Source organism: Stegostoma tigrinum, chromosome 46 (assembly GCF_030684315.1).
Source record: "Stegostoma tigrinum isolate sSteTig4 chromosome 46, sSteTig4.hap1, whole genome shotgun sequence".
In the NCBI taxonomy this organism is placed as follows: Eukaryota; Metazoa; Chordata; class Chondrichthyes; order Orectolobiformes; family Stegostomatidae; genus Stegostoma; species Stegostoma tigrinum.
Window position 1 is genome coordinate 6982155 of NC_081399.1, and position 70394 is coordinate 7052548.

The following is a 70394-nucleotide window of genomic DNA, read 5'->3' on the forward strand; positions in this document are numbered from 1 at the left end:
TATCCTTACCTCTGTTATTGCCTTTGTCCTTCTCCCTCTCTCTCAGGTAATACCTTTCTACCCTGTGTCCTTCTCAAATAACTTGCCTCTCTCTTTCTTTCTGGTAATCTATCTTCCTCCCTCAGGTAATTCCTCTCTTAGGCAAATCTCTATTACACTACCTATTCCTTTCTCTCAGGTAATATTCCCCCCTGTCCTCTTCCTGTCTCAGGTAATCCCTCTCTCACAGAGAAGCGTTTTTCTTTCTCGGTTAATCTATTTTCCTTCCTGTCTCTTAGGTATATTGCTGTCTATCTATCTCTGTCCTTGTGGTAAATCTCTACATCCGTCTACGTCTGTGAGGTAAATCTCCAAGTCCTATCTCCTCTCTCGGTCAAATATCTATGCCCCTCTCCCTCTCTCAGCTAAATCTCCATAACCTTTCCCCACCCTCTTGGAAACCCTATGACTCTTCCCACTCTCAAGTAAATAAATCTCAAATCTTGTCTCCTCAAATTAATCTCAATCCTTCTCTCTCTCTTCAAAGTTATATCTATATCTCTCCCCACCTCAGGTCATCTCTCTTTCTTCTACACTGACAGGTAATTCTTCTCTGACTTAAATCTCTCCGTCCCTTTTACAAAGGTAATCCTTCACTTTTAGTAAATACCCCTCTTTCAGGCAGTCCTATTCCCTCTCTCAGATAAATTGCACACTCTCTCTCTCAAATAAATTTTAGAGTCATAGAATTTGCCATATCTTTCTTAGTTAAATCGCAACCCCTGTCTAACTCAGATTAATCATTCCGTCTCTCTCGCAGGTGAATCAATCCCCACTCTCTCTCTCAGAAGAATTAATCCCCACTCTCTGTATCAGATGAAAATCTGCCTCTCACAGATAAATCTATTCATAACATTTCTCTCTCAGCTCAACTTTTGTAACAGGTAAACCTCCCTGTCTCAGGCAAATCTCTCTTCATAGTAAATGACCTTCAAGCTCACTCTGGACAATCACACTCTCGGGTAACACTCCCTGTCCCTCTGACAGGTTTATCACTCCCTGTCCCTCTGACAGGTTAATCACTCCCTGTCCCTCTGACAGGTAAATCACTCCCTGTCCCTCCGGCTGGTAAATCACAACCCTCTCTCTCAGAAAAACCACTCCCTCTGTTTCAAGTCAAACTGCCTGTTCCTCTCTCAGGAAAATCATTCCCTTCCTCTGTCCCTCTTACAGGTTTATCTCCTTCAAGTAAATCTCTCCTTCAGGTAAATTGTTCTCTCAGGTAAATTTCTCACAGGTAAATTTCACTCAGATAAATATCTCGCTTTCTCTAGATAAATCTTCCCTTCAGGTAAATCAGACTCTCCCTCAAGTAAATCTCCCACAGATAAATATTACTCCTTCAGATAAATCTCCTTTGCACAGGTAAGTCACGTCTCCCTGCCACAGGAAATTCCCTCTCTCCCACAGGTAAGTTTCCCTCTTTCAGGTAAACCTCTCTCCCACAGGTAAATCTCCCTCCCACAGGTAAGTCTCCTTCCTACAGGTAAATCTGCCTTCTTCAGATAAATCTGCCTCCCACAGGTAAATCCCTCTCCCACAGGTAAATCTGCCTCCTTCAGGTAAATTTTTCTTCCACAGATAAATCTCCCTCCCACAGGTAAATCCCTCTCCCACGGGTAAATCTCTCTCCCACGGGTAAATCTCCCTGCCACTGGTAAATCTCCCTCCCACAGGTAAATCCCTCTCCCACAGGTAAATCCCTCTCCCACAGGTAAACCCCTCTCCCACAGGTAAATCTGCGTCCTTCAGGTAAATCCCTCTCCCACAGGTAAACCCCTCTCCCACAGGTAAATCCCTCTCCCACAGGTAAATCCCTCTCCCACAGGTAAATCTCCCTCCCACAGGTAAATCTCCCTCCCACAGGTAAATCCCTCTCCCACAGGTAAATCTCCCTCCCACAGGTAAATCCCTCTCCCACAGGTAAATCTCCCTCCCACAGGTAAATCCCTCTCCCACAGGTAAACCCCTCTCCCACAGGTAAATCTCCCTCCCACAGGTAGATCTCCCTCCCACAGGTAAACCCCTCTCCCACAGGTAAACCCCTCTCCCTCAGGTAAATCCCTCTCCCACAGGTAAACCCCTCTCCCACAGGTAAACCCCTCTCCCACAGGTAAATCTCCCTCCCACAGGTAAATCCCTCTCCCACAGGTAAACCCCTCTCCCACAGGTAAATCTCCCTCCCACAGGTAAATCTCCCTCCCACAGGTAGATCTCCCTCCCACAGGTAGATCTCCCTCCCACAGGTAAACCCCTCTCCCACAGGTAAACCCCTCTCCCTCAGGTAAATCCCTCTCCCACAGGTAAACTCCTCTCCCACAGGTAAACTCCTCTCCCACAGGTAAATCTCCCTCCCACAGGTAAACCCCTCTCCCACAGGTAAACCCCTCTCCCTCAGGTAAATCCCTCTCCCACAGGTAAACTCCTCTCCCACAGGTAAATCTCTCTCCCTCAGGTAAATCCCTCTCCCACAGGTAAATCTCTCTCCCTCAGGTAAATCCCTCTCCCACAGGTAAACCTCTCTCCCTCAGGTAAACCCCTCTCCCTCAGGTAAATCTCTCTCCCTCAGGTAAACCCCTCTCCCTCAGGTAAACCCCTCTCCCACAGGTAAATCTCTCTCCCTCAGGTAAACCCCTCTCCCACAGGTAAACTCCTCTCCCACAGGTAAATCTCCCTCCCACAGGTAAACCCCTCTCCCACAGGTAAACCCCTCTCCCTCAGGTAAATCCCTCTCCCACAGGTAAACTCCTCTCCCACAGGTAAATCTCCCTCCCACAGGTAAATCTCTCTCCCTCAGGTAAATCCCTCTCCCACAGGTAAATCTCTCTCCCTCAGGTAAACCCCTCTCCCACGGGTAAATCCCTCTCCCACAGGTAAACCCCTCTCCCTCAGGTAAATCTCTCTCCCTCAGGTAAACCCCTCTCCCTCAGGTAAATCCCTCTCCCACAGGTAAACCCCTCTCCCACAGGTAAACTCCTCTCCCACAGGTAAATCTCCCTCCCACAGGTAAATCTCTCTCCCTCAGGTAAATCTCTCTCCCTCAGGTAAACCCCTCTCCCACAGGTAAACCCCTCTCCCTCAGGTAAATCTCCCTCCCACAGGTAAATCTCTCTCCCTCAGGTAAATCTCTCTCCCTCAGGTAAACCCCTCTCCCACAGGTAAACCCCTCTCCCTCAGGTAAATCTCCCTCCCTCAGGTAAACCCCTCTCCTTCAGGTAAATCTGCCTCCTTCAGGTAAACCTCCCTCAGCCCCAAATGGGCGCGAGGTTCCCTCTCAAACGGTCAAACCCTTCATTCAAATTTCCCGCGCTTTTCCAAGGGGCTCGCGCCGGCTCCGCTCTCCCAACCCACGTTGCGCATGCCTAACTGCGGCCCCTCCCCCTCATCCTTCCGCCTGGGTTTCTTCGCGCCGCCGTGTTTCACTGTCAATCATCCGAGCTGTGGCGCCGGATTGGCTCAGTCCGCGTCTCGCTGTCATGGGAGCGCGGTGAGGTCAGAGTCGGGCCCGCCCCACCTCTTGACGTCACCGAATGGGCGCGAAATTTGAATCGTGGACAGAGCTGGGACCAACCTAGCAGCTCTGGCAGCAGAGAGGTAATTGGGTCAATGCTTCAGGACCAATGATCCGTCCTCACAACTGATAGAAGCAAGGAAAGGTTGGTGCCATGAGAGTCACAACGGTCTACAGCATGGAAACAGGCCCAACTTGCCCATGCCACCCAGGTTTCACAATGAAACCATTTGCCTGCATTTGGCCCATATCCCTCCATGCCCTGCCCCATCCAAGTACCCGTCTTGACGTTTCTTAAAATTGTACTCGCTTCCGCCACTACCTCTGGAAGCCCATTGCAGGCACTCAGCATCCTCTGTGGGAAAACATTGCCCCCTGAGCCCTTTTGTATCTCCCACCTTTGCCGCCTCGTTTCCCGCGAATCATGTCATCCATGAACTTGTTAACCATTCCTCTCAAATTCTCGTCCAAATCATTTATTCTACCCAAATGGGGAAGTATGGCAGAATCCCTAACATGTAGAAAGCTGCAATTTGGATCATTGAGTCTGCGCCGACCCACCTAAGAGCACCTCATCCAGACCTCCGCCTATATATCGCCACAGATAACACAGTGTGGAACTGGAGGAATGCAGCAGGCCAGGCAGCGTCAGAGGAGCAGGAAAACTGACCTTTCGGGTCAGGACCTTTCAGAATTTCCGACCTGAGCTTTCCTGCCCCTCTGACACCTCCCAGCCTGCTGCGGTCCTCCAGTTCCACGCTTTGTTATCTGTAGCGATATATAGTCAAGGTAACTGGGAGTTAATGATTTTGCGAAGGATTTCAGTGACCACCCAAGTTTAGGGGTGACCTCATAGAGCTGTAAAAATTCATTAATGGCAAACGTAAGGTAAGTAAAGACAAGGACTTTTCCCCCAGATAGAGGAGTCCAAAACAAGAGGCTGTGGTTTTAAGGTGAGGGGCGAAAGATTTAAAAGGGTCCTGAGGGTCAACTTTTTCACACAGAAGATGGTGCGTGTCTGGAATGAGTTGCTAGAGGAACTGTCAGAGACAAATATCATTACAACATTTAAAATTATTTTGGACAAATTCATGAACAGGAAAGGTTTAGATGGTTCTGGACCAAACTCAGGCAAGTGGGACTAGCTGAGAATCAGAGACCTGGTCAGCATGGAACGAGTTGGACCAAAGGGTCTGTTTTCACGCGGGGTGACTATGAATTGAAAACCGAGATTTCAAAGAAGGGAGGGGAGAAGCCAGAGATGGACCGAACAAAGATGAGAGCTGCGTGGAAATTGGAGGCAAAAATTGATACATATTTCCGCATCCTGGATGAGAGGGAAGGAGCACTGATGATGTAATTGATGTGCCGGAGGACAATTCGTGGGGAGAGACCCGAATGGGAAAAGAATGAGGAATGTTCCATGTGACTCACACAAGGACAGACTGAACTAGCACCCGTGTGGGTGCCCTTCGACTTGAAGAAAATGAGAGGAATTAAAGCAGAAGTTGTTGCAAGTCAGGGTCAGTTTGGCAGATGAGGTAGTGGCGGTTGGGCCCAGTTAAGGGCTCCCTTCAAGGGTGAAGCAAATTATCTGCATAGGGGGAGGTTTGAATTGTTGGGACCTTGGCCAGAAAGCAGCCATTTTATCTCCTTGGGAATTTGGCAAAGGGAGTGGAGGAGCGCGCAGTTAATGAGCATAACATTTCTTGACCCAGGTGTTATAATTTTCTAATTACTATCCCATTCCTGCCTTATTCTTGACTTATTTCTGGAATGAACCCCCAATTCTGATTTTCTATTCCAAATATATTGCACTGATGATAATATCACAAAACATTGCAAGGGGTAGAGCTCCCTCAGCACCGACCCTCCGACAGTGCAGCGCCCCCCCAGCACTGACCCTCCGACAGTGCGGCGCTCCATCAGCACTGACCCTCCGACAGTGCCCACTCCCTCAGCACTGACCCTCCGACAGTGCGGCACTCCCTCAGCACTGACCCTCCGACAGTGCAGTACTCCCTCAGCACTGACCCTCCGACAGTGCCCACTCCCTCAGCACTGACCCTCCGACAGTGCCCACTCCCTCAGCACTGACCCTCTGACAGTGCAGTGCTCCCTCAGCACTGACCCTCCGACAGTGCCTGCTCCCTCAGCACTGATCCTCCGACAGTGCGGCGCTCCCTCAGCACTGACCCTCGGACAGTGAGATGGGCTGAGGGAGAATTGCTTGACTGAATTGCTATTCGGTGATTGCACTGTTAAACGAATGCGTGAGATAATGTCCACAACTGATGTGTGAGACCCAATGGTCATTTACTGGTATGATTGCATGAATTGTATCGAAATTTGATAAATGCTGTCACCTGACTGCGAAATGGATGATATTTGTGTGATGTTCCCCGTGAATTGATGGTGAGTTTCTTGGAAGCATGTTCCATGCTGCTGTGTAACCCCTGGTTGGCATGACACAGTGTGTCTCCTCACATTTGACCGTTCCAGTCCCTGGTGGGCCTGCCTGTCATCTCAAAGCCTCTCATGCACTCCTGCTGAACATAAACTAACCAAGTCCTTTTCAACGATTGTCCTGTTGAAATCCCTCCAGACTGTCTGTATTCCTGTGTCTTCAACAATTCTCGGAGTTCTTTCAGCACCTATATTCTGTCCTCTATACTGTACACTGCTCCCTATCTCTGTAACCACCTCCTGTTCCTACGCCCCCTCCCTATCTCTGTCACCCGCTCCATTCCCTCCCTCTCTCTGTAACCCCCTCCAGCCCCTACACCCCCTCCCTATCTCTGTAACCCCCTCCATCCCCTACACCCCCTCACTATCTCTGTAACCCCCTGCAGCCCCTACACCCCCTCCCTATCTCTGTAACCCCCTCCAGCCCCTACACCCCCTCCCTATCTCTGTAACCCCCTCCAGCCCCTACACCCCCTCCCCATCTCTGTAACCCCCTCCAGCCCCTACACCCCCTCCCTATCTCTGTAACCCCCTCCAGCCCCTACACCCCCTCCCTATCTCTGTAACACCCTCCATCCCCTCCGTATCTCTGTAACCAGCCCCCCCCCAGCTAAACTCTGACAAGCTGAATAGCCAAATTCTGAATGACAGTTGTTTTTTGAGGTTGCCGATTGATTTATTGCCATGTGTACCTAAGTACAGTGAAAAGTTTTGTTTATGAGCAGTGCAAGCTGATCACAGTAAGCACGGGTGGATAAAATAAGAAGTGTTCAACTGAGGCATACAGGTTTCATTGCACGGGGCGTGCACTAGGTGAGATCGGTGTTATTTGAGGTTAGAGAGCCCATTCATCTGCCTTATCATGGCTGGGAAGAAGCTGTTCCTCAACCTGTTGGTGCGTGTGTTCCAGGCTCTGTATCTTCTGCCTGATGGAAGAGGTTGTAGGAGATCATTATCGTGGTCTATAATGATGTTGTCTGTCTTTCAACGTCAGCAAGCCGTGTAAATGGAGTCCATGGATGGGAGGTTGGCTTCCGTGATGGGCTGGCCTGTACACACAACCTTCTGTGGTTATGGTTCTGGGCAGAGCAGTTGCCAGACCAGGCCGTTGTGCTCAGGGACAGTATGTTTTCAATGGTGCATCTGTAGACGTTGTTGAGGGTCCTTATGGACGTGCCAAATTCCCTGAACCGCCCGAGGAAGAAGAAGCATTGTTGTGCCTTCTTGACTGTCGCATCTCCGTAGGAAATCATCACTGGACATCATCACTCTCACTCCACCCTCTGAACCTCAGCTCCATTGATGTCAATGGGGACATGCTCTCCTCCTTTCTTTCTGAAGTCAATGATCAGATCTTTAGTTTGTGCAGGCATGAGATTCTTGGCAGCTCTATTTTTGATGGGTCAATGCGTGGTCATCAGCTGCCAGCTGGGAAAACACAGATAAATCACATAGCCTTGGATCAACCTGATTCCCAGAAAACAGATCCCTCCTTGTTAACCAGTTACAATCATCCTTTTGATCGTTTCTACAGTTCCAGAAGCACCCTTATGCACGACTGAATGCTTTTTCTCCCCATCACTGAATCACCCGTGGTATTTCTTAATCAGTGAGCCACCAGTAAAAAAAAATCGTCCTTTCTCGATTCTTCAACAGAATTCAGAACTGAACCAATGCCATGAGGAGTGACTCAGATAGTGCAGTGGGATTAACAGTAGTTAACTACAGACCTGCTGCGAATCCAATTTCCTTTCCAGAAATGAAAACATAGGAAAAGTACAAACTACTGCCAAATACTTTCAAAGCTTGTAAAATTTCAATTAATTCTTTCGCAAAACAGAGCAGCAGTTGTTCACTGGAGTAATACTCCAGGGCACAGTCACATAGGGTCATGTTACTGGGTTAATACTCCACGGCACATTCATGCAGGGCCATGTTACTGGGTTAATACTCCAGGGCACAGTCATGTAGGATCATGTTACTGGGTTAATACTCCAGGTTATAGGCATGTAGGGTAATGTTACTGGGTTAATACTCCAGGGTACAGTCCTGTAAGGCAATGTCACTGGGTTAATACTCCAGGGTACAGTCATGTAGGGTAATATTACTGGGTTAATACTCCAAGGAACAGTCATGTAGGGTAATGTTACTGGGTTAATACTCCAAGGAACAGTCATGTAGGGTAACGTTACTGGGTTAATACACCAGGGTACAGTCATGTAGGGTAATGTTACTGGGTTAATACTCCAGGGTACAGTCATATACGGTAATATTAACTGGGTTAATACTCCAGGGTACAGTCGTGAAGTGTTATGTCACTGGAATCACTGATGCACCAATGAGGCATTCCTGGACATTTTTTTCTAACCAAACCCTTTGCCATCTGTACGACAGCTAGTAATGGCTTAGGGAGGGAGATGTTATTTAAGGTGGCTTTATGAATTTCTTCAGTCCATCTTGTAGATGGTACACACTGCTGCGACTGAGCGTCGATGAGGTGAAGGGAGTGGGATGTTTGCGGATGTGGTGCCAATCAAGCGGGGTTTGCTTTGTCCTGGATGGCGTCGAGCTTCTTGAGTTTTGTTGGAGCTGCCCCCATCCAGGGGCAAGTGGGGTTATTCCATCACCCTCCTGCCTTATAAGTGGTGGACAGGCTTTGAGGGAGACTCAGGAGAGGAGTTACTCGCTGCAGTATTCCTAGCATCTGAATTGCTCTTGTAGCCAGTGTGTCTAAATGGCTGATCCAGCTTAGTTTCTGGTCAAGTGTAACCTCCAGGATGTTGATAAGAGGGGGTTCAGTAATAATAATGCCTTTTGAATGTCAAGCGGTGATGGTTAGATTCTCTCATGTTGGAGATGGCACTTGCATGACACAAATGTTCCTCTTCCACTTGGCAACACAAGTTGGATCTTGCCCAGGCCTTGTTGCATTTGGGCATTGATTGCTTCAGCACCTGAGGAGCTGTGAAACGATTGCCCGAAATGTCAGCGTTCCTGCTCCTCTGATGCTGCTGGGCCTGCTGTGTTCATCCAGCCCCACACCTTGTTATCTCACATTCTCCAGCATCTGCAGCTCCTGTTACCCCTCTGCTCCTCTGATGCTGCTTGGCCTGCTGTGTTCATCCAGCCCCACACCTTGTTATCTCACATTCTCCAGCATCTGCATCTCCTGTTACCCCTCTGCCCCTCTGATGCTGCTTGTCCTGCTGTGTTCATCCAGCCCCACACCTTGTTATCTCACATTCTCCAGCATCTGCAGGATGCTGCTTGGCCTGCTGTGTTCATCCAGCCTCACACCATGTTATCTCAGATTCTCCAGCATCTGCAGTTCCTGTTACCCCTCTGCTCCTCTGATGCTGCTGGGCCTGCTGTGTTCATCCAGCTCCACACCATGTAATCTCACATTCTTCAGCATCTGCAGTTCATGTTACCCCTCTGCTCCTCTGATGCTGCTTGGCCTGCTGTGTTCATCCAGCCCCACACCATGTTATCTCAGATTCTCCAGCATCTGCAGTTCCTGTTACCCCTCTGCTCCTCTGATGCTGCTGGGCCTGCTGTGTTCATCCAGCTCCACACCATGTAATCTCACATTCTTCAGCATCTGCAGTTCATGTTACCCCTCCGCTCCTCTGATGCTGCTTGGCCTGCTGTGTTCGTCCAGCTCCACACCATGTTATCTCACATTCTCCAGCATCTGCAGTTCCTGTTACCCCTCTGCTCCTCTGATGCTGCTTGGCCTGCTGTGTTCATCCAGCCCCACACCATGTTATCTCACATTCTCCAGCATCTGCAGCTCCTGTTACCCCTCTGCTCCTCTGGTGCTGCTTGTCCTGCTGTGTTCATCCAGCTCCACACCTTGTTATCTCACATTGGTAGGTCTACTTGCTATCGCACCTGCACTCTTCATTGAACCAGGAATGATCCCTTGCCTTCTCAGTAATTGTAGACTGTGGGATGTGATCGGCCATGAGGTTACGGGTTGTGCTGGAATACAGTTCTACCGCTGCTGATGGCCCACAGTGTCTCATAGAACATAGAACATTACAGCACAGTACAGGCCCTTCAGCCCTCGATGTTGTGCCGACCTGTCATACCGATCTGAAGCCCATCTAACCTACACTATTCCATGTACGTCCATATGCTTATCCAATGATGACTTAAATGTACCTAAAGTTGGCGAATCTACTACCATTGCAGGCAAAGCGTTCCATTCCCTTACTACTGTCTGAGTAAAGAAACTACCTCTGACGTCTGTCCTATATCTTTCACCCCTCAATTTAAAGCTATGGCCCCTCGTGCTCACCGTCACCATTCTAGGAAAAAGGGTCTCCCTATCCACCCTCTGATTATTTTAAAGGTTTCAATTAAGGCACCTCTCAACCTCTTCTCTCTAATGAAAACAGCCTCAAGTCCCTCAGCCTTTCCGCGTAAGACCTTCCCTCCATACCAGGCAACATCCTAGTCAATCTCCTCTGCACCCTTTCCAAAGCTTCCACATCCTCCTTATAATGCGGTGACCAGAACTGTACGCAATACTCCAAGTGCGGCCGCACCAGAGTTCTGTACAGCTGATGCCCAGTCTCAAGTTGCTTGATCTGTGTGAAGTCTGTCTCATTTAGCATGGTGATAGTGCCACACAACACAACGGAAAGTATCCTCAATGCAGACATGGGACTTTTGTCACCACAAGGTGGTATCTCTTGCCAATACCGCCAAGGACAGATGCATCTGTAGCTGGTAGATTCAGACAATAAGAAATGTGAACAGGAGTAAGTCATTTGGCCTCTTAACCCTGCTCTGCCCTTCAATGGGATCATGAATAATCTGACATTCCTTACATCTGTTTTCCTGTCTTTTCCCCATGACCTTTCATTCCCACTGATTAAGAATCTATCCGTCTCAGCCTTCAATACACTTCAGCACTCTGTCTCCCACAGCTGGCAGTGAGCTCCAAAGACCCTCAACCCGCTGAGAGAAGAAATTCCTCCTCATCTCAGTCTTAAGTTGCCATTCAGTCACTTCGCCTGACAAAGGAGGAGTGTCTGATGCTGCCTGGCCTGCTGTGTTCCTCCAGCTCCACACTGTGTTCTCTCTGACCCTGCCTGGCCTGGTGTGTCCCTCCAGCCCCACACTGTGTTCTCTCTGACCCTGCCTGGCCTGCTGTGTCCCTCCAGCTCCACACTGTGTTTTCTCTGACCCTGCCTGGCCTGCTGTGTCCCTCCAGCTCCACACTGTGTTCTCTCTCACCCTGCCTGGCCTGGTGTGTTCCTCCAGCCCCACACTGTGTTCTCTCTGACCCTGCCTGGCCTGGTGTGTTCCTCCAGCTCCACACTGTGTTCTCTCTGACCCTGCCTGGCCTGGTGTGTTCCTCCAGCTCCACACTGTGTTCTCTCTGACCCTGCCTGGCCTGTTGAGTCCCTCCAGCTCCACACTGTGTTCTCTCTGACCCTGCCTGGCCTGCTGTGTTCCTCCAGCTCCACACTGTTCTCTCTGACTCCAGCATCTGCAGCTCTTGCTATCTCTGATTTCAAATTAACTTGTTGGAATGTAACCTAGTGTTGTGTGACTTCTGACTCAGTCTTAAATTGGTGCCGCTTCATTCTGAGACTGTGCCTCTGGTCTTAGACTCTCTCATGAAGAGAAACACCCTCTCAGCACTTGTGATCAGATATAATGGGAACTGCAGATGCTGGAGAATCCGAGATAACAAAGTGTGGAGCTGGATGAACACAGCAGGCCAAGCAGCATCTCAGGAGCACAAAAGCTGACGTTTCGGGCCTAGACCCTTCATCAGAAAAGGTCAGCGTCTAGCCTTGAAACGTCAGCTTTTGTGCTCCTGAGATGCTGCTTGGCCTGCTGTGTTCATCCAGCTCAATACCTTGTTATCTCACATTCTCCAACATCTGCAGCTCCTGTTACCCCTCTGCTCCTCTGATGCTGCTGGGCCTGCTGTGTTCACCAGCCCCACACCATGTTATCTCACATTCTCCAGCATCTGCAGCTCCTGTTACCCCTCTGCTCCTCTGATGCTGCTTGGCCTGATGTGTTCATCCAGCCTCACACCATGTTATCTCACATTCTCCAGCATCTGCAGTTCCTGTTACCCCTCTGCCCCTCTGATGCTGCTTGGCCTGATGTGTTCATCCAGCCTCACACCATGTTATCTCACATTCTCCAGCATCTGCAGTTCCTGTTACCCCTCTGCTCCTCTGATGCTGCTTGGCCTGCTGTGTTCATCCAGCCCCACACCTTGTTATCTCACATTCTTCAGCATCTGCAGCTCCTGTTGCCCCTCTGCTCCTCTGATGCTGCTTGTCCTGCTGTGTTCATCCAGCCCCACACCTTGTTATCTCACATTCTCCAGCATCTGCAGCTCCTGTTGCCCCTCTGCTCCTCTGATGCTGCTTGTCCTGCTGTGTTCATCCAGCCCCACACCTTGTTATCTCACATTCTCCAGCATTTGCAGTTCCTGTTACCCCTCTGCTCCTCTGATGCTGCTGGGCCTGCTGTGTCCATCCAGCCTCACACCTTGTTATCACTAATCCCTACGCTTTGTTTCCTGTCTGCCAACCAGTTTTCTATCCATCTCAGTTCCCTTCCCAATTCCATGTATACACAATAATCTCTTATGCGGGACTTTGTCAAACGCTTTCTGAAAGTTCCAACATACCACATTGACTGGCTCCCCCTTGTCAACTCTACTAGTTCCAACTTCATAGCGTTCCAACTGATTTGTCAAGCATGAGTTCCCCTTCATAAATCCATGCTGGCTCTGTCTGATCCTGCCAATGCTTTCTCAATGCTCCGCTATAAAGTCCTTGATAATGGATTCAATAATTTTCTCTACTTACCGATGTTAGGTTTACTGGTCAACAACTCTCTGTTTCCTCTTTACCTCCCTTTTTGAATATTGGAGTGACATTAGCCACCCTCCAATGCGCAGGGACTGTTCCAGAGTCTATGGAATCCTGGAAGATGACCACCCATGCACCCACTATTTCTAGAGCTGCTTCCTTAAGTACTCTGCGATGTAGATTATCAGGCCCTGAGGATTTATCGGCCTTCAATCCCATCAATTTTCTGAGCACCATTTCTCAACTAACATTGATCTCCTTCAATTCTTCCCTCTCACTAAATCTTGTCCCCTATTATACATTCCCCCATTTCTGTCTGTAGGGGACCAACATTTGCCTTCACCAATCTCTTTCGCATCACATACCTTTTAACGTCAGTCTCTAGGTTCCCTGCGAGCTTGTTTTCGTGCTGTGTTTTTCCCCTTCTTAATCAATCCCTTGGCCCTTCTTTGCTGAATTCTAAACTGCTCCCAATCTTCAGACAAAACAAGTTGTTGTTTCCACCTGTTTTAGTGTGGTCTGCAAATCTGGCAACAGCATATTCTCTTCCTTTCTCCAAGTCATTATGTACTTTAAACAGTCCTGGCTCCAGAACTGATCCCAGTGGTAACCAGTCACTTTCTGTTGGCTTCTCATAAGCCAATTCTCTTTCCATGCAATGTACCACCTCCAACACCATGGTCTCTTACCTTATGGCTTAACCTTTTGTGAGATTTCTTGTCAATTGCCTTCAAATGTCCAAATTTAACACACAGATTCATACAGCACGGAAGCAGTCCCTACCGTACAGACAGCCCACTCCGACAGTAATCCGAAACTAAGCCAGTCCCACCTGTCCACTCCTGGCCCACATCCCTCCAAACCCTTCTTCTTCATATAATATCCAAATTCTTTTAAACGTTGTAACTGTACCCACATCCACCACTTCTTCTGGAAGTTCATTTCACACACAAACCACCCTCTCTTAAAAAAGCTTCCCCGCACGCCTTTCTCTTCTCACCTTAAAATTGTGCTCCCTAGTTTTGAACTCCCCCACACTAATGAAAAGACCACTGCCATTCGCCTTTTCTGCGCCCCTCATGATTTTATAGGCATCCATAAGGTCACCCCTCAACCTCCTACACTCCAGTGAAAACAGTCTCAGTCTTTCCAGTCATGTCTTTATATCTCAAACCCTCCATTCCCAGCCCTTCCTGGCAAATCTTTTCTGAACTCTCTCCAGCTCAATAATATACTTCCCACAACAGGGCGACCAGAACGGGACACAGCACTCCAGAAGGACCCTCACCAATATCATGTACAAAATGACGTCCCGACTCTAATACCCAAAGGTCTGAGCAATGAAGCTAAGTGTGCTAAATGCCTTCTTAATCCCCCTGTCTACCTGCAATGCAAATTTCAAAGCATTTTGCACCTGCACCCCTAGGCCTCACTGTTCTACAACGCTGCCTGCAGATCTACCATTAGTCATACAAATCCTGTTCTTCCTTCTTTTACCAAAATGCAATACCTTGCATTTATCCAAATTGAACTCCATGTGTCACTTCTCAGCCCATTGACCCAGTTGATCACGATCTCTTTGTAATCTTAGATATCCTTCTTCACTGTCCACTGTATCACCAATTTTAGTGCATCTGCAAACTTACAGACCATGCCTTCTATATTCTCATCCAAATTATTTATATAAGTGAAAAATAAAAGTGGACCCAGCCCCGATCCTTGCAGCATAAAGCTGGCAATTGGCCTCCTGTCTGATAAACAACCCTCCACCACCACCTTCTGACTCCTACCATTCAGCCGATTGTGTCTCCAAACTGGCAAGCTCAGCCTGAATCCTATGTGACCTAATTTTAATAATTAGTCTGCCACGTGGCACCTTGCCAAAGGCTTTACTAAAGCCCAAGTAAACAACGTCGAACACTCTACCCTCATCAATCTTCTTCGTTGCTTCATTAAAAAAAAATCCAACCAAGTTGAGCAGTCTTCCTCGCACAAAGCCATGATGACCATCCCTTATCCATCCCTGCCCCTCCAAAATACACGAAAATCCTATCTTTCAGAATAACCTTCAACAATTTACGCCTCACCAATGTTCGACTCACAGGCTTGTAGCTTCTCATTTCTTAAGCAATGGCACAACACCAGCCGCCCTCCAGTCCTCTGGTACTTCACCCGTGCCAATAGATGATACAAGTCTTTCAGCTGGGGCCCCCACAGTTTCCTCCCCAACTTCCCACAACGTCCTGGGATGCACTTGATCAGGTTCCGAAGATTTATCGACCTTTATACTTTCCAAGTATACGAAAATGCAAACTGTTTTCAAAACTTCAGGATTTATTTTCGTGTGTTCTCTCGCCTCCATTTCTTCCTCAACAGTAGAAACTGACATCCGCTGGTTCCTCTCTATCCGCTCTGGCCGAGGCTTCCTTGAAAAACTCTAATAAATTGGTCCGACACAATTTCCCTTCCATGAAACCATGCTGACTCTGCAGATTGGCAAAGCTGAGATCAAGTATGTTTATCTTCCCCTCTTGTTGGTTCCTTCACCACCTGCCGCAGACCCAGTCTAGCAGCGCAGTCCTTTAGGACCCGACCAGCTCGATCTGTAGTCCTGCTGCCAAGCCACTCTTGGTGGTGGGCATTGAAATCCGCCACCCAGCGTACATTCTGTGTCTGCGCCACCTTCAGTGCTGCCTCTCAGTGATGTCCAACATGGAGGAGAGACCAATCCACCAGCTGAGGGAGGATGGTATGTAGTAATCAGTAGGAGGGTTCCTTGCCCTTGTTAAACCTGAAGCCATGAGACTTCATGGGGTCAGGAGTCAATGTTGAGGACTCCCAGAGCAACTCCCTCCCGACTGTATCCCACTGTGCCCCCGCCTCTGCTGGGTCTGTCCTGGCGGTGGGACAGGACATATCCAGGGATGGTGATGGTGGTGTCTGGGGCACAGTTATCTTTTCTATTCATTATTTGTGGGATGTGGGCATCGCTGGATGGGCCCAGCAATTCTTGCCCATCCCGTTGCCCCCGCCTTGAGAAGGTGGGAGTGAGCTGTCTCCTTGAACCGCTGCAGTCCTCCTGCTGTGGGTTGACCCACAATATTCCGTTAATGGAGGTAGTTCCAGGATTTTGACCCAGCGACACTGATATATTTCCCAAGTGAGGACGGGGAGGGGCTTGGAGGGGAACGGGCAGGGGGTGGGGGTCCCAGGTGTCTGCTGCCCCTTGTCCTTCTGGATGGAAGTGGCTGGAGTTTGGACAGTGCTGCCTTAAAATTGGGAGAGCTGTCTCATCCAGTAACCAAGCAACAGTCTGACATAGTCATCCTCATAGAACCATATCTTCCAGACTACGTCCTTCCAGAAATTCAACAAAGATTAGATTAGATTAGATTCCCTACAGTGAGGAAAGAGCAATGCTCTTTCCCTGAAGGGCATTTGAGAACCGGGTGGGTCTTTCAGACAATAGACAACAGTTTTATCGTGGTTATCATAAGGCATTTGAAGTCAGGTGTTTTTACCATTTGCCACGTTGAGATACAAACTCGGGCACGAAGCATGAGCTGGGTTATGTATTTTTAGTCTGACAGGAATACCGGGAGGCCATCGGCTGTCTCGAGAATTTCCAGTCTCTGTATCACACTGGGAGTCACTGTGTACCGTCCCTGTCTCTGTATTACACTGGGAGTCACTGTGTACAGTCCCTGTCTCTGTACCACACTGGGAGTCACTGTGTACAGTTCCTGTCTCTGTATCACACTGGGAGTCACTGTGTACCGTCCCTGTCTCTGTATCACACTGGGAGACAGTGTGTACAGTTCCTGTCTCTGTGTCACACTGGGAGTCACTGTGTACCGTCCCTGTCTCTGTATCACACTGGGAGACAGTGTGTACAGTTCCTGTCTCTGTATCACACTGGGAGTCACTGTGTACCGTCCCAGTCGCTGTATCACACTGGGAGTCACTGTGTACCGTCCCTGTCTCTGTATCACACTGGGAGTCACTGTGTACCGTCCCTGTCTCTGTATCACACTGGGAGACAGTGTGTACAGTTCCTGTCTCTGTGTCACACTGGGAGTCACTGCGCACAGCCCTGGTCTCTGTGTCACACTGGGAGTCACTGTGTACAGCTCCTGGTCTCTGTATCACATTGAGAGTCACTGCACAGTCCTGGTCTCTGTATCACACTGGGAGTCACTGTGTACAGTCCCTGTCTCTGTATCACACTGGGAGTCACTGTGTACAGTCCCTGTCTCTGTATCACACTGGGAGTCACTGTGCACAGTCCTGGTCTCTGTATCACACTGGGTGTCACTATGTACGGTTCCCGGCCTCTGTATCACACTGGGAGTCACTGTGTACAGACCCTGTCTGTGTATCACACTGGGAGTCACTGTGTACAGACCCTGTCTCTGTATCACACTGGGAGTCACTATGTACGGTTCCCGGCCTCTGTATCACACTGGGAGTCACTGTGTACAGTTCCTGTCTCTGTATCACACTGGGAGTCACTGTGCACAGTCCTGGTCTCTGTATCACACCGGGAGTCACTGTGTACAGTTCTCGGTCTCTGTATCACACTGGGAGTCACTGTGTACAGTTCCTGTCTCTGTATCTCACTGGGATTCACTGTTCAGTCCCTGTCTCTGTATCACACCGGGAGCCACTGCACAGTCGGACGGTGTATCGGGGATTTTCCCAGGGGCTGAGAGGTCCGTGGTCGAATCTGTGACCAGTGGACCCTCCCAATAAAACAATTGGCACCGCTCTGTGTCAGGGCCACTAACTTCAGAAAGTTGCAGCTGAATTTCTGCAGGAAATGTTGCTGCACAGAAGAGCTGCTTGTAAACAGGGCTGTGTTTCTGCAGCGATTCCAGCCAAACGCGCAGTCCTCGGAGTGAGGAGAGAGAAGGGGCCAGGATGATCGAGAAAGGGGTGAGTGGGGAGGGAAATGAGAGGGAGAGGAGGGGCTTTCCTTTTTTGGGAAGGAAAGATGTAAACAGTGGGACTCCGAGGCTGTTCCTGGTCGAATGGAGTGAGCAAAAGGGATTGATCTGTCCCTGGACAGTACACTGCTTCTGGGCTCAGGCCTGGGAGGGTCGGCAGCTGAGGATTTCAGCAGCACATTACTGTTTGTCTTAAGAAAGGGGGGAATATCTTTTTCCACACACACACACACACACACACACACACACACATATACACACACACACACACACACAGTGCTGGAAATGTTTGCAGTTTGGTTCTCAGGAACAGTATACCACACCGAGAGCTGAGGAACGCAGTGTTGGAACTGCATCGTTAAATCTCACTGTGAGTAAACTGCTCCCTCTCCCTCAATCTTCGCTTTCCTTCTGTCTGAGATTTGACTTCCTAAAGCTGCATCCTCTGTCTGTCTCATATTCGCCTTCTTCTTCTCTCTCTCTCTCCCTCCCTCCCCTGCCTCCCTCTCTGATGGGATTCTCCCTCTCAGCCAAACTCCTCCCCTCACTCACTTTCACTTTTACCCATTCCCCCTCCTCCCCTCCCCATCTCTGTACAGTCTGCCAGACCCTCCTCCCCTCCCCGTCTCTGTACTGTCTGCCAGACCCTCCTCCCCTCCCCATCTCTGTACTGTCTGCCAGACCCTCCTCCCCTCCCCATCTCTGTACTGTCTGCCAGACCCTCCTCCCCTCCCCATCTCTGTATTGTCTGCCAGACCCTCCTTCCCTCCCCATCCCTGTACTGTCTGCCAGACCCTCCTCCCCTCCCCATCTCTGTACTGTCTGCCAGACGCTCCTCCCCTCCCCATCTCTGTACTGTCTGCCAGACCCTCCTCCCCTCCCCATATCTGTACTGTCTGCCAGACCCTCCTCCCCTCCCCATCTCTGTACTGTCTGCCAGACCCTCCTCCCCTCCCCATTCCTGAAATCTTCCCAGACCCTCCTCCCCTCCCCATTGCTGTAATCACTCCCAGTCCCTCCACCCCTCCCCATTTCTGTAATCTCTCCCAGACACTCTTCCCCTCCTCATTCCTGAAATCTCTCCCAGATTTACACTCCTCCCCATTTCTGTAATCTCTCCCAGACCCTACGCCCCTCCCTATCCCTATTGTCTCACCCATGCGCTACACCCTTCCCTATCTCTGTAACCTCCTCCAGCCCCTACGCCCCCTCCCTATCTCTGTAACCCCCTCCAGCCCCTACACCCCTCCCTATCTCTGTAAACTCCTCCAGCCCCTACACCCTCTCCCTATCTCTGTAACCCCCTCCAGCCCCTACACCCCCTCCCTATCTCTGTAACCCCCTCCAGCCCCTACACCCCCTCCCTCTCTCTGTAACCCCCTCCAGCCCCTACACCCCCTCCCTATCTCTGTCACCCCCTCCAGCCCCTACACCCCCCCCATCTCTGTAACCCCCTCCAACCCCTACACCCCCTCCCTATCTCTGTAACCCCCTCCAGCCCCTACACCCCCTCCCTATCTCTGTAACCCCCTCCAGCCCCTACACCCCCTCCCTATCTCTGTAACCCCCTCCAGCCCCTACACCCCCTCCATATCTCTGTAACCCCCTCCAGCCCCTACACCCACTCCCTATCTCTGTAACCCCCTCCAGCCCCTACACCCCCTCCCTCTCTCTGTAACCCCCTCCAGCCCCTACATCCCCTCCCTATCTCTGTAACCCCCTCCAGCCCCTACACCCCCTCCCTATCTCTGTAACCCCCTCCAGCCCCTACACCCCCTCCCTCTCTCTGTAACCCCCTCCAGCCCCTACACCCCCTCCCTATCTCTGTAACCCCCTACACCCCCTCCCTCTCTCTGTAACCCCCTCCAGCCCCTACACCCCCTCCCTATCTCTGTAACCCCCTCCAGCCCCTACACCCCCTCCCTCTCTCTGTAACCCCCTCCAGCCCCTACACCCCCTCCCTATCTCTGTAACCCCCTCCAGCCCCTACACCCCCTCCCTCTCTCTGTAACCCCCTCCAGCCCCTACACCCCCTCCCTATCTCTGTAACCCCCTCCAGCCCCTACACCCCCTCCCTATCTCTGTAACCTCCTCCAGCCCCTACACCCCCTCCCTATCTCTGTAACCCCCTCCAGCCCCTACACCCCCTCCCTCTCTCTGTAACCCCCTCCAGCCAATACACCCCCTCCCTATCTCTGTAACCTCCTCCAGCCCCTACACCTCTCCCTATCTCTGTAACCCCCTCCAGCCCCTACACCCCCTCCCTATCTCTGTAACCCCCTCCAGCCCCTACACCCCCTCCCTATCTCTGTAACCCCCTCCATCCCCTACACCCCCTCCAGCCCCTACACCCCCTCCCTATCTGTGTAACCCCCTCCAGCCCCTACACCCCCTCCCTCTCTCTGTAACCCCCTCCAGCCCCTACACCCCCTCCCTATCTCTGTAAACTCCTCCAGCTGCTACAATCTTCCCCATTTCAGTAACTGATAACCTTCTAACATCTATCCTAAACCTCTAACTTTGTAGGGTTATTACTGAGGGAGCACCGCACTGTCAGACGGTCAGTGCTGAGGGAGCGGGCACTGTCGGAGGGTCAGTGCTGAGGGAGCGGGCACTGTCGGAGGGTCAGTGCTGAGGGAGCGGGCACTGTCGGGGGGTCGGTGCTGAGGGAGCACCGCACTGTCAGATGGTCAGTGCTGAGGGAGCGGGCACTGTTGGGGGGTCAGTGCTGAGGGAGCGGGCACTGTCGGAGGGTCAGTGCTGAGGGAGCGGGCTCCGTCGGAGGGTCAGCGCTGAGGGAGCGGGCACTGTCGGAGGGTCAGCGCTGAGGGAGCGGGCGCTGTCGGAGGGTCAGTGCTGAGGGAGCGGGCGCTGTCGGAGGGTCAGTGCTGAGGGAGCGGGCGCTGTCGGAGGGTCAGTGCTGAGGGAGCGGGCGCTGTCGGAGGGTCAGCGCTGAGGGAGCACCGCACTGTGGGACTGTCAGTGCTGAGGGAGCGGGCGCTGTCGGAGGGTCAGTGCTGAGGGAGTGGGCGCTGTCGGAGGGTCAGCGCTGAGGGAGCGGGCACTGTCGGAGGGTCAGCGCTGGGGGAGCAGGTACTGTCGGAGGGTCAGCGCTGAGGGAGCGGGCACTGTCGGAGGGTCAGTGCTGAGGGAGCGGGCGCTGTCGGAGGGTCAGCGCTGAGGGAGCGGGCGCTGTCGGAGGGTCAGTGCTGAGGGAGCGGGCGCTGTCGGAGGGTCAGTGCTGAGGGAGCGGGCACTGTCGGAGGGTCAGTGCTGAGGGAGCGGGCACTGTCGGAGGGTCAGCGCTGAGGGAGCGGGCGCTGTCGGAGGGTCAGCGCTGAGGGAGCGGGCACTGTCGGAGGGTCAGCGCTGGGGTAGCAGGCACTGTCGGAGGGTCAGCGCTGAGGTAGCGGGCACTGTCGGAGGGTCAGCGCTGAGGGAGCGGGCACTGTTGGAGGGTCAGTGCTGAGGGAGCGGGCGCTGTCGGAGGGTCAGTGCTGAGGGAGCGGGCGCTGTCGGAGGGTCTGCGCTGAGGGAGCGGGCGCTGTCGGAGGGTCAGCGCTGAGGGAGCGGGCGCTGTCGGAGGGTCAGCGCTGAGGGAGCGCCGCACTGTGGGACTGTCAGTGCTGAGGGAGCGGGCACTGTCGGAGGGGCAGTGCTGAGGGAGCGGGCGCTGTCGGAGGGTCAGCGCTGAGGGAGCGGGCGCTGTCGGAGGGTCAGCGCTGAGGGAGCGGGCGCTGTCGGAGGGTCAGTGCTGAGGGAGCGGGCGCTGTCGGAGGGTCAGCGCTGAGGCAGCGGGCGCTGTCGGAGGGTCAGCGCTGAGGGAGCGGGCGCTGTCGGAGGGTCAGTGCTGAGGGAGCGGGCACTGTCGGAGGGTCAGTGCTGAGCAAGCACAGCACTTGGTATCCCTGTGGTATAAATGTTGCTTCCCTGCTCCTGCCCGCCACCTTTAAAACATTTCTTCCTGAGGCAAGATGAAAGACTTTGACAAACACGTTTTCTTTCGGGGCAGTAACCATGGTGCAGGATGTTTGTCAGCATTGATGACAAGGTGTTTTCATTTTGCAGGGCTCTGTCATGGCCGCAGCAGCTACTACTTCAGGTTTGGCTGAGAGCTCCCACTTGTCTGATGCCAGCTCTGCCCAAGGCACGACGCCAGACCCCATCAAGAGGTTTCGGAGCAGTGAGCCAAAAGCAGTCGGTGTAAGAATCCCCTTTACTCCTCCCTCTCCCTCATCCTTTCCTTGCTCCCTCACCCCTGTTGCTTGCATTGCTCCCTTCCCCCGCAATCTCCTTCAAACTTCTCCCCAACACCTCTTCCCCCTCCGACAGCCACCCCTAGCCCCTCTGCCTCGCGCCTTGCCCTCATTTTTGTCTCCTTGCCTCACCCCTCAGGAATGGCCTCCTCCCGTTCCTGAGTAACAGGCTGGAGAGGGGGCTCAGCGGCCTCTCCCTGTTCCTGTGAGATAGGCTGGAGAAGGGGCTGAATGGCCTGTTTCTGTGGCATAGACTGGAGAAGGGGCTGAATGGCCTGTTCCCGTGGGACAGGCTGGCGAAGGGGCTGAATGGCCTGTTTTTGTGGCATAGACTGGAGAAGTGGCTGAATGGCCTGTTCCTGTGGGACAGGCTGGAGAAGGGGCTGAATGGCTTGTTCCTGTGGGACAGTCTGGAGAAGGGGGCTGAATGGCCTGTTTCTTTGGGACAGGCTGGAGAAGGGAGCTGAATGGCCTGTTGCTGTGGCACAGGCTGGAGAAGCTGGCTGAATGGCCTGTTCCTGTGGGACAGGCTGAGGAATGGGCTGAATGCCTGTTGCTGTGGGACAGGCTGGAGAAGGGGGCTGAAAGGCCTCCTCCCATTCCCTTGAGGCGGTGATTACGTCTGATCAGCTCTGCCTCTGAGTTATTAATGATTTTTTAAAACTGCACTTACAGGTTGTGTTGTTGATGTTGGGGTTAATAATCTTCACACTTGAAGTCAGGCACATCAATGGTGTACCTTCAAGCGTCATCCAGACTGGGGCATCCTTTATCATTGCTGTGTTGGTGAGTGTTGCCGTGGTTTGAATTTATTCGATAATGCGCGCTCTCCTGGGGGACTCACGGAGCTGGAGATCTCACCAAATAGATACAGCCAGCTGCAGCAATATCACCCCATCACCTCTGTACCTCCCCATTGCACTCCCTCATCTGTTTTAGTTCGGTCTCTCGCACGCAAAGACGTACAGACCCGGGTTCCAATCCTGCCACGGCAGATGGTGCAATTTCCAAAAAGAAATCTGGAGTTAAAGGGGCTCAGTGGCTAGCACTGCTGCCTCACAGCACCAGGGACCCGGGTTCAATTCCAGCCTCGGGTGGAGTTTGCACGTTCTCCCCGCGTCTGCATGGGTTTCCTCCCACAGCCCCAAGATGTGCTAAATTGTCCCGTAGTGTCCAGGGATGTGTGGTTTAGGTGGGTTATAAGGGGATGGGTCTGGGTAGGACACTGAGGGTCATTGTTGGGCCGAAGGGCCTGTTTCCACACTGTAGGGATTCTATTGTATGTCCTAATCTAACGATGACCATGAATCCGTTGTCAACTGTTGGGGAAAATCCCAATCTGGTTCACTAATGTCCTTTAGGGAAGGAAACCGCCGTCCTTAACTGGCCTGGGCCTATATGTGACTCCAGACCCACAGCAATCTGGTTGACTCTTAACTGCCCTCTGGGCAATTAGGGATGGGCGTTAAATGCTGATCTAGCCAGCGAGGCCCTCATCCTGTGAATGAATAATGGATGAACGTGCGTACAAGCGGATGAACATGTGCACACCAGACATCCGCACACAAATACACACTCTCTCACATGCAGACACATAGCATGCAAACGCACGCACTCTCATTCGCAAACACCCACATACACAAACAAACTGCTGCAGCAGATTTATTTATTTATCGTCCAGTGAATTGCATTTTCGGGCCACCATCTGGCGTAGATCTTTGAGTCTCAAAACGAATGAGAAAGAAATTACATAAGTAGAGTTCATCTTCTGTGCAAGGGATCTTCGAACACAGCTCCAGGGCTTCTGCACAGTGTCCCGGGCCTCAAGCGGTTCCTGCTCTGACTACAAGCAACGACAGGTCTAATCCAGATGGAAAATGTGTAGCAAATATCAGAACCCTTAAGAGTACTGATAGGCAGAGGGATCTGGGTGTACGGGTACACAGGTCACTGAAAGCGGCAACACAGGTGGAAAAGGTCGTCAACAAGGCATATGGCATGATTACCTTCATTGGCCGGGGCGTCGAGTTTAAAAATTGCCAGGTAATGTTGCAGTTATAGAGACTCAGTTCGGCTGCATTCGGAATATTGTGCTCAATTCTGGTCGCCACGCTTCCAGAAGGATGTGTTGGCTTTGGAGAGGGTACAGAAACGATTTCCCAGGATGTCGCCTGGTATGGAGGGCATTAGCTGTGTGGAGACGTTGGAGAAACTTGGGTTGTTCTCACTGGAATGACGGAGGTTGAGGGGCGACCTGATAGGGGTCTACAAGATTATGAAGGGCAGGTCCAACAGCAACGTTTACAAACATTAGGATAGGTACATGGATGGGGAAGGGTGTGGAGGGGTTATGCACCAAATGTGGGCAGTTGGAACTAGCTGAGTGGGTACAGTGGTCAGCATGGACCAGTTTGTACTGAAGGGCCTGCTTCCCCGCTGTATGACTCTATGATTGGAAGGGTCTGCGAAATGGCCCTGAAAAGTATGATTAAGGAGAATTGCAAGGTATTTTATGAATATTTTAGGAGAAAGAAGTTAGATCGGGAGAGGATTAAGAAAGGAATTTATGCATGGAGCCAGAGGAATTGGTTGAGGTCCTTAATGGAAACTTTACATTGGAATTCACCAAAGAGGAGGACACGGATGGTGATAAATTTAGGGAGAAGTACATTGATAATTTGAGGGCATGTCGATATTAAAAAGGAGAGGGGTGTGGGGCATCTTCAAAAACATTAAGATAAGTCCCCAGGGCTTGATGGGATCTAACCCAGAATCCTGAGGGAAGAAAGGCAGGAGATTGCTGGGACCTTGAACAGACATCTTTGCATCCTGTTTCGCTAAAGGAGAGGCCCCAGAAGACCGGAGAATAGCCAGTGTTCTTCCTTTGTTTAAGAACTGCGATGGGGATAATATAGGAAGTTAAAGGGTGGTGAGCCTTGCCTCAGAGCAAGGGAAATTATTGGAGGTTCTTAGGGACAGGATTTACTGACGTTTGGAAAAGAATGGACTTATTAGGAATAGTCAGCATGGTTTTAATGCGGAAGATGTTTTGTCCCACAAGTTTGAGTGAATTTTTTGAGCAAGAGATGTAGATGATTGTTGAGGGCAGGGCAGTGGATGTTGTCTACCTGGGCTTCACTAAAGCATTTGACAAGGCCCCTTGTGGTAGGCTGGTCCAGAAGATTAAGTCGCATGAGATCCGTGATGAGTTGGCAAGTTGCATATAAAATTGGCTTGGTCACAGATGTCAGAGGGTATTTGCGGAGGAGTGATTTACTGATGGGAGACCTGTGACCAGTGGTGTCCCGTAAGGGCCCTCTGCTGTTTGTAGTAAATAGTTTAGATGAAAATGTCGCTGGGCTGATTTTAGTGAGTTTGCAGACGACATGAACACTGGTAGAGTTGTGGGTAGTGAAGAATAGTAGGATATAGACCAGTTGGAAAGCTGGGCAGAGAAACGGCAGATGGAGTTTAATCTCGGACAAATGTGAGATGATGCATTTTGGGAGGTCAAATGCGAGAGGAAAGCAGGCAGTAAATGGCCAGACCCTTTGGAGCATTGATATACAGAAGGGTGCAAGCCCATAGCTCCCTGAACAAGCAGATAAAATGGTTAGAGAAAGCATCCGGCATGCTGACCGTCATCAGTTAGAGCATTAATCACAAAAGTCGGCAGGTCATGTTACAGCTGTATAAAACTTTAGTTCGGCCACGTTTGGAGCATTGCGTGGAATTCCGCTCACCACACTTAGAGGAAGGATGATATACTTTGGAGAGAGTGCAAACGAGGTTTGCCGGGTTTGGAGGGAATTCGCTGTAAGGAAAGGTTGGGAACACCTGGATTGTTTTCTCTCGAGCATCGGAGGTTGAGGGATGACCTGATAGAAAGTGTACAAAATTATGAGAGGCATAGATAGGGCGCGATAGTCATGGTTTTTTCCTTCACCCCGGAGGTGGATATGCCAGATACTGAGTTTGAGGTGAGGGGGGGAATGAAGTGCGTGGACCAAACAGCTTTGCACAGAGGGTGATAGGTGCCTGGAATCTGCTGCCAGGGAAGGTGGTAGAAGCAGATATGATAGTGACGTTCAAGAGACGTTCCGACAGATGCACCAACATGCCGGAAAATAGGGGACACACAGAGCACTTGCAGGCAGATGGGGTTTGTTTAGAAGGGCCAGCACAGACACGGTGGGCCGAAGGGACTGTACCACTCATTTTCTTCCATTCCCAAAAGGGGCGACAGCAATTTCAGGCTATTAAGAGGGGGTGAGACAGACAGAAAGGTGAAGAGGGATGGGGATAGTACTCAGGGTGGCGTGCAATCGGTTGATAGATGGATGTGTGACAGATGCCACGGTGACCGTTGTGTGTGCCTGTTTGTCCCACAGTTTGTCGTCACAGGCAGCATCACGTACATCGGTGACGAGAAGCCACACCAAGTACTTGTAAGTAAAGCCGGTCCCCGGGCGCCCCGCGGAGATATTTAGTCTCTGCCGTGCCGGGCGCAAAATTCCCAGCGCGGAAAGAGGCCGTTCGGCCCATTAACAATTCTGCTATCTGGCCTGAGTAGCCCCAACCGTTTGCACGCTGCGGCGTTCTGCTTGACGATCTGAGACTGTGTCGGGGCAGGATGAGCCACAGGTGTCGGCAGTGAATGCTGCTGAAGTTGGAGCCCTCACCCCCACTTCCCCCACCTTTGGCAAACCTATTGCTCTGTCAGTCATCAGGACACAGGCGCAAGAGTGCCAAACTTCAAATGATCTGCACAACAGGAGGAAATGGCACTGACGGACCCTCATTGGCTGACGTATCACATAGGAGCAAGAGTAGGCCGTTCCACCCCTCGAGCCTGCTCCCCCGTTCAAGGCTGATCGTTGAGCTCAATGCCCTTATCCCGCACTCCCCTATATCCCCTGATCCCACAAGACATGAGCCTACCCCCTCCTTTCAAGAAAAATCTCAATGTTTTGGCCTCAACCACTTTGGTATTGAATTCCACAGGCTCACCACTCCCTGGGTGAAGAGATTTCTCCTCACCGCAGTCGGAAAATGTTTAACATTTAACCTTAAACTATGACCCCTGTCTCTGGACCCTTCCTGCGTCCAACCTGTTAGAATTTTGTCAGCCTCTATGAGATTCCCCCCTCACTCTTCCAAACTCCAGTGAATACAGTCCTGAAGGACTCAATCTCACCCCATGCATCAATCCACTTGGTAAACATTCGCTGCATTCCCTCAACAGTAAAATAAAGATACAAAAACTGCACACTGTATTCCAGGTGTGGCCTCACCCAGGGCCCTGTACAATCACAGCTAGACATCCTTGCTGCTGTACTCCAATCCCATCGCTATGAAGGCCAATATACCACTAATCCTCTCTGCTGCTTCTACAATCCTTGCTGTGCAAGGACACCCAGGCCACGTTGGATGCTCCTGTCTCTCAATTCACAGCCATTCAGGTAATCTGCCTTCCTCTTTCAGCTGCCATCTTGGGTACCCTCACATTTATCAGCATTGTGCTGCAGCTTCTATGTATCTCCCCACTTTCACTCGGCCTGTCCGAATCACACTGAAACATCTCTGCATCCTCCTCACAGGTCACCCTCCCGCCCAGCTTTGTGTCATCTGAAGACGTAGCATTTAGTTCCCTCGTCCAAATCATGAATATATGTTGTGAATAGCTGAGTACCAATCCCTCCGGTGCTTCACTGGTCACTGCTTCTCATTTGGAAAAAAGAGCCTTTCATTTCCCAGTCTTTACTTTCTGTCCGATAACTAATTTTTTATTTTAATCCATCTCAATACACAATCCCCAAACCCACATGCTTTAACCTTAGATGCTAATCTCTAATCTGGAGTTTGTCAAAATCCTTCTGAAAGCCCAAATAAACCACATCCACTGGCTCTCCCTCATCAACTGCACTGATTACATCCTCAGAGAATTCCAGTGGATTTGTGAAACGTAAATCCCCTTTGTAAATCCATGCTGACTCTGTCCAATCCAACATCTCCCCTACTACAGACTCACTAGTCTATTATTCTCTGTACCCCCTATTTAAATAGTGGGGTTACATTAGCTACCCTCAATCTGCAGGGACTACTCCAGTCTCTAAAGAATCTTGGAAGATGACCACCAATGTATTCTCTGTTTCTGGGGCCACTTCCTTGTGTGCTCTGGGATGTAGGTTATCCAGGCCCTGGGGATTTATCAGCCCTCAGTCCCATCAGTTTCTCCAGCATAATTTCCCTGCTAATTCAGACAATGCTTCGGTTCCTCTTTCTCACTACACCCTGTGTTTTCCCCACATTTCTAGCACATTATTTATGTCCTCCTTGGCAAAAACACGAGCAAAGCATGCATTACACCGGCAGCCTTTTCTTTGTTCCACATTATAAATTCCGCTGTTTCTGACAGTAACTGCATTAGTTTTTGCCAATCTCTTCCTCTTTACAAGCCCAGAGAAACGTTCACAGTCAGTCCTTGTGTTGCCTTTTATCCCCCTATTTAATTAGCCCCTCCACCCTCTTTTATTAGCTTCTAACTGTTCCCAAATCCTCAGGCCTATTGTCTTTTCTTTACAGTTAACATGCCTTCCTTTTTTGGCGTCTAACTTCAAACCCTAGCTTCCATCTCATGCCATGGTTTGGCCACCATTCTCTTGGCAGTCTTGCGCTGGACAGGAATCAACTGTTTTTGTAGTTCATGCCATTTGTCCACTGCATGTATTCCATTGTCTCTCCATTATCATTCCTTTCAGTGACATTTCCCAGTCCATTATAGCTAACTGACTGACCAGAGTTTGCCTTATTAAAATTCAGGCGTGTGTTGCCATGGAAAAGGCAGCAGGGAATGGGAGGCTCATGTAGGCCGCGTGTTCCTCATTTACACAGTGACACAATCCCTTTGTGCCCACTCACGCCTTTTCCAACCAGTTTTTAATGAGCTAAACCCCAACCTCGATTGACGATCCTCGGGTTGGGAGTTGGGGAGTCAAAGGCCTAGTGGTATTTTCGCCAGGCTGCTATCGATCCAGTGGATTTGTTCCAGGCCATGTTCTAGGGATTCCCGGCTCGAACGGCAGATGGGGCGCTTGAATTCGACAGTAATCTGGAATTAAGAGTTTAATGCCGATTGTCAGGAAAATCCCACCTGGTTTACCAATGTCCTCGAGGGGAAGAAATTTACACCTGATCTGGCCTACATGTGACTCCAGACCCACAGCAATGTGGTTGACTCTTAAACTGACCTCTTAGCGATGAATGCTGGTCCAGCCAGTGATGTGCCCACATCCCTGAAATGAAAAATAAACAAAAAAAAATAAAAATTGGGTTGCTATTAATGTCACTGTTAGTTGGGATGGTGTGTAGAAATGATGGTGACTGTTCAAAGTTTGGAATTCTTGCCAGATGTCCTGATGAAATGCTGGGCTAAAAGCGTTGGCGATGAGCCTCCCTTCTCGGCGAGACTGAAACCAGGTGCCATTTTACCTCTGCCACGAACAACGATCCGAATCCCCAGCAAATAGGTAGACAGGGCAGTGAAGGAGGCGTTTGGTACGTTTGCTTTTGTGGGTCAGTGCATTGAGTGTAGGAGCTGGGAGGGTCATGTTGCGGCTGTACAGGACATTGGTTAAGGCCACTTTTGGAATACTGTGTTCAATCCCGGTCTCCCTGCTACGGGAAGGATGTTGTGAAACATGGAAGGGTTCAGAAAAAATTTAAAAGGATGTTGCCAGGGTTGAAGGTTTGAGCTGCAGGGAGATGCTGAATAAGCTGGGGCTATTTTTCCCGCAGCGTCGGAGGCTGAGGGGTGACCTTGTAGAGGTTTATAAAACCATGAGGGGCATGGATAGGGTGAATAGACAAGGTCTTTTCCCCCAGGGGTAGGGGAGACCAAAACTAGATGGGCATAAGTTTAATGTGAGAGGGGAAAGATTTAAAAGGGACCTGAGGGGTAACTTTTCCACGCAGAGGGCGGTGCGTGTCTGGAATGAGCTGCCAGAGGAAGTGGTGGGGGCTGGTACAGTTACAACATTTAAAAGGCATCAGGATGGGGACATGGATAGGAAGGGATTAGAACATTACAGCACAGTACAGGCCCTTTGGCCCTCGATGTTGCGCCAACCTGTGAAACCAATCTGAAGCCCATCTAACCTACAATATTCCTTTATCATCCAAATGTTTATCCAATGACCATTTAAATGCCCTTAAAGTTGGCGAATCTACTACCGTTGCAGGCAGGCCATTCCATTCCCTTACTACTCTCTGAGTAAAGAACCTACCCCTGACATCTGCCCTATATCTATTACCCCTCAACTTAAAGTATTGTCCCCTAGTGAGGGACATCGGCCAAATGCTTGCAAACGGGACTAGAACAGTTTAGGATATCTGGTCGGCATGGATGAGTCGGGCCAAAGGGTCAGTTTCTGTCTCTGAACCACGACATAGCAGTTGGCAGGCAGATGAGGGAGAAGGTATCTGGCTGTCACGTCTCCCGCGTTCCTCTGCCATACGAGGGCATCTCCTTGGGTTTTCCAGGTGCCAGGAAAAAAACAACCTTGGCGCACAGTCGTCATGGCGCTGCCCTGACTGCTACCGCCTGTGCGTTTTTGGGCCCTCGATCGGGGGCGGGGGGGGGGGGGGGGGGTGGGGGAGGTGGTGGGATGGGGAGATCGCTGTCAGAGCGACCATCGCAGGAGAGGATCGGGGTGAGGGGGAGAGGCCTGAGAGCATTCGGAGAGGCCGGGAGGAGAGTCACCCACTTTGCTATCTGTCCAAACTCCCTGCTTCCCAGCCCTCCTGTTATGACGTTCCCCGCCTCTGAGTGCCGGAGTAGCCTGCTGACCCCACCCACCAGCCGCACACTCCCGCGCTCCCCACCGCATACCCCAGCCCTCTCCCATCCTCACCAGTGCGTGCGTCAACTGTCCTGTTCCATGTTACTTACAGCTGAGAGCATGCCTAGCCTGTGCAGTCCTCAGTGTTCTCGTCTCCACGATCGAATTGATCCTCTACCTGGTGGACCTCAGCAAATACAGGACATTGCCGTTCAACTGCCTGGTGGAGGAGGACTTCAGTCGATGCTACCACCTCCAGAGCAAACAGGTAAATGTGCGATCAATTTCACGGCTGTTCTGTCCTTTCCATTCCCTTCCCCTCACCCCCACCCTGACCCCCCCTCTGGCTTATCACCTTGTCCTCTCAAAATGCTGAGGGAGCGCTGTACAATCGGACGGTCAGTGCTGAGGGAGCGGCACTGTCGGAGGGTCAGTGCTGAGGGAGTGGGCACTGTGAGAGGGTCAGTGCTGAGGGAGTGGGCACTGTCGGAGGATCAGTGCTGAGGGAGTGGGCACTGTGAGAGGGTCAGTGCTGAGGGAGTGGGCACTGTCGGAGGGTCAATGCTGAGAGAGTGGGCACTGTCGGAGGGTCAGTGCTGAGGGAGCGGGCACTGCAGTAGGGTCAGTGCTGAGGGAGTGGGGTCTGTCGGAGGGTCAGTGCTGAGGGAGTGGGCACTATAGGAGGGTCAGTGCTGAGGGAGCGGGCACTATCGGAGGGTCAGTGCTGAGGGAGTGGGCACTGTCGGAGGGTCAGTGCTGAGGGAGTGGGCACTATCGGAGGGTCAGTGCTGAGGGAGTGTGCACTATTTGAGGGTCAGTGCTGAGGGAGTGGGCACTGTTGGAGGGTCAGTGCTGAGGGAATGGGCACTGTCAGAGGGTCAGTGCTGAGGTAGTGGGCACTGTCGGAGGGTCAGTGCTGAGGGAGTGGGCACTATCGGAGGGTCAGTGCTGAGGGAGTGTGCACTATTTGAGGGTCAGTGCTGAGGGAGTGGGCACTGTTGGAGGGTCAGTGCTGAGGGAGTGGGCACTGTGGGAGGGTCAGTGCTGAGGGAGTGGGCACTGTCAGAGGGTCAGTGTTCAGGGAGTGGGCACTGTCAGAGGGTCAGTGCTGAGGGAGTGGGCACTGTCAGAGGGTCAGTGCTGAGGGAGTGGGCACTATCGGAGGGTCAGTGCTGAGGGAGTGGGCACTGTGGGAGGGTCAGTGCTGAGGGAGTGGGCACTGTCGGAGGGTCAGTGCTGAGGGAATGGGCACTGTCAGAGGGTCAGTGCTGAGGTAGTGGGCACTATCGGAGGGTCAGTGCTGAGGGAACAGGCACTATCGGAGGGTCAGTGCTGAGGGAGCGGGCACTGTCGGATGGTCAGTGCTGAGGGTGTGGATACTATCGGAGGGTCAGTGCTGATGGAACAGGCACTGTCAGACGGTCAGTGCTGAGGGAACGGGCACTGTCGGATGGTCAGTGCTGAGGGAGCGGGCACTGTCGGAGGGTCAGTGCTGAGGGAGCGGGGTCTGTCGGAGGGTCAGTGCTGAGGGAGTGGGCACTATCGGAGGGTCAGTGCTGAGGGAGTGGGGTCTGTCGGAGGGTCAGTGCTGAGGTAGTGGGCACTATCAGAGGGTCAGTGCTGAGGGAACAGGCACTATCGGACGGTCAGTGCTGAGGGAACGGGCACTGTCGGATGGTCAGCGCTGAGGGAGCGGGCACTGTCGGAGGGTCAGTGCTGAGGGAGCGGGGTCTGTCGGAGGGTCAGTGCTGAGGGAGTGGGCACTATCGGAGGGTCAGTGCTGAGGGAGTGGGGTCTGTCGGAGGGTCAGTGCTGAGGGAGCGGGCACTATCAATGAGTAGATGTGTACGATGAAGCTAGTCTCGAACATGGAGATGGCGAAGCTATCAGCGATTGTTGTAAAAACACACGTGGTTCACTTCATGGGAGGAAGTCTGTTGCCTTCTCTGGCCTGGTCTGCATGTGACTCCAGACCCACAGCAACCTGGTTGAGAACCAGCCTCTGAAATGGGGAGGGTCACTCTGATCAGAGGTAATTTCGCTGCGATATGTATTTGTTACCCAGGCCTGGACGCCACCACATCTCCACGCACAAAAAACAAACAGAAAGACAGAAGCAAACGGAAATTTTGCAATTTTGCACCTCAGCTGTGGAATAGAAAGCAGGATAAATTTCCTGAGGAACATGCCTAAGTGCCCCAGTTAAAGGAAGATAGACGGTTAAGCGGGCCACGCTGATGGCAAGGATTAGCAAATAGGAACTGAGAGGCGTTGCCGCAGTTCTGCAAAACTCCAGTGAAACCGCATCTGTTTGTGGTTCTCAGCCCTACATCAAAAGCTGGATGTCACCGTGCTCGAGGGAATGCGGCAAGCATAGCTTCCTCGGGCTCGGGCATCATAGGTTTCGGCGGGGGAGGGAGGAGGGCAGATGTTGAAGTGTGCTATCAGCTCCGTCCGTTTCTGCATAGCACGTGGCAGGGCAGCGTGATATTGGTTGCTGCGTGGCATCTTCCTGTGCATTCGGTACACGGGCTGAATGGGGGGGTCTTCACGCTCCTGTTCCTGCGGGACAGGCTGGAGAAGGGGGCTGAATGGCCCGCTCGATTTCATGTGTGACAAAGCGAGGAGAACATGTTAATTTTTCTGAGATTTTGTTTCCAACAGAAAATGCTGTACGTCTATGTCCCCATCTTTTACCTGCTGACACTGGGTGGGACGGTGCTGTGTATCATCGTCTCCATCAGCGTCTATGAGGTCCTTCGCTCCTGGAAACCAGGAATGGGCCAGGTACAAGCTCCTCTTGTTGGTAATGATGACTCTGATCAAATATGTCTCTCCCCGTCAAACACCCCCAGGGCAGGGACAGCACAGGGTTAGATACAGGGTAAAGCTCCCTCTACACTGTCCCCCCCGTCAAACACCCCCAGGGCAGGGACAGCACGGGGTTAGATACAGGGTAAAGCTCCCTCTACACTGTCCCCCCCGTCAAACACCCCCAGGTCAGGGACAGCATGGGGTTAGATGCAGAGTAAAGCTCCCTCTACACTGTCCCCCCGTCAACACCCCCAGGGCAGGGACAGCACGGGGTTAGATACAGAGTAAAGCTCCCCCTACACTGTCCATCCGTCAAACACCCCCAGGACAGGGACAGCACGGGGTTAGAGACAGAGTAAAGCTCTCTCTACACTGTCCCCCATCAAAAACTCCCAGGGCAGGGACAGCACGGGGTTAGATACAGAGTGAAGCTCCCTCTACACTGTCTCTCCCCATCAAACACCCCCAGGGACAGGGACAGCACAGGGTTAGATACAGAGTAAAGCTCTCTCTACACTGTCCCCCATCAAAAACTCCCAGGGCAGGGACAGCACGGGGTTAGATACAGAGTGAAGCTCCCTCTACACTGTCTCTCCCCATCAAACACCCCCAGGGACAGGGACAGGACGGGGTTCGATACAGAGTAAAGCTCTCTCTACACTGTCCCCCCATCAAACGCCCCCAGGGCAGGGACAGCACGGGGTTAGATACAGAGTAAAGCTCCCTCTACACTGTCCCCCCATCAAACGCCCCCAGGGACAGGGACAGCACGGGGTTCGATACAAAGTAAAGCTCCCTCGACACTGTCCCCCATCAAACACCCCCAGGGCAGGGACAGCATGGGGTTAGATACAGAGTAAAGCTCCCTCTACACTCTTTGCTCCCTGTACCTTCTTCCCGTGCCTTGCGGCTCGCACCCTGTGTCCTGTTCTTGTTATTTCCCCTTTGATCTGTTGCCATTTGCTTGCCGTACAGTTGCTGCGATTGTCACCCCCCCTTGACGTGGAAGGAGCTACTTTAATATCCCCGGAGCCAGAGCATGTCCCTACGGAACACCCTGAGCCAACCCCAACTCGCGGAACCAGGGATCCGAGGAAATCCACATCTAGGGCAGGCAAGAGGCCCCCAATGGTCCAGAAGTTTCTGGAAGGGAAGCCCAAAATTTTAGGGGTGCGTTGGTTGCTTTGAAATGTTATTTCACTCGTGTCCGAGCCGGAGATCTGTAGCTGTTGCACACAAAGCTGATAAATCCTGCCCATTGCGCTGACCGCTCTGTCAGTGTCCTCTCGCTGAGAGCAGTTGCTCCCACTGGTCTCTGGGTCTGTGCCCACCCAGCGCCCCACTTTGCCTCTCGCTTATCCTTTCCCAGGAAGTCATAACAACCTCTCCCTCTCTCTCCTTCAGTGCCGGCAAAACTAAAGAAGCTGATCATTGACATCAGAGAGAAAGGAGTAGAGCACGTCCCCGACTACATCAATGGAGCAGAGATTGAGAGGGTGGAGACTGTCAAGTTCCGAGCAGCGACGCTGACCGACACCCTGTCCTGGATTCCCCACTTCGATGCCACAGTCAAGGAGGCACAACAATGCCTCTTCTTCCTCAGGCGGCTCAGGAAATTTGGCACGTCCGTAAGGACCCTCACTAACCTTTACCGACACACCACAGAAAGCATCCTGTCCCTGTGCACAACGGCCTGGTAGCCGCTCTGCCCAGGACCGTAAGAAACTGCAGAAGGTGGTGTGCACAGCCCAGACCATCGCAGAAGCCGACCTGCCATCTACAGTCTCCACTTACATGGCTCGCTCATCAAAGACCCCTCCTACCCCCTCTCTTCCAGAAGATACAGAAGCCTGAACATATGCACCAGAGGTTCAGGAACAGCTTCATCCTGGCCATTATTAGGCTGCTGAATGGGCTTCTCTAACTTCAAATAATGTGATCTTACTGATGTTGATCTTGCTTTGCGCACCTCCTGTGTGGCTGTAACCTTATCTGCCTCTCTCTCTGTCTAAGCACCCTAGGATCTGTATGTCCTTATTTGCAATGATCTGCCTGCACTGCTCACAATACAAAGATTTTCACTGTACTTAGGTATATGTGACGACAACAAATGAAATCAAATGCAGCATCTTAGACTTCTCTGCACTCAGTTCCGGTCAACCCCTTAAATAAAAGCAAAATACTGCAGGAATTGGGAATCTGACATGCCCGCAGTAAATGCTGGAGAAACTCAGCCGCAATTTTTGTTTTTGATTTATTACTGTTGTCACTTGTCCCGAGGTACAGTGAAACGCTTTGTTTTCTGTGCAGATCACCCGTGCATTAAGGTGACAGAACAGAGTGAGGAATACAATGCTTCTGCCGCAAAGACGGTGCACAAAATCAATGTTAAATTTAAGATGCGAGAGGCCCGTTCGTAGCAGCAGGGCAGAAGCTTGTCTTTGAATCTGTTGGCACATGTAGAGCTTAAGCTTTTGTACCGTCTGCCTGATGGAAGAGATTGTAACCGGGCTCAGAGGGGGCTTGGATTATATCCCTGAGGCATTGGGAGTGCACGTGGAGTCTGTGGATGAGAGGCTGGTTTGCGGGCTGTGTTTGCAACTCTCTGTAGTTTCTTGCAGTTCTCGGCAGAACAGTTGCCTTTCTAAGCTGCGATGCGTCAGACAGGATGTTTTCTACGGTGCATCTATAAGAGTTGGTGCGAGTTTGTGCGGCTGAGCCCAGTTTCCTTAGCCTCCCGAGGAAGTAGAGGCGTTGCTGTGTTTTCTTGACTAGTTTTAGCGTGGGTGGACCAGGACAGATTGTCGCTGGCTCTCAGTCCCAGGAACTCAACGCTCTTGACCATCCCCACTTCAGCCCCAGTTGACGCAGGCAGGGACGTGCCCCCCTGACTCTGCTTCCTGAAGTCAGTGAGCATCTCCTTCGTTCTGCTGACACTGAGAGGGAGAGATTGTTAATCTTCACACCGCACCACCAAGCACTCCGTCTCTTCCCTCTATTCTATCTCGTCTCTGTTTGGCACCCAGCCTGCGATGGTGCTTTCGTCAGCGACCTTGCAGACAAGAGTTTGGTGCCCACGGAGAGAAATGGAGCTGATATTCCCAGTCCGGTCTGACTCCCTCAGTTTTTGGTTTTGATTCGGTGTCCAGCATTTTGGTTTTATTTGCATTCCAGCAGCATCCGCTGAGAGAAATCAGTTCATGTCCAGTACAACTCTTCTTCAGGATTAGAGTCTGAAGAGAAGTCAGACTGGATTCGAAATGTTATCCCGTTCGTGCTCTCTCTCTTTCTTTATCTCTCGCTCCCTCTCTCTCTTTCTTTCGCTCCCTGTCTCTTTTTCGCTTGTTCTCTCACTCTCTCTTTTTCTCTCTCTCATTCCCTCTCTCTCGTTCTCTCTCTGTCTCTCTCTTTTTCTCTCTCGCTCTTTCTCTCTTTCTTTTTTTTAAACAGTGTGGAAACAGGCCCTTCAGCTCAATAAGTCCACACCGCCCATTGGAGCATCCCACCCAGACCCATCTCCCTATAACCCACACATCCCTGGGCACTATGGGACAATTTAGCACGGCCAGCCCACCCTAACCTGCACATCCTTCTCACTGTGGGGGGAAACCGGAGCACCCGGAGGAAACCCATGCAGACACAGGGAGAATGTGCAAACTCCACACAGACAGTCGCCCGAGGTTGGAATTGAACCTGGGTCCCTGGCGCCATGAGGCTGCAGTGCTAACCACGGAGCCACCGTGCCGCCTCTCTTTTTCTCTCTCATTCCTTCTCTCTTGTTCTCTCTCTGTCTCTCACTCTCTTTCTTACTTGCCATCTTTCTCTTTTGCTTTCTCTCTTTCACTCTCTCTTTGTCTCTCTTGCTCTCTCTCTTTCTCTCTCCCTCTCTCTTCACCCCCAATAGATGCTACCAGACCTGCTGAGATTCTCCAGCAATCCCTGTGCTTCTCCCAGTTACTGCCCATTTACCCATCGTACTCTTCTGCCCACTGTCACGGTGCCATCGTTTTTAATCACCCCATTTGCGACATTCCCCAACTTTGATGTCGTTTTGGTGCAGTTGTGTAGGTTGGCCTGGATTGTCAGATCCTCTGGTCTGGCTCACAGTTTAGTGTCTGCATGAACCACAACCCCCTGCAAGTTCCCCTCCGAGCCACTCCCCATGCTGACTCGGAAATATATCGCCGTTCCTTCAGCGTCGCTGGATCAGAATTCCTGGTGCTGCCCCTTGTCCTTCTGGATGGAAGTGGGTCGTGGGGTTTGGAAGGCGCTGCCTGAGGGTCTTTTGTGAATCTCTGCAGTGCATCTTGTAGATGGTACACACTGCTGTGACCGAGCGTCGGTGGCGGGGAGGGAGTGGGATGTTTGTGGATGTGGTGCCAATGGAGCGGGGGCTGCTTTGTCCTGGATGGTGTTGAGCTTCTTGAGTTGTTGGAGCTGCCCTCATCCAGGGGCAAGAGGGGAGTATCCCCTCACCCTCCTGCCTTGTGCCTTGTAGATGGTGGGACAGGATTTGGGGAGTCAGGATGTGAGTTCATCGCTGCAGGATTCCCAGCCTGCTTCAGGAACTGTGACAAATTCCATGTTTACGAGATATTTTGAGGGTACACTTCAACATAACTGCCGTTTGATTTTGATTGTCGATGTTTATCGTCTCCACTTGGTTTTCTCACCACGAAGTACTGACTGGATTTGCACCCTCCAGCCCCTACACCCCTCCCTATCTCTGTAACCCCCTCCAGCCCCTACACCCCCTCCCTATCTCTGTAACCCCCTCCATCCCCTACACCCCCTCCCTATCTCTGTAACCCCCTCCAGCCCCTACACCCCCTCCCTATCTCTGTAACCCCCTCCAGCCCCTACACCCCCTCCCTATCTCTGTAACCCCCTCCAGCCCCTACACCCCCTCCCTATCTCTGTAACCCCCTCCATCCCCTACACCCCCTCCCTATCTCTGTAACCCCCTCCAGCCCCTACACCCCCTCCCTATCTCTGTAACCCCCTCCAGCCCCTACACCCCCTCCCTATCTCTGTAACCCCCTCCAGCCCCTACACCCCCTCCCTATCTCTGTAACCCCCTCCAGTACCTACACCCCCTCCATATCTCTGTAACCCCCTCCAGCCCCTACACCCCCTCCCTATCTCTGTAACCCCTTCCAGCCCTTACACCCTCTCCCTATCTCTGTAACCCCCTCCAGCCCCTAAACCCCCTCCCTATCTCTGTAACCCCCTCCAGCCCCTACAACCCCTCCCTATCTCTGTAACCCCCTCCAGCCCCTACACCCCCTCCCTATGTCTGTAACCCCCTCCAGCCCCTACACCCCCTCCCTATCTCTGTAACCCCCTCCATCCCCCTACACCCCCTCCCTATCTCTGTAACCCCCTCCATCCCCTCCCTATCTCTGTAACCCCCTCCATCCCCCTACACCCCCTCCCTATCTCTGTAACCCCCTCCAGCCCCTACACCCCCTCCCTATCTCTGTAACCCCCTCCATCCCCCTACACCCCCTCCCTATCTCTGTAACCCCCTCCAGCCCCTACATCCCCTCCCTATCTCTGTAACCCCCTCCAGCCCCTACACCCCCTCCCTATCTCTGTAACCCCCTCCAGCCCCTACACCCTCTCCTTATCTCTGTCACCCCCTCCAGCCCCTACACCCCCTCCCTATGTCTGTAACCCCCTCCAGCCCCTACACCCCCTCCCTATCTCTGTAACCCCCTCCATCCCCCTACACCCCCTCCCTATCTCTGTAACCCCCTCCAGCCCCTTCTCCCCCTCCCTATCTCTGTAACCCTCTCCAGCCCCTACACCCCCTCCCTATCTCTGTAACCCTCTCCAGCCCCTACACCCCCTCCCTATCTCTGTAACCCCCTCCAGTCCCTACACCCCCTCCCTATCTCTGTAACCCTCTCCAGCCCCTACACCCCCTCCCTATCTCTGTAACCCCCTCCAGCCCCTACACCCCCTCCCTATCTCTGTAACCCTCTCCAGCCCCTACACCCCCTCCCTATCTCTGTAACCCTCTCCAGCCCCTACACCCCCTCCCTATCTCTGTAACCCCCTGCAGCCCCTACACCCCCTCCCTATCTCTGTAACCCCCTGCAGCCCCTACACCCCCTCCCTATCTCTGTAACCCTCTCCAGCCCCTACACCCCCTCCCTATCTCTGTAACCCTCTCCAGCCCCTACACCCCCTCCCTATCTCTGTAACCCTCTCCAGCCCCTACACCCCCTCCCTATCTCTGTAACCCCCTCCAGTCCCTACACCCCCTCCCTATCTCTGTAACCCTCTCCAGCCCCTACACCCCCTCCCTATCTCTGTAACCCCCTGCAGCCCCTACACCCCCTCCCTATCTCTGTAACCCCCTCCAGCCCCTACACCCCCTCCCTATCTCTGTAACCCCCTCCAGCCCCTACACCCCCTCCCTATCTCTGTAACCCCCTGCAGCCCCTATTGCCCCGTCTCTCTCTGTCATTTTTTTTAATCTGTGACTGTGTCTCTCACTCTCTCTGTTCCTTTCTGTGTTTCTCTCTCTCTCCATCTGACTTTCCTGCTTCACCCTCTGCCCACTGTTGGATAGTTTACTGTCCCCCTTGTTGATTGAGCTCTGTTTAACATTTCGAAATATGTCCTCCTGGGTCTGAGCAGCAAAATCACTGCTATCTCCTCCCACCCCTCCCTGCTCTCTGCACTCCTCTGATTCAGGCCTCTTGTTCCTACCGTGATTTTACTGCCTTCTCCATGGGGGGGTCATGTTTTCAGCTGCCTTGGGCCCTCAGCCCTGAACTTCCCTCCCGCAACCTCCTCCCTACCTCCCTGAATCTCTCTTGCTGTCTCCTCCTTTTTCTCTCTCTCTTTATCTGTTTGTGCGCCTCTCTCTCTGTCTCCGTGTTTCACTGTCTGTCTTTCTCTCTCGGTCTCTCTCCCTCTCTGTCTGAGTCCCTGTGTCTCTGTCTTTCTCGGTCTGTGTGTCTCTCTCCCTGACTCTCTCTGTCTCTCTCTCTCTCTCTCTATCTCTGTCTCTTTCTCTCTGACTCTCTCTCTCTTTCTCTGAATGTATCTGTCTCTCTCTCTCTTTCAATGACTGTCTTTGTCCCTGTCTCTCTATGTGTGTGTATGTGTTTCTGTCTGTCTTTCTCTATGTTTTTCTCTCTCTCTCTCTCTCTCTCTCTCTGTCTGTCTCTCCCTTCCTCTCTTGTCTCTCTATGTGTGTGTATGTGTTTCTGTCTGTCTTTCTCTATGTCTTTCTCTCTCTCTCTCTCTCTCTCTCTCTCTGTCTCTCCCTTCCTCTCTCACTTTATACCAGCACCGCGCCCCCCAACCCTATCACAATTTGTTTTCAACTCTCCTTGTTGACTGAGATTTTCTGTCTCCTTCCCAAGCATCTGCGTCCCTGGCTCAGAGTCAAAATTGCTTTTGAGAATATGTCCAGCAACGTGTTGTGCAACATATAACGAGAACATCATGTAATCACACTCAGAGGAGGCCATTCAACCCATCCAGCCGTTCGCTCACCTCCCCTCTTCCGCTGGCTCCCCATATCCCTCAATCCCTCCACCTTGGTGCCGAGTACACTCCCCGACTGAACATTTCTGTGACGGGGGTTGGGGGAGCACACAGAGAGAGAATTCCAAAGGCATTCAAACCTCCGAGCGAAGACTTTTCCCCTCGGCCCGGTCCTCAGCCTGCCTCGCACCCTGGCCCGGTGGCACAGACTCAGCATGGCAGCATTCCCAGCGCCCCCTTCGCCCATTTCTGAAGAAGGGCCCAGGCCCGAAACGTCAGCCTTCCTGCCCCTTCTGATGCCGCTTGGCCTGCTGTGTTCGTCCAGCTCTACACCTCATTATCCCAGCCTCACCCTGCCGCCCACCTCTCCCTGCTTCCCCCCCTCGCCCCACCCAATCCTGATTGCTCCGTCTCATTCTTTCCTCGACCACGCGCATTACCCTTGCAATCCCCTCCCCCTCCCAGGGTTACCATACAGGGAAGCCCCCATGGCATTTCTGCTGGGACGGGAGTGCCCTTCCCGTGGGAAGGAGGTTAAACAGTACCTGGGAATGTTTGGTCTGCCTCCCTAAAAATCCCACCACTCCTACAGTGAGAGAGTTCTTCTCCGTTGCACTCCATATCCTGAAGCACTGCACCATTTGCACAGCAGTTCACTTACAGTCATAGAGATTACAGCACAGGCCAACCCATCCTGTCAGCACTGAGCCGATATCCTAAATTAATCCAGTCCCATGTCCTAGCATTTGGCCCATGTCCCTCTAAATCCTTCCTATCCATGTCCCCATCCAGATGCCTTTTAAATGCTGTAACTGTACCAGCCTCCACCACTTCCTCTGGCAGCTCATTCCACACACGCACCACCCTCTGTGTGAAAAAGTTACCCGTTTTAAATCTTTCCCCTCTCACCTTAAACCGTTGCCCCGCTCATTTTGGACTGCCCCCACCCTGAGGAAAATACCTTGCCTATTCACCCTCTCCATGCCCCTCATGATGTTATAAACCTCTATAAGGTCACCCCTCAGTCTCCAATGCTCCAGGGAAAATAGCCCCAGCCTCACCCTGTAGCTCAAACCCTGACTGCTGCTTTGGTCAGGTGTGACTGTTGATGACAGATCTATCCCATGTCATACCATGCCAATGAAGTGTCCTGCTGGTTTTCAGGTAATACACCTCATCCTCGGGCTGACCATCCCATTGTTACTGCTCGGATCGATCTCAGACAATCCCTGGGAAATTCTGAAGGTTGGCTTTAACGCCTGGCTCACCGTTCAAGTACGTAAACTCTGCAAATCTACTTTAATATCGTCGAGGGACGTCATAAGACAAAGGACTAGAGAAAAATGAGCACCCTCATGTAGGGGCTGGAGGAGGTTACAGAGATAGGGGCTGCCTGAGAGTGTGGGTGGGGGCAGAGTCATAAGCGGGGTTAGGGTAAGGAAGGGGCAGCCTGAGAGTGTGGGTGGGGGCAGGGTCACTTGAGGGGTTGCGGTCTGCAAGGGGCTGCCTGAAAGTGTGGGCAGGGGCAGGGTCACTCGCAGGGTTAGGGTCGGGAAGAGGCTGCCTGAGAGTGTGGGCAGGGGCAGGGTCACTCGCGGGGTTAGGGTCTGCCTGAGAGTGTGGGCAGGGGCAGGGTCACTCGCGGGGTTAGGGGCTGCCTGAGAGTGTGGGCAGGGGCAGGGTCACTTGCGGGGTTAGGGTCTGCCTGAGAGTGTGGGCAGGGGCAGGGTCACTCGCGGGGTTAGGGTCTGCAAGGGGCTGCCTGAGAGTGTGGGCAGGGGCAGGGTCACTCGCGGGGTTAGGGTCTGCAAGGGGCTGCCTGAGAGTGTGGGCAGGGGCAGGGTCACTCGCGGGGTTAGGGTCGGGAAGAGGCTGCCTGAGAGTGTGGGCAGGGGCAGGGTCACTTGCGGGGTTAGGGGCTGCCTGAGAGTGTGGGCAGGGGCAGGGTCACTTGCGGGGTTAGGGGCTGCCTGAGAGTGTGGGCAGGGGCAGGGTCACTCGTGGGGTTAGGGTCTGCAAGGGGCTGCCTGAGAGTGTGGGTGGGGGCAGGGTCACTCGCGAGGTTAGGGTCAGGAAGGGGCTGCCTGAGAGTGTGGGCAGGGGCAGGGTCACTCGCGGGGTTAGGGTCGGGAAGGGGCTGCCTGAGAGTGTGGGTGGGGGCAGGGTCACTCACGAGGTTAGGGTCAGGAAGGGGCTGCCTGAGAGTGTAGGCAGTGGCAGGGTCACTCGCGGGGTTAGGGTCAGGAAGGGGCTGCCTGAGAGTGTGGGTGGGGGCAGGGTCACTTGAGGGGTTGCGGTCTGCAAGGGGCTGCCTGAAAGTGTGGGTGGGGGCAGGGTCACTCGCGGGGTTAGGGTCGGGAAGGGGCTGCCGGAGAGTGTGGGTGGGGGCAGGGTCACTCGCGGGGTTAGGGTCGGGAAGGGGCTGCCTGAAAGTGTGGGTGGGGGCTGGGTCACTCGCGGGGTTAGGGTCGGGAAGGGGCTGCCTGAGAGTGTGGGTGGGGGCAGGGTCACACGCGAGGTTAGGGTCGGGAAGGGGCTGCCTGAGAGTGTGGGCAGGGGCAGGGTCACTCGCGGGGTTAGGGTCGGGAAGGGGCTGCCTGAGAGTGTGCGTGGGGGCTGGGTCACTCGCGGGGTTAGGGTCAGGAAGGTGCCCTTCCTCTTCTGGATGGAGGAGATCTCAGGTTTGGAAGGTGCTGGCTGAGTTTCTGGGATGTATCTTGTCCATTTGTGACTCCCTACATGACTGTTGACCCTCTATCTGCTTGCAGTGCATCATCACGGGGGTGGTGTCCATAGCGGCTGAAGACAGGCCCACCGTCAACATGGTAAGCCCTTTTGAACACTGATTGGGCTTACCCAAGGCCAATCGCTCTGCCAGGCCCTCTACTCATCTGTCTTCCTCTGCCTCACCCTCTTGCCCTCCATCTCTTTCTCTGCCATTCTCTCTGTGACTGTCTGTCTCCCACGCTGCAGAAATGCAGAGGTGAGCAACCTCCCCTTCCAGTCCCTGTGCTACTCTGCCGTTTTGGGCCTAGCCGTGGTTTATCACTCCCACTCTTTTCTTTTTGCCCTCGCAGATCCGAGCCTGTCTGGCCCTGAACATCATTAGTGCCCTGACCACAGCTTTCAACGCCTTTCTTCTGCTGGGCCATTCCTCAGACATTGTGTTCTGCCTCTACAATGAGTGTGAGGTAGGTGGCTGTGCCAGTTCCCACCCGTGACTCCTGTCCCTGACACACGAGGAAAACCTGCAACATTAGAGAGAGACAGAGCACACGGAGATACAGAGACAGGGAGAGAGGTACTGAGAATGGCGAGAGAGGTAACGAGACAACAGTAGAGTGTGGGAGAGAGTGACGCTCTGGCAGAAGCAATTGGCTGAAGATAGACAGAGTCGGGGGAGAGGGTTTGCGCTTTGAGGTAGGAGAGAAGGTGGGAGGATAAATTGAGACCGAGTGGGTGGTGAGAGAGGGAGGAGAATGAGTGAGAGTGGGGTTGGCATGCGAAAGATTGGTGGGGGGGTGGAGAGAGAAAGTATGGGGGGAATGAGAGAGGTGGGAATGAGAGGGAGAGAGAAGGGATGAATGAGGGGGAGATTGAGAGAGAGAGATCCAAAGATAATGGGGTGAAATGAGAGAGAGAGCGAGAAAGGGTGAATGGGGAGGGCAAATGGGAAGAGAGAGATAGAGAGTGTTGGGGAGAATGAGACAGTGGGGGGGTTTGAGAGAGAGAGTGAGTGGGGAATGAGAGAGAAGAGGTGAGTTGGGGGGTTGAATGAGAGAGAAAATGTGTGGGGGGGCGTGGAAATGAGGAAGGCCCAATGGTGGGGGGAGGGAAATGGGGAGAATGAGAGATAGAGGGTTGGGGAGAAGGAGAGAGAGTGGGGGAGGGAAATGAGAGAGAGTGGGGTGGTAGCATGGAGACAAGGAGCCTGAGTGCTGGGGACTACATATCTATATCGCTGGTCCTTGTGGAAGATAGAAGATATCGAAACAACAGTTAATTTCACAAAGAGAAATGGGAACTGAGGTGGTTTCTTAGAAAGGAGGTGAACAATTCAGAATGAGCTGTGATGCCCCACCCCTGAAATGGTTACAGGAGATCCTGGGGATTAGTGCCAATGAATCCTGTCCTGGCTCAGATTTCTATTATAAAATGTGTAGGCTGTCAGATGGAAAGAAATCTCCAAAGTTGTGTGGAGTGCATTATCCTGCATGGTGTTAGCTTCGGGAGCGATCACAGTCAGTGTATTGACTTAAGGTGAAGCACATGATATTCTGGTCTTTGCTTATGAGCATTTTAATCACTACCTGTGAAGGAGAGACATACTGTCAGCGGTTTTGGGATATAACCTACCTCAAAAAGTCTTCGATCTCCAAAGAATGTTCCTACAGTTCTGGAAGTACCGCATAATGGAAGAGGATACCCATTGCTGTCCAGAGCAGCACTCCCTATGAAGAAAGTTGAGGATGCTGAGATGGTGTGTGACATTTTCAAGATTCGACAAGAGGCAACAGATTGGCATGGCCACCCTAGCAAGGGGCATGGAATCTGAAGGACACAAGCCTTTCTCAAAGCAAGAACCCAATACACAATGCATCGTTCCCAGTGGTGCAGGAAGCGGTAATGGGATGGTCTGAAAGCATCAAAGACACAGCATCTTCGATAAGAGAGATAAGTGGCCTCCATTATATAGGGCCTTGGTGAGGCCGCACCTTGCGTATCGAGCGCAGTTTTGGTTGCCTGGTCTGAGGAAGGATGTTCTTGCTGTTGAGGGAACCCAGAGAAGGTTCACCAGACTGATTCCCGGGATGACATATAAGGAGAGACTGGATCGACCGGGCTTGTACTCGCTGGAATTTAGAAGAATGATGGGGGATTGTATATAAAATTGTGGTGCGACTGGGCAGGCGAGATACAGGAGGGATGTTCCTGATGTTGGGGAAGCCCAGAACGAGGAGGCCACAGTCTAAGAATAAGGGGTGAGTCATTCAGGACTGTGATGAGGAAGAATTTCTTCACTCAGAGAGTTACGAACCTGTGGAATTCTTAAACTGTTGGAGGCGGGTTTGAGAGATATATTCAAGAGGAAGCTATACGTGGGCCTTGCAGCTAAAGGGATTGAGGGTTTCAGGGAGATTGTGGGAATGGGATACTGAGATGGCATGACCAGCCATGATCGTATTGAATGGTGGTGCAGGCTCAAAGGGCCTTCTCCCGGACCTGTCTACTCTACTTCCAAGCGAGAGCCAGCGATGGTCACTTGTTCAAAGGAGATAGAGCCGACGTCCATAAGGGGATGTGAATGGAAACGCAGGTATGTATCCATCCATGTCAACAAGGGATTGAATCAAGTTGCTTCTGACAGACCTCCAACAAAGCAAACTACAGACAAACCATTGGAGAGAACCTGAAGGGGACCTCTTCCCTCCTATCTTGTCACTGGTTGACAGCTCTTCAGGAGACTGGGAGCTGGATCAGCTGACTTCTGCGACAATGGCTGAGATTGTGGATGTCCACCCTTCAGCCGTTAGAGCATTCCCAGGGTCGCTGGGAAGCTCCTGGGTCACCAGTGAAAAACTCCACGACAGTTTAAAGGCCCGGGAGATTCAGCTCCACGTCACCATATTGTCGCTGGTCAAGGCTGAGAGGGCAACTGGACCATTGAGCAAGTCCTGCTGAATATTGTTACACAGCGATCCTCAAGTGGTAAATGGAAAGATGTAGATGGTAGTCAGAGAGGGTTAGAGATGTATAGCACGGAGACAGACCATTCGGTCCATCTTGTCCATGCTGACCGTAGAGTCATAGAGATATACAACATGCAAACAGATCCCCTCGGCCCGACTAGTCCATGCTGACCCAGATATCCTAAATTAATCCAGTCCCAGTCACCAGCATTTGGCCCATCTCCCCCTAAACCCTTCCTATTCATGTCCCCATCCGGATGCCTTTTAAATGCTGTAACTGTACCAGCCCCCACCACTTCCTCTGGCAGCTCATTCCATACACGCACCACCCTCTGTGTGAAAAAGTCACCCCTCTGGTCCCTTTCCCCTCGCACCTTAAACCTATGCCCTCTAGTTTTGGACTCCCCCACCCTGGGGAAAAGATCTCGTCTATTCACCCTCTCCATTCTCTTCCCGATTTTATAAACCTCTGTAAGGTCACCCCTCAGCCTCCGACGCTCCAGGGAAAATAGCCCCAGCCTATTCAGCCTCTCCCTGTAGCACAAACCCTCCAACCCTGGCAACATCCTTGTAAATCTTTTCCGAGCCCATTTGAGTTTCGTGACATCCTTCCTATAGCAGGAAAACCAGAATTGCTCACAGTATTCCAAAAGTGGCCCTAACCAATATCCTGTAGACCCACATAATGACCACCCAACTCCTATACTCAATGCACTGATCAATCAAGGCAAGAGTGCCAAATACCTTCTTCTCTATCCTTTCTACCTGTGACTCCGCTTTCAAGGAACTATGAGCCTGTACCCCAAGGTCTTTTTGTTCAGCAGCACTCCCCAGGGCCTTACCATTAAGTGTATAAGTCCTGCCCTGATGTGCCTTTCCAAAATGCAGCACCTCATATTTATCTAACCTAGCATGAAGAATAATGTCAAGCCCCACATACACCGTGACTACTGAATCTACTGTTCCGATTGTGAATAATCTGCCGAAACTCGAAACAGTAACAGACGCGAGTAGCAAAGTCGGATTTCTGAGGAAGGGTCACCCGACCCGAAACGTTCGCTCTGATTTCTCTCCGCAGATGCTGCCAGACCCGTTGAGCTTTTCCAGCAATTTCTGCTTTCGCTTCTGACTCGCAGCGTCCGCTGTTCTTTCGGGTTATTACAAGAACGGAGTTGAGCTTCACCGATTCAGTCAGAGTGCAAACATTCAACGCTCTCAACAAATATCAGACCAAGTAGCACCTGGTTACCCTGCACAGAGGAGTTGTCACCTCGATCAAGCACTGTAGAATGGCAGACACACAGTGAGTTCTTTCAATGCAAGTAGTAGGTCAGGACGAAGTGACCTCTACACCAGCACACAGCGACCGTCAGCCCCAGAGCTCCACGATTTCCCAGCTTTGGGAAAAGGGCCAACTTGGAATGACATACCCAGGCAGTGGAGCGTCATTTTAGGGATGAGCGCACACCATGATACTGATCTGTGGGATATAAAAGGTTTGCAGTGGGCTGCACATGAAACTGGAGCAGACCAGTGTTAATGGACAGCACTGTGAGCGAGCAATCATTTTCATGTCTGGCAGTGGTTAACTCAGGGAGGAGATGGTCTGGTGGTATAATCGCCAGACTGTTAGTCCAGAGACCCAGATAATATTCAGAAGACCTGAGTTCGAATCCTGCCATGGTCGATGGTGCAATTCGAATTCAATAAAGTATATGGAATTAAGAATCTAGTGATGACCCTGAATCCATTGCCAATTGTCAGGAAAAACCACCTGGTTCACTACTGTCCTTTAGGGAAGGAAACTGCCATCCTTACCTGGCCTGGGCCTACATGTGACTCCAGACCCAAACAGCAACATGGTTGACCCTGAATTGCCCTCTGGGGCAATTAGGGATGGGCAAATTGTTGGTGGGCGGTGGGGTGGGGCAATTGCCTGCTTTTCTGTGGCTCGGACTTAGGCCAGATTTCCTTCTGGAGAGGAGAGATTAGTGGACCAGGTGGGTTTTTACAACAACAGACAGGGGTCACGTGCACAAAACGCTGGAGAAAGCCGGCAGGATCTGTGGGGAGAGGAACAAGAGTGAACCCTTCACACCTGGGCTGATGCTTCAGAACTGAAAAGGGTTGGAAAAAAGTTCTTGGGCAGTGGAGAAGTAAGTGAACAGTGATAATGGGAACTGCAGATGCTGGAGAATCCGAGATAACAAAGTGTGAAGCTGGATGAACACACCAGGCCAAGCAGCATCTTAGGGGCACAAAAGCTGACGTTTCGGGCCTAGACCCGTCATCAGAAAAGGGGGATGGGGACAGGGTTCTGGAATAAATAGGGAGAGAGGGGGAGGCGGATCGAAGATGGAGAGAAAAGAAGATAGGTGGAGAGGAGAGTATAGGTGGGGAGGTAGGGAGGGGATAGGTCAGTCTGGGGAGGACGGACAGGTCAAGGGGGCAGGATGAGGTTAGTAGGTAGGAAATGGAGGTGCAGCTTGAAGTGGGAGGAGGGGATAGATGAGAGGAAGAACAGGTTAGGGAGGCGGGGACAATCTGGACTGGTTTTGGGATGCAGTGGGGGAAGGGGAAGAGCTGGGCTGGTTGTGTGGTGCAGTGGGGGGAGGGGACGAGCTGGGCTGGTTTTGGGATGCAGTGGGGGAGGGGAGATTTTGAAGCTGGTGAAGTCCACATTGATACCATTGGGCTGCAGGGTTCCCAAGCGGAATATGAGTTGCTGTTCCTGCAACCTTTGGGTGGCATCATTGTGGCACTGCAGGAGGCCCATGATGGACATGTCATCTAAAGAATGGGAGGGGGAGTTAAAATGGTTTGCGACCGGGAGGTGCAGTTGTTTATTGCGAACCATGTGGAGGTGTTCTGCAAAGCGGTCCCCAAGCCTTCGCTTGGTTTCCCCAATGTAGAGGAAGCCACAACGAGTACAGCGGATACAGGGGAGGAGTAAGTGAAACTGTTATAGGTGGAGGTCCAATGCAAGTGACAAAGTAGCAGTTGAGCTGACAGAGAAAAGGAGACATCAGATAGATGAGAATGAATTAATTTTGTCGTCTCATGTGCTCAACTCAGAAGTTTACAAGTCACTTAGGGTATCATTCTCAAGCACAGAGGCACAGTACCAATTCTTAGGAACACAGGAAAGTAAAGGAATTTTTAACAAGTCGGGGGTTGCAGACCGCAGGAAATAAATTAGAAAGTGGAGGCCGCTCTGGGGGTGGGGACGTCACCTCAGACGCCCCACGCTGAGGACTCTCGGCCAGGAAACCAGGCCAAGAGGACTACTCACCGAAACTGGGCTTCTGAGTCCGCGGGGAGTTCAGGACATCTTGTTCGAGAAGGAAGAGGGACGCTAAATCGGTACGAGGGGGGACAAAAAAATCACAAGGAATGGTTCCCCCACCCATCTCAGAAAGGAGAGGATGGGGTGGCGCAGCGGGGATGGAACAGAATGGAGTCCTGACAGGAAGCAGGGCCTCGTCGCTGAGGTGACCGCGGGAGTCGGCGACGGATATGGGTGGGCTGAAAGGCGAAGCGATGACGTCAAGGGAGTGAAGGTAAAAGAACGGAGAAGGAGACGTGAGGAGAAACTCCGCAATCCAAGTTTGCGTTGCTTTCAAATCCCAGCATCCGTCGGGCTGGGGTCTGAACGCGGTCCCCGAAATGTTAGTCGGGCCCCGCGATGCTAAAACCACCTGTCACCTACTCAGTAACAGACAGTGTGTGCATGAGAGAGAGAGAGAGCGCAAAGGAACCTGGGGGAGGACAGAAGAGAGCACAGCAGCAAGATAGAGTGCACAGGACAGTAACAGAGGAAAGGTGGAGAGAGATGTAGAGAGTGTGAGGCAGAGAGAGAGCAGGAGATAGAGACGGGGCGGGGTGGGAATGATAGATAGCCACCATCAGTGTGGGGCTTTTACAGGGACCCGCTCGGTAACGTTGCTCTTCTTTCTATCCCAGGATGCACTAGAATATGTCATGGCAGCTTTCCCACTGCTATTCAACTTGTTGGAACTCGTCATCTCTGTCGTGGTCGCAACCTACGCCCGCAAGTCCCTGCGTTCAGTACCACTGAGCAAGGCGGTGAGTTAAGTAGGCTTCTGTTATCCATCCCTAGTTGCCCCCCTTTGAGAAGGTGGAGGGTGGTGTCCTCCTTGAACCGCTGCAGCCCATGTGCTGGGGGGTTAACTCAATGCCCCTCAGGGAGGGAATTCCAGGGATTCTGACCCAGTGAAGGAACGCTCGATATAAGTCCAAGTCGGGTTAGGGAGTGGTTCAGAGGGGAACGTGCAGGGGGTGGGGGTCCCATGTACCTGCTGCCCCTTGTCCTTCTGGATGGAAGTGGGCCGTGGGGTTTGGAAGGTGCTGCCTGAGGATCTTTGGTGTATTTCCGCAGAGCATCTTGTAGATGGTACACACTGCTGCGACCGAGCGTCGGTGGCGGGGGAGGGAGTGGGATGTTCGAGTCTTGGAACGTGGTGAATGCTCAGGAGGTGTCTAATTCCATTCCGATGCAAACTGAGACAGGGAGGTCTCACATTACGAACCCACTGCTTCACGGGAAAAGCAGTGAATAACTGAGCCGGGTTTGCAAGCTGGACTCGCTCCCGGACACTTTAGTTAGACACAGTGGACCCGCCTACACATGTATCACTTCACAGTATATTATAATAGCACTCTAGCACCCATCGATGAGGTGCGCCCTCAGCACTGACCCTCCGACGGTGCCCTCTCCCTCAGCACTGACCCTTCGACAGTGCCCACTCATCAACACTGACCCTCTGACAGTGCGGCGCTCCCTCAGCACTGACCTTCCCACAGTGCCCACTCCCTCAGCACTGACCCTCCGACAGCACCCGCTCCCTCAGCACTGACCCTCTGACAGTGCCCGCTCCCTCAGTGTTGACCCTCCGGTGCCCTCTCCCTCAGCACTGACTGACCGACAGTGCCTGCTCCCTCAGCACTGACCCTCCGACAGTGCCCACTCCCTCAGCACTGACCCTCTGACAGTGCCCTCTCCCTCAGCACTGGCCCTCCGACAGTGCCAGCTCCCTCAGCACTGACCCTTCGACAGTGCCCACTCATCAACACTGACCCTCTGACAGTGCGGCGCTCCCTCAGCACTGACCCACCGACAGTGCCCACTCCCCCAGCACTGACCCTCTGACAGTGCCCGCTCCCTCAGCACTGACCCTCTGACAGTGCCCGCTCCCTCAGCACTGACCCTCCAACAGTGCGGCGCTCCCTTAGCACTGACAGTAAAGTGGGATGATTTTTTGACCCTAGGGTCAGACGGGATTTCCCCAAGGTTTCTACAGGAAGCGAGGGAAGAGATTGTTGCCCCTTTGACAATGATCTTTGCATCCTCACTGCCCACTGGATTAGTACCAGAAGATTGGAGGGTGGCAAATGTCGCTCTCTTGTTCAAGAAAGGGAATCGGGATAATCCTGGAAATTAGAGACCGTCCAGTCTTACCTCCGTGGTGGGCAGATTATTGGAGAGGATTCTGAGAGATAGTATTCATGTTTATTTGAAAAAGCACAGTTTGATTAGAAATAGCTTTGTGATGGACAGGTCATGTCTCTTTAGCCTTATTGAGTTATTTGAGGATGTGACAAAACACACCGATGAAGGTAGAGCAGTGGATGTGGTGTATATGGATTTTAGCAAAGCATTTCTTAAGGTTCCACGTGGTGGGCTCATTCAGAAAGGAAGGAGGCATGGGTGTCATGGAAATTTGGCTGTCTGGATACAAAACTGGCTGTCCAATAGAAGACAGAGGGTGGTAGTAGATGGAAAGTATTTAGTGTGGAGCTCGGTGACCAGTGATGCTATGCAGGGATCTGTTCTGGTACCTCTGCTCTTTGTGATCTTTATAAATGACTTGGATGAGGAAGTGGAAGGGTGTAAGTTTACCGATGACACAAAGGTTGGTGGAGTTGTGGACAGTGTGGAGGGCTGTTGTAGGTTGCAACGGGACATTGACAGCTGGGTGAAGAAGTGGCAGATGGAATTCAACCCAGAGAAGTGTGAAGTGATTTATTTTGGAAGGTCCAATTTGAATACAGGTTTAATGGCAGGATTCTGGCAGTGTGGAGGAACAGAGGGATCTTGGCGCCCACGTCCTTTGATACCTCAAAGTTGCTACCCAGGTTGATAGGGTTGTAAAGAAGGCATATGGTGTGTTGGCTTTCATTGGCAGGGGGATTGAGTTTAAGAGCCGTGAGGTTATGCTGCAGCTGTATAAAACTCTGATTAGATCACACTTGGGATATTGTGTTCATTTCTGGTCACTCATGATAAGAAAGATGTGGAATCTTGAGAGAGGGTGCAGAGGAGATTTACCAGGATGCTGCCTGGATTGGAGGGCAGGTCTTATGAGGAAAGGTTGAGGGAGCTAGGGCCTTTTTCATTGGAGTGAAGAAGGAAGAGAGGTGACTTGATAGAGGTATACAAGATGATGAGGCATAGATAGAGTGGACAGCCAGAGACTTTTTCCCAGGGCAGAAATGGCTATTACAAGGGGACATAATTTTAAAGTGATTGGAGGAAGGGGAGATGTCAGAGGTAGGTTCTTCACACAGAGAGTGGTGGGTACATGTGGAAATCGCTGCTGGCAGTGGTCATGGAGTCAGATACTTTAGAGACTTTTAAACAACTCTTGGATCGGCACATGGAGGATAGTAAAATGTGGGGTACGCAGGGGAGATTGATCTTAAAGTAGGATGATAGGTCGGCACAACATTGTGGGCCGAAGGGCCTGTACTGTGCTGTTGTGTGTTCTATGTTTGTCATTTATTGGTGCTGACTGACTGTCTCCATCTCTCCGATCCCCGCCCAGGCCGTGGTTTTAAATGCACCTTTGGCGCAATGGTCTGCAGCCACACCTGTGGGACCCCAGTGAGGATTTTGTGCACTGTTCCACTTGTGATCAGCTCCGCTAACACGATGGGACTGTCCGATACCGGGGGTGGGGTGGGTGTTTGAATGAATGGACGGTCAACCAGTATTCCGCACTCAGGCCAGATTGCCTTGTCACCTGGGAGCGGACGCTTCCTGCCCTCCCTGTCCCCTCAATCGCTTCTGCCTCTCTCTTCGGCCTCTCCTCGTGGCTTAACCACACCACCCCCCTCCCCACCCACTACCGTTTCTTCTGGTCAGTCTACAAGCCATTCACTCTAGAGCCAGGAGAAGTGCCTTCGTACCACCACCTCCCCCCACCCCCACCCCCAGCCCCGGCCCAGAGAAGCCTGCATTTGCGTGACAAAGCCACGATTGAGCAGTCGGACCAAACATGGTCATGGACCCAGGAAGGAATCGCTGGGACCCTTGGCTCGACACGTCTTGGGGGGGGAGGGTGGTGTTGCAAGAGCTAGGAGCAGCAAGAGGCCATTCAGCCTGCTCCACCATTTATGCTTGATCTCTCCATGACCTTTCAACCCTTCGCTAATTTTAAAAAATCTCTCCGTCCCCTCCTTAACTTTGCTCAGTGTCCCAACATCCAGTACGCTCAGGGGGAGTGAATAGCACAAACCATGGAGGGAAGAAATTCCTCCTTGTGCCTGCGTTTTCAATACTGCTGTCCCTTATCCTGTAACGATGGCCTCTTGCTCTGTGTTGCCCCCACATGAGGAAACGTCTTCTCTCCAGCCACTGCGTCAACCCCCTTTAGCATCTTAAAGCCTCCTGTATATAAGACAGAGGTAGGTCAATTCTCAATTGTCAAAGGGGATCACGGAGAATGGGGTCGAGCAACTTATCGGCCATGACTGAACGGTGCAGCGGATGGGCTGAATGGCCCAAGTTCTGCTCCTACATCTTACGGCCCTGTTATTATTTACCTCGATTCCGTCTCCTCTGACTCGCCTCGACCTGCAGAGACCAAGGGGACAGCCTCTCTTCAGCAGGCAAACCTCTCACCTCTGACACCTCTGACACCTAACAGAGTGATACCTCCCAAAGCCACATCATCCCTCCTCAAGCGAGGGGCCCAGGTTTGTACGCAGTACCCCAGGTGCAGTCTCACTAACACCCTACACGTTTGCCGCAACACGCTCTAACTTTTACGCTCTTAATCCCATAGCAACAAATATCAAAATTGCATTCATCCTCCTTAATACCTACATATGAGCTTTCTATGCCTCAATGGAATTCCAGAGCTTAAGATCAAGCAACTGATAATCCATTACTAAACGCCATTTGTACAATAATTTAGTCAACTTGATGTACTCTCATAATAATCTAAAACGAAACACTTTCAAATGGTTGTATAACCTTCTGGAGTGCAATGTAAAATGAATTAAATATGTGTTAAGTCAAAAAGCAGTGGCAGTCCATGTAATCATTCCTTTCACATTAAAATGTAATCATCAACGCAGGAACTTTCAAAACTCATGCTTTTAAATTCATTCCTGGGACTTGGGCGTCACAGGCTGGGCCCAGCATCTACTAGTTGCCCCCCTTGAGAAGGTGGGGGTGAGCTGCCCCCTCGAGCCGCTGCAGTCCCTGTGCTGTGGGTTGACCCACAATATGCCCTTAGGGAGGGAATTCCAGGGATTCTGACCCCCGACACTGAAGGAGCGGGGGATATATTTCCAAGTCAGGATAGGGAGGGGCTCAGAGGGGAATGTGCAGGGGATGGGGGTCCCATGTATCTGCTGCACCTTGTCGCAGAAAATTAAAAGATGGAGACATAAAGCTGCACAGCATGGAAACAGAGTCTTCGATCCAGCTTGGCCATGCTGACCCAGATATCCTAAATCAATCCAGTCCCATTTGGCACATGTCCCTCTAATCCCTTCCTATCCACGTCCCCATCCAGATGCCTTTTAAATGCTGTAACTGTACCAGCCCCCACCACTTCCTCTGGCAGCTCATTCCATACACGCACCACCCTCTGTGTGAGGTGGTTACATTTTGGAAAGGCACAAGGGCAGGACTTACACACTTAATGGGAAGGTCCTGGGGAATGTTGCTGAACAGAGAGTCCTTGGTTGGGGGGGGGGGGGGGGTGCAGGTTCATAGTTCTTTGAAAGTGGAGTTGCAGGTGGACAGGGCGGGGAAGGAGGGGTTGGGTACGCTGGCCTTTATGGGTCAGTGCATTGAGTACAGGGAGCTGGGGGGGGTTCACGTGGCGGCTGTATTGGTGAGGGCCACTTTTGGAATACTGCGTTCAATCCCGGTCTCCCTGCTGCAGGAAGGATGTTGTGAAAGGCTCAGAGAGATTCACAGGGATGTTGCAGGGTTTGAGCTACAGGGAGAGGCTGGGGCTATTTTCCCCGGAGCGTCGGGCGCTGACGTGGGGGGGGGGGCACCTTATAGAGGTTTATAAAACCATGAGGGGCATGGAGAGGGTGAATAGACAGGGTCTTTTCCCCCAGGGGTAGGGGGAGTCCAAAACTAGAGGGGCATAGGTTTAAGGTGAGAGGGGAAAGGGAGCTGAGAGGTAACTATTTCACACAGAGGGTGGTGCGTGTATGGAATGAGCTGCCGGAGGAAGCGGTGGAGGCTGGTACAGTTACAGCATTTAAAAGGCATCTGGATGGGGACATGGATAGGAAGGGTTTAGAGGGACATGGGCCAAATGCTGGCAAATGGGACTGGATTAATTAGGATATAGGGTCAGCATGGACATGTTGGGCCGAAGGTCTGTTTCCATGCTCTATATAGATCTCAATGACTCTGCTTACAGCCGCAACACGATTGATAAGAAAATGAGTGGGCCATTCAGCCCCTCAAACATACTGCTCCCATTCAATGCAATCATGGCCGATCATCAAACCCAAGATCAGAAGTCCCGACCTCTTCCCATATCCATGATCCCTTTTGCTCCAAGAACTATGTGGACCTCCTTTCTGGAGCAACACAATTTTTAGCCACAACTTTTTGTCAGCAGCAGAGGGAGTGGGATGTTTGTGGATGCGGTGCCTATCGAGTGGGGGCTGCTTTGTCCTGGATGGTGTCGAGCTTCTTGAGTATTTGTTGGAGCTTCCCCCATCCAAGGGCAAGAGGGGAGTATTCCATCACCCTCCTGCCTTGTGCCTTGTAGATGGTGGGACAGGCTTTGTGGGGGAGACAGGGCAGGAGTTACTCGCTGCAGGATTCCCAGCCTCGGACCTGCTCTTGTAGCCGCTGTGTTTCTTCAGAAAAAGGGACTCGACCCGAAATGTCAGCTTCTCTCCTCCTCTGATGCTACTTGGCCTGCTGTGTTCATTCAGCTCCACACCGTGTTATCAATGAAAACGGTGACAGCTTACGGAGCTCTGAGTGCAGAGGGATCTGGCAGTCCGAGTGCATGAACCACAGAACAGCAGGCAATTTAACAAAAAAAACACAGTGAGCAGAATAAAAGATAACAAAGTGTGGGGCTGGATGGACACAGCAGGCCAAGCAGCATCTCAGGAGCACAAAAGGTGACGTTTTGGGCCCAGACCTTTCATCAGAAAGGGGGGATGGGGAGAAGGTTCTGAAATAAATAGGGAGAGAGGGAGAGGCGGACCGAATATGGATAAAGGAGAAGATAGGTGGAGAGGAGAGTATAGGTGGGGAGGTAGGGAGGGGATAGGTCAGTCCGGGGAGGACGAACAGGTCAAGGAGGTGGGATGAGGTTAGTCGGTAGGAAATGGAGGTGCAGCTTGAGGTGGGAGGAAGGGATGGGTGAGAGGAAGAACAGGTTAGGGAGGAGGGGACGAGCTGGGCTGGTTGAGGGATGCAGTGGGGGAAGGGGACGAGCTGGGCTGGTTTTGGGATGTGGTGGGGGGAGGGGACGAACTGGGCTGGGTTTGGGATGTGGTGGGGGAAGGGGACGAACTGGGCTGGTTTTGGGATGTGGTAGGGGAAGGGGACGAACTGGGCTGGTTTTGGGATGCAGTGGGGTGAGGGGACGAGCTGGGCTGGTTTAGGGATGCGGTGGGGTGAGGGGACGAGCTGGGCTGGTTTAGGGATGCGGTGGGGGCAGGGGACGAGCTTGGCTGGTTTTGGGATGCAGTGGGGTGAGGGGACGAGCTGGGCTGGTTTAGGGATGCGGTGGGGGGAGGGGCGAGCTGGGCTGGTTTTGGGATGCAGTGGGGGCAGGGGACGAGCTGAGCTGGTTTAGGGATGCGGTGGGGGCAGGGGACGAGCTTGGCTGGTTTTGGGATGCAGTGGGGTGAGGGGACGAGCTGGGCTGGTTTTGGGATGCAGTGGGGTGAGGGGACGAGCTGGGCTGGTTTAGGGATGCGGTGGGGTGAGGGGACGAGCTGGGCTGGTTTTGGGATGCAGTGGGGTGAGGGGACGAGCTGAGCTGGTTTTGGGATGCAGTGGGGTGAGGAGACGAGCTGGGCTGGTTTAGGGATGCGGTGGGGGCAGGGGACGAGCTTGGCTGGTTTTGGGATGCAGTGGGGTGAGGGGACGAGCTGGGCTGGTTTAGGGATGCGGTGGGGTGAGGGGACGAGCTGGGCTGGGTTTGGGATGTGGTGGGGGAAGGGGACGAACTGGGCTGGTTTTGGGATGTGGTGGGGGAAGGGGACGAGCTGGGCTAGTTTTGGGATGCAGTGGGGGGAGGGGCGAGCTTGGCTGGTTTTGGGATGCAGTGGGGTGAGGGGACGAGCTGGGCTGGTTTTGGGATGCAGTGGGGTGAGGGGACGAGCTGGGCTGGATTTGGGATGCAGTGGGGGGAGGGGAGATTTTGTAGCTTGTGAAATCCACATTGATACCATTGGGCTGCAGGATTCCCAAGCGGAATATGAGTTGCTGTTCCTGCAACCTTCGGGTGGCATCATTGTGGCACTGCAGGAGGCCCATGATGGACATGTCCACCACTCAAGACATTTTTCTCAGAAGGTGTGATCTTTTTGAACTCTCATTTAAAATGCAGTGAAAGCAGAGATTTGAGATAAAGACGCAAATGTGAGTGGGCAGATCTCCCATGGTATTCATAAATGATGGAGCATGTTTCAGACTCTGAGTGACCTGCTCCTGCTGCAAATTTATTTGGTTGGTGCGTTTGGCCCTCCCACAGTGCCCATTCCCTCAGCACTGACCCTCGGACAGTGACGACTCCCTCAGCACTGACCGTCCGACAGTGCCCGCTCCCTCAGCACTGACCCTCCGACAGTGCCCAATCCCTCAGCACTAACCCTCCAACAGTGCCCGCTCCCTCAGCACTGACCCTCCGACTGTGCCCGCTCCCTCAGCACTGACCCTCCGACTGTGCCCGCTCCCTCAACAATGACCCTCCAGCAGTGCCCGCTCCCTCAGTGCTGACCCTCCAGCAGTGCTCAATTCTGTGAATTTTGAGTGACCCACATCGTAGGAGAGGGGGCAGAATTCTCATTGCTGAGAATAACTGGGGATGCCGGGTTTTTCGTCCCTCAGAAAGGAATGGGATGTAACCTCTAGCCCAGGCGGCATCTGGCTGTGCTACCCTAGAGATCCCTGGTCTCTCACAGTTTGGAAACAGCCACATGAACAGGGTTAGCCATCATGCAATAAGTTCAATGGGATCCCTTTCGAGAAATACCTCCCATGAAAATAAGGGAAGCAAGTGATGGAACACCATTGAAGAAGCAACTGGTTATGGGTCTTTTGTCACAAGATTTATTTACATTGATCTTTGTAATGAATGTTTTCCCTTTCTTGCTGAGATTGCGATGGGGAACTCCCTGCCTAGAGGGTGAAACAGGCTTGGTCACTGTTCTTTGGGCAACCAGTCTTAATTCTCACAAACACAGTGTCAAGTTTCTCTGATAATAAAATGTGAGGCTGGATGAACACAGCAGGCCCAGCAGCATCTCAGGAGCACAAAAGCCGACGTTTCGGGCCTAGACCCTTCATCAGAGAGCTCAAGTTTCTCTGTTTTGTTCTGCTTTGCTGATTATCAGTACACTGTTCTGATTGTCATGATTCATTGGAGACGATGTTGTACTGTTTGGGGATGCAGTGGTCCTTCACAGTTTATGAACAAGTGTCCTGTTACCCGAAAGGCAAGCTGTGGCCTGTCAAAGCTCATCGTTTCCTGTCACAGTCCCAGAATCCAAGATAACAAAGTGTGGAGCTGGATGAACACAGCAGGCCAAGCAGCATCTCAGGAGCACAAAAGCTGACGTTTCGGGCCTAGACGCTTCATCAGAGAGGATGCTCCTCCTGGATGTGCTCCTGAGATGCTGCTTGGCCTGCTGTGTTCATCCAGCTCCACACTTTGTTATCTTGGATTCTACAGCATCTGCAGTTCCCATTATCACAGTCCCAGAATCAGTGGATCTCAAACTCAATCAGAATCAGAAACACAACCTAAAGAACCAACATGAAATAGACTTTACACTTTCTCCAACTCAATCATCTCGATTGTGTCTCTTCCTCTGAGTAAATTCCAAATGCAATGTTGATCTAAATCTCACTCCCATTTCCAAACTCAATCCCACTCCCAAACTCACTCCCAATCCCAAACTCAATCCCATTCCCAAACTCAATCCCGAACTCAACCCCAATACCAAACTCAATCCAAATCCCAAACTCAATCCCATTCCCAAACTCAATCCCAAATTCAATCCCCATCCCAACTCGATCCAAATCTCAAACTCAATCCCATTCCCAAACTCACTCCCAATCCCAAACTCAATCCCATTCCCAAACTCAATCCCGAACTCAACCCCAATACCAAACTCAATCCAAATCCCAAACTCAATCCCATTCCCAAACTCAATCCCAAATTCAATCCCCATCCCAACTCGATCCAAATCTCAAACTCAATCCCATTCCCAAACTCAATCCCAAACCCAAACTCAATCCAAATCTCAAACTCAAGGCCATTCCCAAACTCAATCCCACTCCCAACCTCAGTCTCAATCCCAATCCCAGACCCAACCCCAAACTCAATTCCATTCCCAATGAGAACCACAACTCCAATTGCAAATACAACTTTCATCACCACCTCGATCCCAATCCCAAACTCTTCTCAACTCTCAAACCTAACCGCACTCCCCCAAAATCCCCAACTCAGCTAAAATCATTACCAATTCCAATATGAATCACAACCTTGATCCTAATCCGAAAATCAACCCCTTTCCCAAATTTAACATCAACGCCAATCCCAAACTCAAGCGAGTTAAACTCGAGAGAGAGTTGTGCAAGTATGTGTGTGTGCCTGTAAGAGAGCGAGAGACAGAGTGTGAGGAAATTGTGTGAGAGAGAGTGTGTGAGAGAGCGAGAGACAGAGTGTGAGGAGATTGTGTGAGAGAGTGTATCTGTGAGAGAGTGAGAGACAGAGTGTGAGGAGATTGTGTGAGAGAGTGTATCTGTGAGAGAGTGAGAGACAGAGTGTGAGGAGATTGTGTGTGTGAGAGTGTCTGTGAGAGAGCGAGAGCCAGAGTGTGAGGAGATTGTGTGAGAGAGAGTGTGTGAGAGAGCGAGAGACAGTGTGAGGAGATTGTGTGAGAGAGTGTATCTGTGAGAGAGTGAGAGACAGAGTGTGAGGAGATTGTGTGTGTGAGAGTGTCTGTGAGAGAGCGAGAGACAGAGTGTGAGGAGATTGTGTAAGAGAGAGTGTGTGAGAGAGCGAGAGACAGTGTGAGGAGATTGTGTGAGAGAGTGTATCTGTGAGAGAGTGAGAGACAGAGTGTGAGGAGATTGTGTGTGTGAGAGTGTCTGTGAGAGAGCGAGAGCCAGAGTGTGAGGAGATTGTGTGAGAGAGTGTCTGTGAGAGAGCAAGAGACAGAGTGTGAGGAGATTGTGTGAGAGTGTGTCTATGAGAGAGTGAGAGACAGAGTGTGAGGAGATTGTGTGAGAGAGTGTCTGTGAGAGAGCAAGAGACAGAGTGTGAGGAGATTGTGTGAGAGTGTGTCTATGAGAGAGTGAGAGACAGAGTGTGAGGAGATTGTGTGAGAGAGTGTATCTGTGAGAGAGTGAGAGACAGAGTGTGAGGAGATTGTGTGTGTGAGAGTGTCTGTGAGAGAGCGAGAGCCAGAGTGTGAGGAGATTGTGTGAGAGAGTGTCTGTGAGAGAGCAAGAGACAGAGTGTGAGGAGATTGTGTGAGAGTGTGTCTATGAGAGAGTGAGAGACAGTGTGAGGAGATTGTGTGAGAGAGCGTGTGTGAGAGAGCGAGAGACAGAGTGTGAGGAGATTGTGTGAGAGTGTGTCTATGAGAGAGCGAGAGACAGAGTGTGAGGAGATTGTGTGAGAGAGTGTGTGTGTGAGAGAGCGAGAGACAGATTGTGAGGAGATTGTGTGAGAGTGTGTGAGAGAGCGAGAGCCAGAGTGTGAGGAGATTGTGTGAGAGAGTGTGTCTGTGAGAGAGCGAGAGACAGAGTGAGAGGAGATTGTGTGAGAGAGTGTGTCTGTGAGAGAGCGAGAGACAGAGTGAGAGGAGATTGTGTGAGAGAGTGTGTCTGTGAGAGAGCGAGAGACAGAGTGTGAGGAGATTGTGTGAGAGAGTGTGTGTGAGAGAGCAAGAGACAGAGTGTGAGGAGATTGTGTGAGAGAGAGTGTGTGAGAGAGCGAGAGACAGATTGTGAGGAGATTGTGTGAGAGTGTGTGAGAGAGCGAGAGCCAGAGTGTGAGGAGATTGTGTGAGAGAGTGTGTCTGTGTGAGAGCGAGAGACAGAGTGTGAGGAGATTGTGTGAGAGAGTGTGTGAGAGAGAGCGAGAGCCAGAGTGTGAGGAGATTGTGTGAGAGAGTGTGTGTGAGAGAGCGAGAGACAGATTGTGAGGAGATTGTGTGAGAGAGTGTGTGTGAGAGAGCGAGAGCCAGAGTGTGAGGAGATTGTGTGTGTGAGAGTGTCTGTGAGAGAGCGAGAGACAGAGTGTGAGGAGATTGTGTGAGAGAGCGTGTCTGTGAGAGAGCGAGAGACAGAGTGTGAGGAGATTGTGTGAGAGTGTGTCTATGAGAGAGCGAGAGAGAGAGTGTGAGGAGATTGTGTGAGAGAGCGTGTCTGTGAGAGAGCGAGAGACAGAGTGTGAGGAGATTGTGTGAGAGAGAGTGTGAGAGAGAGTGTGAGGAGATTGTGTGAGAGAGCGTGTCTGTGAGAGAGCAAGAGACAGAGCGTGAGGAGATTGTGTGAGAGAGCGAGAGCCAGAGTGTGAGGAGATTGTGTGAGTGAGTGTGTGTGTGAGAGAGCGAGAGTCAGATTGTGAGGAGATTGTGTGAGAGAGTGTCTGTGAGAGAGCGAGAGACAGAGTGTGAGGAGATTGTGTGAGAGAGTGTGTGTGTGAGAGAGCGAGAGACAGAGTGTGAGGAGATTGTGTGAGTGAGTGTGTGTGTGAGAGAGCGAGAGTCAGATTGTGAGGAGATTGTGTGAGAGTGTCTGTGAGAGAGCGAGAGACAGAGTGTGAGGAGATTGTGTGAGTGAGTGTGTGTGTGAGAGAGCGAGAGACAGAGTGTGAGGAGATTGTGTGAGAGAGTGTGTGTGAGAGAGCGAGAGACAGATTGTGAGGAGATTGTGTGAGAGTGTGTGTGTGAGAGAGCGAGAGCCAGAGTGTGAGGAGATTGTGTGTGTGAGAGTGTCTGTGAGAGAGCGAGAGACAGAGTGTGAGGAGATTGTGTGAGAGAGTGTGTGTGAGAGAGCGAGAGACAGATTGTGAGGAGATTGTGAGAGAGAGTGTGTGTGAGAGAGCGAGAGACAGATTGTGAGGAGATTGTGTGAGAGAGTGTGTGTGAGAGAGCGAGAGACAGAGTGTGAGGAGATTGTGTGAGAGAGTGTGTGTGAGAGAGCGAGAGACAGATTGTGAGGAGATTGTGTGAGAGAGTGTGTGTGAGAGAGCGAGAGCCAGAGTGTGAGGAGATTGTGTGTGTGAGAGTGTCTGTGAGAGAGCGAGAGACAGAGTGTGAGGAGATTGTGTGAGAGAGTGTGTGTGAGAGAGCGAGAGACAGAGTGTGAGGAGATTGTGTGAGAGTGTGTCTATGAGAGAGTGAGAGAGAGAGTGTGAGGAGATTGTGTGAGAGAGCGTGTCTGTGAGAGAGCGAGAGACAGAGTGTGAGGAGATTGTGAGAGAGAGTGTGAGAGAGAGTGTGAGGAGATTGTGTGAGAGAGCGTGTCTGTGAGAGAGCAAGAGACAGAGCGTGAGGAGATTGTGTGAGAGAGCGAGAGCCAGAGTGTGAGGAGATTGTGTGAGTGAGTGTGTGTGTGAGAGAGCGAGAGTCAGATTGTGAGGAGATTGTGTGAGAGAGTGTCTGTGAGAGAGCGAGAGACAGAGTGTGAGGAGATTGTGTGAGAGAGTGTGTGTGTGAGAGAGCGAGAGACAGAGTGTGAGGAGATTGTGTGAGAGAGTGTGTGAGAGAGCGAGAGCCAGAGTGTGAGGAGATTGTGTGAGAGAGTGTGTGTGTGAGAGAGTGAGAGACAGATTGTGAGGAGATTGTGTGAGAGAGTGTGTCTGTGAGAGAGCAAGAGACAGAGTGTGAGGAGATTGTGTGAGGGAGTGTGTGTGTGAAAGACAGTGTACGTGCGAAGTATGAGAGACTGTGAGAGAGGCTGTGGGAGAGAAAGTGTGAGAGGGTGTGAGAGTATGTGTGTTTGTGTGAGAGAGAGAGTGTGTGTGTGTGAGAGAGAGTGTGTGTGTGAGAAAGAGTGTGTCTCTGCAAGCGAGTGTGTCTGTGAGAGAGTGTGTTTGAGAGAGAGTGTCTATGAAAGAGAGTGTGTGAGAGAGAGTTTGTGCGAGAGACACTGTGTGAGAGAGCGTGAGAGAGTGTGAGACTGTGTATGAGTGAGAGAGTGAGTGAGTGTGTTTGAGTGAGAGAGTGTGTGTGAGCGTGTGTGTGTGTGAGAGAGTGTGTGTGAGAGGGAGAATGTGTGTGTGAGAGGGAGAATGTGTGTGTGAGAGAGGGAATGTGTGTGAGAGAGAGTGTGTGTGAGAGAGAGTGTGTGTGAGAGAGAGTGTGTGTGTGCATTTGAGAGGGGGATTGTGCGTGTGTGTTTGAGAGTCTGTGTGTGAGAGACAGTGTGTGTATGACAGAGTGTGTGTGAGAGAAACACTGTGATACAGAGTGTGTCTGTGAGAGAGTTTGTGTGAGAGAGAGAATGTGTGTGAGAGTGAGTTTGTGTGAGAGAGAGAGTATGTGTGAGAGAGACAGTGAGTATGTGAGAGATTGTGTGTGTGAGAGAGTGTGTGAGGAAGAGTGTGAGTGCGTGTGAGAGAGTGTGTGTGTGTGTGAGAGAGAGACAGTGTGTGTGAGAGCGTGTGTGTGTGAGAGAGTGTGTGTGAGAGTGTGTGTATGTGAGACAGTGTGTGTGAGACAGAGTGCGTCTGTGAGAGAGAGTGTGGGGGAGAGTTTGAGTGTGAGTGCGAACCTGCGTATGAGCGTGAATATGAATGTATCTGAGAGTGAGTTGTATGAGTGTGAATGTGAGTGGAAGGTAAATGTGAGTCTGATTGTGTAAATACAAGTGTGAGTATGAATGTTCATGTGTGTGAAGATGTGCATGAGAATGTCGTTGTGAATGTGACTTTTATGCAAGTTTCAACTTTTAAACAAAAGTATTTTATTCATTTGTGGGATGTCGGGGTTGCAGGCTGGGCCCAGCATTTATTCCCCTGCCCCTAGTTGCCCCCCTTGAGAAGGTCCGGGGGTGAGCTGCCCCCTTGAACCGCTGCAGTCCATGTGCTGTGGGTTGACCCACCGTGTCCCCTTAGGGAGGGAATTCCAGGGATTCTGACCCAGCAACACTGAAGGAGCGGCCGATATATTTCCAAGTCAGGACGGGGAGGGGCTCGAAGGGGAACGTGCAGGGGGTGGGGGTCCCATGTACCTGTCCTTCTGGAAGGAAGTGGGTTGTGGAGTTTGGAAGGTGCTGCCTGAGGGTCTTTGGTGAATCTCTGCAGAGCATCTTGTAGATGGTACACACTGCTGCGACTGAGCGTCAGTGGGGGGAGGGAGCGGGATGTTTGTGGATGTGGTGCCAATCGAGCGGGGGCTGCTCTGTCCTGGATGGTGTCGAGCTTCTTGAGTGTTGTTGGAGCTGAACCCCATCCAGGGGCAAGTGGGGAGTATCCCCTCACCCTCCTGCCTTGTGCCTTGTAGATGGTGGGACAGGCTTTGGGGGGAGTCAGGACGGGAGTTACTCGCTGCAGGATTCCCATCCTCTGTCCTGCTCTTGTAGCTGCTGTGTTTATGTGGTGGGTCCAGTTGAGTTTCTGGTCAATGGTAATCCCCAGGATGTTGACAGTGGGGGGATTCAGTGACAGTAACACCACTGAATATCAAGGGGCAGTGGTTAGATTGTCTCATATCGGTGATGGGCACAGCTTTGCATTTGTGTGGCGTGAATGTCACTTGCCCCTTGTCAGCCCGAGCCTGGATATTGTCCAGATCTTGCTGTATTTGGACACGGGCTGCTTCAGTATCTGAGGGAGTCATGGGGCAGAACGCTGTGTAATCATCGGTGAACATCTCTACCTGTGATAGGGATAGGGTTAGGGTTAGGGATAGGGTTAGGGTTAGGGATAGGAATAGGGTTAGGGATAGGGTTAGGGATAGGGTTAGGGATAGGGTTAGGGTTAGGGTTAGGGATAGGAAAAGGGTTAGGGATAGGGTTAGGGATAGGGTGAGGGATAGGGTTAGGGTTAGGGTTAGGGATAGGAATAGGGTTAGGGATAGGGTGAGGGATAGGGTTAGGGTTAGGGATAGGAATAGGGTTAGGGTTAGGGTTAGGGATAGGAATAGGGTGAGGGATAGGGTTAGGGTTAAGGATAGGAATAGGGTTAGGGATAGGGTTAGGGATAGGGTGAGGGATAGGGTTAGGGATAGGAATAGGGTTAGGGATAGGAATAGGGTTAGGGATAGGAATGGGGTTAGGGATAGGGTGAGGGATAGGGGTAGGGTTAGTGTCAGGGTTAGTGTTAGGATTACTGTCATGGTTAGCATCAGGGTTAGTGTTAGGGATAGGGTTAGTGTTAGGGTTAAGGATAGGGTTAGGGTTAGTTAGGGTTAGTGTTAGGGTTAGGGTTTGGGTTAGGGTTATGGTTAGGGTTTGGGTTACGGTTAGGGTTAGGGTTAGTGTTAGGGTTAGTGTTAGGGTTAGTGTTAGGGTTAGTGTTAGGGTTAGGGTTAAGGATAGGGTTAGTGTTAGGGATAGGGTTAAGGATAGGGTTAGGGTTAGGGATAGGGTTAAGGATAGGGTTAGGGTTAGGGTTAGGGATAGGGTTAGTGTTAGGGTTAGTGTTAGGGTTAGTGTTAGGGTTAGTGTTAGGGTTAGGGTTAAGGATAGGGTTAGTGTTAGGGATAGGGTTAAGGATAGGGTTAGGGTTAGGGATAGGGTTAAGGATAGGGTTAGGGTTAGGGATAGGGTTAGTGTTAGGGATAGGGTTAGTGTTAGGGTTAGTGTTAGTGTTAGGGTTAGTGTTAGGGTTAGTGTTAGGGATAGGGTTAAGGATAGGGTTAGGAATAGGGTTAGGGATAGAGTTAGGGTTAGGTTTAGGGTTAGTGTTAGTGATAGGGTTAAGGATAGGGTTAGGGTTAGGGTTAGGGTTAGGGTTAAGGATAGGGTTAGTGTTAGGGATAGGGTTAAGGATAGGGTTAGGGTTAGTGTTAGGGTTAGTGTTAGGGTTAGTGTCAGGGTTAGTGTCAGGGATAGGGTTAGTGTTAGGGTTAGTGTTAGGGATAGGGTTAAGGATAGGGTTAGGAATAGGGTTAGGGTTAGGGTTAGGGATAGGGTTAGGGTTAGAGTTAGGGTTATGGTTAGGGTTAGTGTTCGGTTTAGGGATAGGGTTAGTGTTAGGGATAGGGTTAGTGTTAGGGATAGGGTTAGGGATAAGGATGAGGTAGGGTTAGGGTTAGCTTTCGGGTTAGGGTGACCTCTGACCTTGTAATGGAGGGAAGGTCATTGATGAAGTAGCTGAAGATGGGTTCGGGTTAGGGTTAGGGTTAAGGATCGGGTTAGGATTAGGGTTAGGGTTAGGGTTAGAGTTAGGGTTAGATGTCGAGTTAGGGTTAGGGTTAGTGTTAGGGTTAGGGTTAGGGTTAGTGTTCGGTTTAGGGATAGGGTTAGGGTTAGAGTTAGGTTTAGGGTTTGGGTTAGTGTTCGGTTTAGGAATAGGGTTAGGGTTAGTGTTAGGGTTAGGGATAGGGTTAGGGATAAGGATGAGGTAGGGTTAGGGTTAGCTTTCGGGTTAGGGTGACCTCTGACCTTGTGATGGAGGGAAGGTCATTGATGAAGTAGCTGAAGATGGGTTAGGGTTAGGGTTTGGGTTTGGGTTAGTGTTAGGGATAGGGTTAAGGATAGGGTTAGTGTTAGGGATAGGGTTAAGTATAGGGTTAGGGATAGGGTTAAGGATAGGGTTAGTGTTAGGGATAGGGTTAAGGATAGGGTTAGGATTAGGGATAGGGTTAGGGTTAGAGTTAGGGTTAGATGTCGAGTTAGGGTTAGGGTTAGGGTTAGGGTTAGGGTTAGTGTTCGGTTTAGGGATAGGGTTAGGGTTAGGGTTAGAGTTAGGTTTAGGGTTAGGGTTAGTGTTCGGTTTAGGAATAGGGTTAGTGTTAGGGTTAGGGATAGGGTTAGGGATAAGGATGAGGTAGGGTTAGGGTTAGCTTTCGGGTTAGGGTGACCTCTGACCTTGTGATGGAGGGAAGGTCATTGATGAAGTAGCTGAAGATGGGTTAGGGTTAGGGTTAGGGTTAGGGTTTGGGTTAGGGTTTGGGTTAGGGTTTGGGTTAGTGTTAGGGATAGGGTCAAGGATAGGGTTAGTGTTAGGGATAGGGTTAAGTATAGGGTTAGGGATAGGGTTAAGGATAGGGTTAGTGTTAGGGATAGGGTTAAGGATAGGGTTAGGGATAGGGTTAGTGTTAGGGTTAGGGATAGGGTTAGGGTTAGGGTTAGGGATAGGGTTAGTCTTAGGTCTGGGTTAGTGTTAGGGTTAGGGTTAGGGATAGGGTTAGTGTTAGGGATAGGGTTAAGGATATTAGGGTTAGGGTTAGGGATAGGGTTAGGGTTAGAGTTAGGGTTAGGGTTAGTGTTAGGGTTAGTGTTCGGTTTAGGGATAGGGTTAGGGTTAGGGTTTGGGTTAGTGTTAGGGTTAGTGTCAGGGATAGGGTTAAGGATAGGGTTAGGAATAGGGTTAGGGATAGGGATAGGGTTAGGGTTAGAGTTAGGGTTAGGGTTAGTGTTCGGTTTAGGGATAGGGTTAGTGTTAGGGTTAGGGATAGGGTTAGTGTTAGGGTTAGTGTTAGGCTTAGTGTTAGGGATAGGGTTAGGGTTAGGGATAAGGATGAGGTAGGTTTAGGGTTAGCTTTCAGGTTAGAGTGACCTCTGACCTTGTGATGGAGGGAAGGTCATTGATGAAGTAGCTGAAGATGGGTTAGGGTTAGGGTTAAGGATAGGGTTAGGAATAGGGTTAGGGATAGGGTATGGGTTAGGGTTAGAGTTAGGGTTAGATGTAGAGTTAGGGTTAGTGTTCAGTTTAGGGATAGGGTTAGTGTTAGGGTTAGGGTTAGGGTTTGGGTTAGTGTTAGGAATAGGGTTAAGGATAGGGTTAGTGATAGGTATAGGGTTAAGGATAGGGTTAGGGTTAGTGTTAGGGTTAGTGTCAGGGTTAGTGTTAGGGATAGGGTTAGTGTCAGGGTTAGTGTTAGGGATAGGGTTAGTGTTAGGGTTAGTGTTAGGGTTAGGTTTAAGGATAGGGTTAGGAACAGGGTTAGGGTTAGGGATAGGGTTAGGGTTAGGGTTACAGTTAGGGTTAGGGTTAGTGTTTGGTTTAGGGATAGGGTTAGGGTTAGTGTTAGGGTTAGGGTTAGTGTTAGGTTTAGGGTTAGGGTTAGTGATAGGGTTAGGGTTAGTGATAGGGTTAGGGTTAGGGATCGGGTTAGGGTTAGGGTTAGTGTTCGGTTTAGGGATAGGGTTAGGGTTAGTGTTAGGGTTAGGGTTAGTGATAGGGTTAGGGATAAGGATGGGTTAGGGTTAGGGTTAGGGTTAGGGTTAGGGTTAGTGTTCGGTTTAGGGATAGGGTTAGGGTTAGTGTTAGGGTTAGGGATAAGGATGAGGTAGGGTTAGGGTTAACTTTCGGGTTAGGGTGACCTCTGGACCTTGTGATGGAGGGATGGTCATTGATGAAGTAGCTGAAGATGGCTGGGCCGAGGACACTACCCTGAGGAACTCCTGCAGAGACGTCCTGGAGCTGAGATGACTGACCTCCACCAACCACGTTCATCTTCCTGAGTGTCTGGTATGACCCCAGCCAGTGGAGTGTTTGCCCCTGATACCCATTGATTCCGGTTGTGCCAGGCCTCTGTGATGCCACACTCGGTCGAATGCAGCCTTGATATCAAGGGCTATAGCTCTCAGTTCACCTCTGGAGTTCAGCTCTTTTGTCCATGCTTGAACCGAGGCTGTAATGAGATCAGGAGCTGGGTGGCCCTGGCGGGACCCAAACTGGGTGTCACGGAGCAGGCTATTGCTGAGCAGATGCTGTGTGATAGCCCTGTTACTGACACCTTCCATCACTTTATTGATGGTCGAGAGGAGACTGATGGAGCTGGAATTGGCCGGGTTGGGTGTGTCCTGCTTTT

At 51.7% G+C, this 70394-nt stretch overlaps 1 protein-coding gene across 7 annotated transcripts; it reads left to right on the top strand.

Annotated features, from left to right (window-relative positions):
* Positions 1 to 17691: 17691 nt before the first annotated feature.
* LOC125449630 (uncharacterized) lies at positions 17692 to 55248 on the top strand. 7 transcript variants are annotated; one of them, XM_059642794.1, is made up of 12 exons: positions 17692 to 17805; positions 21885 to 22019; positions 22748 to 22858; positions 26464 to 26520; positions 31025 to 31180; positions 33577 to 33699; positions 34702 to 34896; positions 42397 to 42507; positions 44001 to 44057; positions 44310 to 44423; positions 50886 to 51008; positions 53768 to 55248. In XM_059642794.1, the coding sequence occupies exons 1-12, from the start codon at positions 17791 to 17793 to the stop codon at positions 53828 to 53830; spliced, it is 1260 nt and encodes a 419-aa protein (XP_059498777.1). In that variant the 5' UTR covers positions 17692 to 17790; the 3' UTR covers positions 53831 to 55248. The 7 variants fall into 7 exon arrangements, with proteins under 7 accessions (XP_059498777.1, XP_059498783.1, XP_059498781.1 ...); XM_059642796.1 differs by lacking the exon at positions 17692 to 17805 and adding an exon at positions 17865 to 18186; XM_059642795.1 differs by lacking the exon at positions 17692 to 17805 and adding an exon at positions 20192 to 20505.
* The last annotated feature ends 15146 nt before the right edge of the window (positions 55249 to 70394 follow it).

Excerpts from the sequence above, each read along its gene's own strand:
- LOC125449630 (XM_059642794.1), top strand. Across the intron at positions 42,508-44,000 it reads ACGCCTGGCTCACCGTTCAA|TGCATCATCACGGGGGTGGT; the intron begins GTACGTAAACTC and ends ATCTGCTTGCAG. Across the intron at positions 44,058-44,309 it reads ACAGGCCCACCGTCAACATG|ATCCGAGCCTGTCTGGCCCT; the intron begins GTAAGCCCTTTT and ends TTGCCCTCGCAG.